The 60,605-nt window shown below is 37.7% G+C and overlaps 1 protein-coding gene across 1 annotated transcript; it reads right to left on the bottom strand.

The window, feature by feature from the left end:
• Positions 1–2,328: 2,328 nt before the first annotated feature.
• On the bottom strand, positions 2,329–54,597 carry TMEM245 (transmembrane protein 245). The gene is made up of 16 exons (XM_058180850.1): positions 53,940–54,597; positions 51,895–52,012; positions 50,798–50,899; positions 48,555–48,665; positions 43,564–43,755; positions 41,870–42,039; positions 41,421–41,525; positions 39,026–39,108; positions 27,410–27,500; positions 26,422–26,520; positions 21,378–21,509; positions 20,243–20,365; positions 17,811–17,956; positions 9,860–9,960; positions 6,457–6,631; positions 2,329–5,810 (listed from the first exon to the last, which is right to left on the bottom strand). The coding sequence occupies exons 1-16, from the start codon at positions 54,486–54,488 to the stop codon at positions 5,660–5,662; spliced, it is 2,448 nt and encodes an 815-aa protein (XP_058036833.1). The 5' UTR covers positions 54,489–54,597; the 3' UTR covers positions 2,329–5,659.
• Between the last annotated feature and the right edge of the window lie 6,008 nt (positions 54,598–60,605).

Raw genomic sequence — 60,605 nt, 5'->3', positions numbered from 1 at the left:
TTAAAATCCCCCATTACTACTGTGATGTATTTCCTACATACATTCGCTAACCGATTAGCAACACCTTAATCTATTTCTTCTGCTTGGTTGGGTGGTCTATAGTACTATACACCAATGACAATGTTGTTCTTTTTTCATTTTATGTTGATCCACAAGCATTCAAGAAGGCTTTCATGCTTGGTTTTGTGTATCTCTGTGGAGAAGTGATCTCTAACATATAATGCAATTCTATCTCCTCCTTTGTTGTGTTTGTTTCTTTTGAATAGTTTATATCTTCTATCAGTACATTCCAGTCATGAGTTCCATCCCACTAAGTTTTTGTGGTGGCAACTATATCATACCTACTCTCATGTATTAGTATTTCGAGTTCACCCTGTTTGTTCCCTAAACTGAGCATCAGTGTAAAGACATTTAAATTATTTGTGGCTGACCCCAAGTGTACTTCTTACATCTACTTTGTTTCGGAGTTTTTCTTTTTTTCTTTTCACTTCCTATCTTTTTATTTGATTGGTTATCTAGTTCTGTTTGCTTGGAATTAGGTCCTAAAAGTTGTAGTTTGTTTACCCTCCCCCTTCAATTTTAGTTTAAAGCTTTTCTGATAAGGTGAATCAATTGTTTTCCAAATACGTTCTTCCCAGTTCTTGTGAGGTGCCATTCATCACTTGCCAGAACCCCTTAATGTAAAGTAATGCAGAGCATGATCTAAAAATCCTAGGTTCTGTTGATGACACCAATTTCAGGTAGTACTTTGTTTCTAAATTCCTTTGCTTCTCCACTGAATGTTGGCCTTTTGTTGGAAGTATAGATGAAAACACCACTGGTGCTCCTAACTCCTTAATTTTTTCCCTAGTTGTTCTTAATTTTTTGTTATTATTTTCAGGTTCTTTTTTTTTTTTTACATTTATATCCCGCCCTTCTCCGAAGACTCAGGGCGGCTTACATTGTGCAAGGCAATAGTCTCATCCTATTTGTATATTTATATACAAAGTCAACTTATTGCCCCCCCAACAATCTGGGTCCTCATTTTACCTACCTTATAAAGGATGGAAGGCTGAGTCAACCTTGGGCCTGGTGGGACTCGAGCCTGCTGTAATTGCAAGCAGCTGTGTTTAATAACAGGCTATCTTACAGCCTGAGCCACCCACGGCCCTTCATGTTGTGTCATTTGTCCCCACATGTAGAAGGGGTAGTAATCTATGGGGTTTTATTATTTTAGTTAGATTCTCAGTCACATATTTGATTTTTGCTCCAAACCGCTGAAAACATTAAGAAAACGAGGAGCTTCACTGGGGTGGATTGAAGTAGACAGTAGGGCCATGGCTCTTGTTGGCTGTATTCTTTTATAAGTGATATATTTCCATTGGTCTTTCTCTTCAAATTGATATGGGGTCATTTTTTTGGAAGTTGTTCTCTATTGTGTTCAATCTTGCATAGTATTCTTGCTTAAGTTGAGGTTTTTGGTTTTGTAGGTTGATTTTCAGAGTGGCTAGAGTACCTTCTACACTCTTTAACTTTTTCTTCTAATAATTCAATTAATTTATATTTGGTACATATATCATTTGGGTCTTCTATGAACATAAGCTCAAATATGTGACATATTTTGCAAGTCACAACATCAGTCTCTTTTGCCATGGGTTTGTTTGTTTAAATTTAAATTTAAAAAGAAAAAAGTTAAAAATGTAAAATTCTAAATCTTAAATATTTAAAATTTAAGCCTTTAAATGTTTGTGAATCCTTTTTAATTTTCAAAATTTCTCGATAAATATAATCTAAAATGTGTTCTGTTCTTGTGAATTGTCCCAATTAAGTCCAGTTCTAAAACTGGGCAAAGAAAATCCAATTAAATGAGTCAAAAACTTTATATAGATTCATTTATTTACTGACAAAAATTATTTAAAATTACCTGTGTGGCGAAAGTATGTAAACCAATAGGATTATCAGTTTGTTTAGAGGAGAAATTAAGAGTTTCCATCTTGGGATAGTAATCAGGTATGAGTGTGGGAGGTTCTTTTCCAATTGTGTGGAAAACAGATCACATTTTAGGTCACATTTATCCAGAAATATCAAAGATTCAAAAGGTTTCACAAGCCTTTTGAATGTGTCCTTTAATATTACTGGCAAAGAGAGAAAAGAACACATAAAAATATTTAACCAAAAATGTTTTTGGTTAAAAAACTGTTTATGTGTGTTATTTCTATTTCACAATGTATGTATCACTATTACCGCTACTTTTATGTTTCACCTTTTTTTGTGTGTGTGGTGTTATTTATTAAAAAGCAACAAAAAATAAAAAAGGGTAAAAATAAATTCAAAATTTAAAGACTCACATTTTTAATCAATCTTTTAATTCCTTAATAGTACAAAGTTTTTATTGGAAATAAATACTTTATAAAATAAATAAAATAATACTTAAGCTACAGAATTTAGAAGGAACCAAAAGTATTTGCAGCTTGACACAGATATTGTAAAAAATAAAAATTAAACAATTTAAAAACCAAAATTGCAACAACACATCCTTTTTAAGTACTGTGATAAGTACATAGTATCTTCCTTGTTTGGAATATAATATTTTCAATACAAATTTTAATCACAAATTTAAACTTTTAAAAGTTTTCTAATACAGGTAGTCCTTGACTTACAACAGTTCTCTTAGTGACCGTCCAAAGATACATTGGCACTGAAAAAAATGACTTGACCATTGTTTATACTTATGACTATTGCAGCATCCCTGTGATCATGTGATTTACATTTGGAAGCTTGACAACTGACTCTCATTTATGATGGTTGCAGTGTTCCAGAGTCATATGATTACCTTTTGCAACCTTGTGACAAGCAAAGTCACTGGGGAAGCCAGATTAATAATAACCTTGTTATTAATTGCCGTCCGCCAAGCAGTGTCGGCTGGCGGCCCCCAGGGGAAGGTCCTTCTCTGTGGGAGCACCTACTCTCTGGAACGAACTTCCCCCCGGTTTACGCCAATTGCCTGACCTTCGGACCTTCCGCCGGGAACTGAAAACTTATTTATTTATACAAGCAGGACTGGCCTGACTTTTTAAATTCTAAATTTAAATTTTAAACTTTTAATGGTAATTTTATTGGGTATTTTTATGGTCAATCGACGGTTTTAATCTGGCCTTTCATTGAATAAGCTTTTTAATGGTTATTTTAATATGTATATTTATTGTTTTAAATGAAGGCTGTACACCGCCCTGAGTCCTTCGGGAGAAGGGCGGTATAGAAGTTTGATAAATAAAATAAAAAATAAAATAAAATAATTTAACAACTGCAGTGATTCATTTAAGAAATGGGGCAAGAAAAGCTGTATAATGGGGCAAAACTCGCTTAACAAATTTCTCACTTAGCAACATAAATTTTGGCCTCATTTGTGGTTGTAAGTTGAGGACTACGTATAGCAAATATTTTGGCATTGTATTGCAATAAATAGTAAGAAATTGTGTAGTGCTCCCTCTTACCAATTGTATCAAATATTCAAAAGGTTTCACAAACTTTCAAGTATCACTGTGTAAATGAGTCCTTTAATAATATATTTAAACCCTAAAACAGGCAGAGCTGGGAATTAGAACAATATCAAGAAGATCTGTCAGTAACTACCACTAAATTGTATCTAGCAGTTGTAGATACTAGTCATCTGACCAAAGTGTAGATCAATGGGCCGGACAAGCGGCAGGCTGAACTGCACATGCCGTGCACAACTCCACTCACACAAGAGAAGACTTTGGGGTGATGTTTGCGCAAGTGGAGCTACGCATGCACATACATGCACTGGCCCGACTCTCATGTGGCCCGATTTCAAATAGGCCACAGCCTGATAGTGGGCTGCGCCCCAGGGGTTGGGGACTTCTGTGCTAAAACTTACAAACAAACTTGTTCGTTTGTTTCTTATTCATTCATTTAATTAGTTAGTTAGTCCCTTCTCACAAAATTTTTGAAAGCTTTAACAAGCCTGTTTTGTAAATCCAATACAGGAAAATTATTCAGATCACTCTCTTGGTTTGTTATCTGTATATCCATTTTAATTATTAAGACTTCTTCAACTTTCTTCATATTCTTCAATGAATCCAATAGTAAACTATTTTGCTTCATTCTGTATTAATTGAATGAACTGAAGATCGAAAACAACTCACCCGGTGTTTTCAGACTTGTCCAAAGTCCAGGGTTCTTATATAGCTAAAAAATAGCTAACATGTAATTTAGGAAAATGAATAGAGAAGGGAGTGTGCACTGGTCTTAAGGCATTGACTGTGATTTGAGCAAATGGTTATTCCCTTATTCCCCCAGAGCTATAAACTGTGGACTGTTGTCTTATACTTTTGTCATGAGCAGCAACTGTCTGTGGATGAGGTGAAGTCTCTCTTTGTCTAGAGAAGTATTATAAAGAACCAATTTACTTGCTGGCTCTTCATTGTGCTGCAATTATCGGCTCTACTTTTAGCTGAGCCATTTTCAGTTTGCCATTTCTTAACTGAAATTTCTATGAATTTTTCCCTTATAACAAAGCTACAGCATTTTTGCACAAAAACATGGATTGAAGAATTAGTTATGAAATCAGCTAGACCATGAAAGGCAAGAATTGCTATGGCTTATAGTAATTTTTATGGTAATAAGAGCTTTAAGAAATACATTTCTCTAGCTCTCCGTAAGTTGTTTTTTCCTTGAAACCTATTTTCAACTTCCCTGAAAATAACTTTTATGATTTTGATGCAAGGCTGCCCATTATTTGCAGCCTCCGAGACTATTCTCACTGCTGCTTAATTGATACACAGGTTAGCATGGTCACTCAGCAGTTTTAAGGTGTTGGGCTTATGGGCTGGAAAATCAGCAGTTCAGGTTCAAGCACCACACGATGAGATGAGCTCCCATCCTCACCCCAGCTTCTGTCACCTAGCAGTCTGAAAGCATGCAAATGTGAGTAGATAAATAGGCACCCACTTTAGTGGGAAGATAACGGCACTCTGTTAAGTCAGGCTGGCCACATGACCATAGAAATGCCTTTGGACATTGCTAGTTCAATGGCCTCGAAACGGAGATGAGCACTCCCTATAGTTGGCAATGACTAGTGGAGTAAAATCCATAGTAATTCCTTTTTTTAATCTAATTGATTTGTATTTTAGAAAGTCATAGATTTTATAAATATGAAATAATTAGCAAGGATATCAATTTATAAACTATTTCATTTGAATAATTTTGCATCTTCATCTTTTTCAATTTAGTTTATTTCCTTTTTAACATTTTTTCAAGTCACATAAGCATTAAATAAGAAATTACATAAGAAAAAAAAACATATGTTGACAATGTCATTACTAGACTAATTTTTATTAGTTTTATTATTTCCTTAATAGGAAATCTGGATTTTATTTTTGCATTTTTATCTCTGTCTGTGTCTATCTTCCCCCTGCCTCTCTTTCTCTCTCTCTCTCTGTATGTGCATGGCTGTGTGTCAACATACCTACTAAATATCTACTGATGTATCACACATGCTTTAACAGGAGTATTAATGTAAATAAATGATTAAATGCATCTCAAAAATTATATTTCAAAAGCTTCTATAAGAAAGGCAGGTTATAAATCTAACAAACAGATGAATGCATGTTTACCAGTAAATCTTCAAAGGCTTATGCATCTGTAATAGAGCAGGTAATTAATTTGTTGGACTCACAAGTACAGCACTGTAGATTTTAGAGGCACCCATAAAAATGCAAAGGAGTATGGGTCCTATAATGGCTCCTTCTAGTCCTAGGTAATATGTTCCACCAGCTATTGCAAGTCCTGTCAGATAAGGATGACCTCCTCTGCAATCAAATAATAAATGAAATTACTGTAATGTAATTTAAGAACCATCAGTGGAAAGCTGATTTTATATGTTGAGTCATCAAAAGACACAAAATGCAGGAAGTTAATATCTAATCGCAAGCAAACTTATTTCTCGGCAGATACAAAAACCTGTCTTGTCCAGAAAAGAGAAAAGTAGAGTTTGAAACATGATAAAGGGTCTATGTAAGTAATGTTGAAGAAAATCATGAATATTTAAGCCATCCTTCTATTAAGGATTTTTTTCCCTTACATGTGACATTTGTTCCTGAAGAAAAATGCCAGTGATGAAGAAAGTCAAAACTACTCTACACTTATATTCTCTCCATTGATAGTCTTTCAACTGCACACATCAACTATCTATGCTGTCTTTTGTTGCACAGAACTCTTTATACAATTTATAAATTTTCTATTTTCTGAAAATAACCTAATCCATAACTACTATATGATTTTGAAAATGATAACTTTTTTTAGAGTGACATCCATGCTTATTTTGTTTTAAGAGTATGTATAATAAAGATGCCAGTATTAATAATATAAACAATTCATCTAAATATTTCTGGACATTGATCAATCTGTTACAGATCTTTTTTAAACACAGTAAAGGAAAAAAATTAAAATATTCACCCAGATATATCCAAATAGATTGCTGTATCTACAAAGTAAGTTGGCAATAGATGACAAATGAAGAGAAGCATAGCTTTATATCCTTTTCCTTGAACAAGCCAAAGATCTAGAACCGCAGGTGTAGTTGCCCAGTATGTTCCCAAAAATGGAACTACTCCAAGTATAGCAGCCAGAGCTAAGAAGAGATGAAGTTTGGAGTTAGAAAGGAAATGTAACATTTGCAATTAATTATTTAGGAATGTAATTCTACAAATATTTTGCAATTTTATATCTCATACCAATACTTAAATTCAAAGGGAACTTAAATAGAATATAAGACAGCAAGATAAAAGAGTTTATAATTACTTTGCTTATAAAATAAAGTAGGAGCTACCACATCTTGAATTTCAATGCTACTGGATCAGGAATCAAGAATTAAGACATCATAAACTAGTACCTTATTATATGAGAAACAGTTATAATGATAGAAGTAACAAAATACTACAAGTTGAATTAAGATGAACATAATTTATATTCAAGGCAGCACCAGAACAAGAATAGATATGATGGAAATCTCTTGCCCATTCTTCCCCTTTGCAAATCCTTGTGCTTTTGGGTGCTTCTTCCGTTAGAGCAGGAGTCTCCAAATTATAGCCCAGGGGCATATCTGGCCCTCTGGAAGGTTCTTTCATTTCATCAGTTCATCCCATGTGCTGTGCTCCAATCCTTTCCCAACAGCAGAGGAAAAGAAAGCAGGCTTGTATTTACCACTGTTTGGAAAGGAAAGTAGGATTTTTTCGATTTCTCTAATGCTAGGGTTGCGAGCCAGCTGGATGGTTGCTAGACGAGGAAGGGGAAGCATCATCCTCTTTAATATTTGCCCCAATTGGGAGAGATTCTCATTTAATGTAAATTTGTAAAAATGCAGGTAAATAAAATTTATTGACAAAAAGAATAGCTCTCTTTTCTCATTTGCAATTATTAATTTATAATGAATGAAGGAAAGCTTGTAAGATTAAACCTCTGGCCTGGTGACCGACCAGGATTGAATTAATTTATTATTTCTTCAGAGCATTTGTTAACGTATGATACTTTTCTTATATCGTTTGTCTATGCAAGCCTGGCATCATTTCTTCATAATTGTCACTTTCTTTTTTGCTGCTGTTATGAATCATATCACATTGACCAAAATAAAACATGTTCAATTAAATTTTATTTGCTCATTTATAAAATTGATTTTTCCCCACTGGCCCTTGAATGTTTGCAAAATGTCCAATGAGTTCTCAGGGTGAAAAGTTTGGAGACACCCCCCCCCCCAAGTTAAGAATCTTCAAGAAATTCTGAAATATGACTCAATTCTAAAAGGGTCGGCTAGCAAACTATGACAGAAATAAGGTATTTCCTCTGTTTTAAAATCTTGTGAAATGTTTGCTCCACATCTCATATATTAGATTGGACAGACTTTTGTCTGGAATATTATAGAGCAGTGATGGCGAACCTTTTTGGCATCGAGTCCCAAACTGGAATGTGCACACGCTGGAGTGCCAGAAACCCAAAGACCAGCTGGCCGGTGTGCATGCGTGCACTGGCCACTTGGTCTTTAGGTTTCTGTTGGTCTTTGCATGTGCCAGAGCCCTGGAAACCCAAAGACCTAATGGCCAATGTGCATGTGTGCGCCGGAAACCATAAAAGCCGCTGGTGACAATGTGCGTGCCCACAGAGAGGTATGCCACGCATGCCATAGGTTCGCCATCATGGTTATAGAGTCTCCTGCTGCTTTATCAGAGTGTTGGATTAGAAGACCTCTAAGATCCCTTCAAACTCCGTCATTCTGTAATTCTATATTTTTCCATACAGATGGTACAAATGATTGCATTGAGTCTAGACTTTCTTAGTTGAACTTCCCTTCTACTACCATGTTTCCCCGAAAATAAGCCCTCCCTGAAAATATTTAAACGCATGCACAGCAGATCTGGTTAGGGTTAGGGAGACAGAGCTGGAAATCAAGTAAGATGGCAAAAGGAGCCTTGTCTTGCCCCACGTACCCTAAAATAATAAGACCTCCCTGAAAATACGGCCAAGCACTTATTTTGGGGTTCAAAAAAAATATAAGACAGGGTCTTATTTTCGGGGAAACCCAGTAGTAAGATTTATTTTATGACAACCTTGATAACCTTGAGTTATCACGTTTCTTTTGACACACACATCAAGAGGATAAGAGGTTTAATTACATTGATAGATGCTAACTTTATATAATTAAATGAAAAGGGTGATATTAATCAGAAAATGGAAGAAATTGCTAGGAAATGCTACAAAATTAGAATTTCTGTTACAATCTATTACATTTAAAATTATAGTTACAATTAAGAAACCCGAAGAGAGCGGGTCAAATCAACATGATGAATTTGATCTCTGTAAGTTTAGGGGTGCAGAACATTTCTTGGGGGAAAAAACACATTTCTGATATAAGCACTCTTGATTCTTGACTCTCTTCTAGTGAGGAAGCTTGCAAGGACCTAACGCTGGTCCTGCAGGCAATGAGCTCAGTGCTGACCCTTTGCTATGCTCTTCTCTGGTGTTGTCTGTCTTGGGGGGGCCTGACGCTTGGCAGAGATGCTCCATGCCTGAAAAAGAGGATCTTCTCCACTTAAGATCTGCTTTTGGTCTCCTTGATATCAGTAGCTGAACAAAACTTTGGGAACATCTTTGTCCTGATTTACTCCCAGCCTATCCCAGTTGATCCCTGGTCCAAGAAATTGTAATGGTAATTTTTTTTTAAAAAATTCCCTTTTAAATAAAACATAGAATAAAATAACAACTGAAACAATGATACACTACTCTTAATAAAAGGGGCCTTTGTTGCTAATGAATAAAAATACCCTGTATATGTTTAAAATGGCAGACATGAATTGATTTTAAATCAGTTTTATATGCACCCAGGAAAAGAAGTGTTTTAGTATCTTCTTAAATTCCAAATAGCTGAGCCTAGTAGACCCTGTTTCATAGAGCCAGATGAGAAGAGGCTTTTAAGTATGATGTGGCTATTCAAATACATGATAGAACCAAATGCTGCTGCTCTAATACGGTTTTTTCTTGCACTTTTACTGCTTCAGATGTCATGGGATCTGATAGGTTAAGCACATAAAAGGTGAATGTTACCTATCCTTGGCTAGATTCAGATTTCATCCGACCAATACAGAGTTTCCTGCATGAGCAGGGGGTTGGACTAGAACACTTTCAAAGCTCCTTCCAACTCTGTTATTCTGTTATTCTTTAATATAAGGGTTTATATATTTTGTATGATGTAGGATTCAGTACTGAATATTATACTAAAGTTCAGATAAAATGTCAAAACTTACCAAAATGGAGTATGATCTTTAGATATTAACATAAACACAAACATTCAACGTTATTTTGTTCTCACCTGAGGGTATGAAGACAATGTTTATTCCAAAGATGGTATGAGTCAGCCAGGTATATAGGCCATAGAACCCAGCCATTTTGAGAGATGCATCAAATACCCCTCTGGAAGAATGTAAAAGCCATGTAAATCTATGTCAGACTGCAATATTAATGTTTACTTAATTAGTAAGATAAGAGCCGTGGTGGTGCAGTGATTAGAATGCAATACTACAGGCTATTTCTGCTAACTATCGGCTGCCAGCAGTTCGGCAGTTCGAGTCTCACCGGCTCATCACCGACTCAGCTTTCCATCCTTCCGAGGTCAGTAAAATGAGGAGCCAGAAGTAATATGCTGACTCTGTAAAACTGCTTAGAGAGGGTTGTATACCACTGGTGAAGCAGTATATAAGTCTAAGTGCTATTGCTATTGCTAATAAATACCTATTTGTTAGTTCCTTCCAGTTAAAAGTATTTGCTATAAATTTACTTGAGAACAAAAATAAATCCATTGTCAGAGAAAAAGAGTTCTTGTTAAAAGAACTGTTTATGGGTTTTTTTTTCCTTTTTGACAATGTATGCATCAATGTATCCTAGAAAAGATAATAAAAAACCAGATCTAAGAACATCTAGAAACAAATAAAGTTATGACTAGTTGCCAGCATGGGTTTGTTAAAAACAGATCATGCCAAACCAATCTTATTTCATTTTTTGACAAAGTGACTAGATTAGTAGACCAACAAAATGCTGTGGACATAGTACACTTAAGATTTCTGTAAGGCATTCAACAAAGTAGACCACAACCTACTTCTTGGTAAGCTGGAAAAATGTGGAATAGACAACATCACCACCAGATGGAATACTAGCTGGCTGACAAATCATACTCACAGAGTATTCCTTAATAGTACTACATCTACATAGAAGGAAATAAGCAGTGGGGCACCACAAGGTTCTATCTTAGGTTCAGTATTCTTCAATATCTTCATAAATGACTTAGATGAGGGAACAGAAGGAGAACTCATTAAATTTGCAGTTGACACTAAGATCGCAGGGATAGCCAACATCCTAGAAGACAAGTTCAGGATCCAAAAAAATCTTAACAGACTTGAACAATGGGCCCTATCTAACAAAATGAATTTTAATGTGGAGAAAAGCAAAGTTTTACATTTAGGTAGGAATAACCAAAGATATAAGTACAGATTAGTTAAGACCTGGCTCAAAAACAGTAACTATGATACTTTTTTGGAGTTCTAGTGAATGATCACTTAAACATGTGTCAGCAGTATATAGCAACAGCCAAAAAAGCTAATATAATCCTTGGTTGTATAAACAGAGGCACAGAATCAAAATCATGTAAAGTATTAGTACCACTTTATAAATCCTTAGAAAGATCACACCTGGAATACTGCATCCAGTTTTGGTCACCGCATTACAAAAAGGTTTTGAGACTTTGGAAAAAACGCAAAGAAAAGAACTAAGTTGATTAAAGGCCTGGACACTAAAAAATATGAAGAACAATTGCAGGATTTGGGTTTGGCTAGTCTAGAGAAAAGGACTGGTGGAGGGGGACGACAAACATGATAGCAGTATTCCAGTATTTGAGAGGCTACCACAAAGAGGAAAGGGTCAATTTATTTTCCAAAGCACCAGAAGGCAGAACAAGAAACAATGGATGGAAACTAATCAAGGAGGGAAAAAAACTGGAATTAAGGAGAAACTTCTTAACAGTGGAAAAGCTTGCCTTCAGAAATTGTGGGTACTTTATCACTGGAGGTTTTAAGAAGAGATTGAACAGTCAGTTGTCTGAAATAGTATAGGGTCTCCTGCTTCAGCAGGGGACTGGGCTAGAAGACAAATTCCATTCCATTCTGATTTGGATGCAATGTTTATAATTACAGGATAAAAATCCAGTTGTTTTAGAAAAGAAACTTGACTATAAGTGGTGAAGAAAGTATTTGTGGTTGATTTTTTTTCAAGCAAAAACCAACCAAACATCTATAGCTAAAAGACCATTCATATCATTAAACATAATTATTTGTGATTAATATGGAAAAAAATGAAAGAAATTAACAAAAAAGTTTTTAAACAGAAATTACTCTTGAGCAATAATTAACAATTTCCAGGCCAAAATAATAAATATTTTCCAAAATAAATTAGTCTATATCAAGAAACAACCTTCAAGAATTTTAACAAATAGCCTGTGTGCATGCACTCATATGAAAATATCACACACACTAAATTGCACTGAAGCCATGACAACATGCAACTTAGTAAAGTGCAGTATCACCACCAGAGCAAGCAGGATGGGAACTTCAAAAAGGAAGGGTTTGATGCATTCAAAATGAAAGAGCATGCCACTTTGGAAAGGATAATATTTCACACAGAAGATATACATGCAATTCAGAAATGTATAATTTCAATTATTTCTGCCATTGTCATGAAGAAAATGAGGATGATTATAAGCATTTTGCTAAGTTTAAAAATAATTCTATTCAAACTACCTTTTTACAAGTGAATAGGAAAAAGAGTATTGTATAAACCAGTGATGGTTAATATATGATGTGAAAATTGAGAGAGAAGAGGGCATGCTTTTGTGCTGTTTCAGATACATCAGAGGCTGCAGAAGAATATTCTCCAAAGCTGCATCAAGAAAGAAGGCTTTCTATGACCTAGATAAACTTCAGGTAAGCCACAGGGGCCTGTCAATACAAAGAAAATATTTGCCTACAGTGGCATATAGCAAATCCTAGGAGTGCTGGGCCACAGGACAATTACATTGATCCTCAAAATACCTTGGGAAATGGTGTTTCCCCCTGAGTGCCACTGTTCAAAGTGGCTTAGAGAGGGAAGGGATAGAGAATTATTTCTCTTTTGCTCAATGTCTGTGTTTAGGAACGTGTCTTTCTGTGTGTAATATAACACAAGTCAAGTTAAGCATTTTCTAAATTTTTAACAGGCTGAGCCAATAGGTTCGCCATCACCGTTGAATCACCAAGAATATATTTTTGATTGAGAAGATTCAGATTGACGTTTACCTATACCTAAAGATCATCAGTTCCCTTTGAACTAATTACTTTTTGTTGGCACAATCTATCTCATTTGTATTTTCTTTTTTTTTACTCCTGGTGACTGACCAAAGGCTACCCAGATGACTTCATGTCAAGACAGAAGTAGAACTCACAGTCTCCTGATTTCTAGCTCATCTCATTGGGATAAATATATAGAGAAGACTGTGCTATGTTTCTGCCTTGACCCCCTGGGAAAATGTGGAACATTAATATTTCAAAACATTGAATGAACACATGCACACATAAACATTGAATAAACATAAACACATGGGTGAGTATAGTTACTAATGGAAGAGACTATGGTATTGTTAGCTAAGCAGCAAATATTAGCAAATTTGAGTATTATAAGGTTTTACTGATTTATCCAATGCATTTGATATATATATAGACATTTATGATGCCTGTGTTTTGATGTTCAATATACACTTAAAATGAAGGGATTAAATTAGCATGTGGCCACACAGATTCTCATATACACAATGCTTATCACTTTTATGCAAATATTTCATTTCAATATGCATTTTTATTATTCAGAGAGGAGAGATGATGAAATGTAGTTGTTTACTGGTTTAAGTTGGACTAGGAAGAAAATGTTTCAAGATCCTTCTTGGCCAAGGAGCTCACTGTATGTTTAGTGAGTCAAGCACTCTCTCAGCTCAACTACCCTACCATATTACTGACCATGTGTAGATAAAACTACAGGAAATTTTTAATCAGAAAAAGCATAGAATGTAAATGCAATCTATATTTTTCTACACCTGGAGTACAATTATCATATACTTGTACTGTAAATGAAAATATTAAATTTAAATTTGCCCAATTGAGGGGTATCTGTAAAAATCTGAAGACCGAGTAAATAAACATTCAGTAAATATATAATTGTCTTCTTTCTTCAAACACACAAATATTCTCTAATTTATTTGGGCTTCAGATTGCATAGTCGTTGGGAAGATACTGAAATGTTTTCTATTCAGGTAGTTGAATGCATTATTCATATGGGGCTCAAAATCTATTCATTTTGTTTGTGATCTTGTTTATATCAGTGGTGGGTTTCAAAATTTTTTATTACCGGTTCTGTGGGTGTGGCATGGGGGCATGGCATGGCTTCGTGGGCATGGCAGGGGAAGGATACTGTAAAATCTCTATTCCCACTCCACTCAGGAGAAGGATACTGTAAAATCTCCATTCTCTCCCAATCCAGGGGAAGGTTACTGCAAAATCCCCATTTCCTCCTGATCAGCTGGGACTTGGGAGGCAGAGAATAGATGTGGGCAGGGCCAGTCAGAATTTTTACTACCAGTTCTCCGAACTACTCAAAATTTCCACTACCGGTTCTCCAGAACTGGTCAGAACCTACTGAAACCCACCTCTGGTTTATATATCATTCTAATCTAAAACATAATTTGGCTTGTTTGGTTTCAGTATATGAGAATATACTGTGTTCAGTATATTCAGTATATATGTGAGCCCATCATTCTAAATTTATCAGTTTTACCTAGAAATTTGAATGTTATTTACAAGGAGCTCCAGACATATTAATATTAATATGCTATATTATATAGGATAAATTATTCAGGTCATGAAGCAAAATCTATCACATTAAAAATAATGCCTAGCGACTTCCAGTTGACTTTGCAGCAGGAATCGGACACGCAGGTGGGTGTCCATGCTCGTATGCCAAGTTCCGTCCATTGGAGGAGCCAAAGCTACCCTGTAGGGGCGGTAAAGAAAAGAGGGGTGCCCTGTGAGATCAAGGAGAGGCGCAGCTCTCCTGTCTGACCCAGGGTGGGGATTTTCCCTCTCAGCCACAGCAAGGAGAAGAGGCAGCCTAAAGATGGCTGCCACAAAGCTGGGACAAACAAGGAACAAATAAGACTGGTGCTGGAACAAAATAGGTGAACAGTGACTAGACATGGGGGAGAAGATTTTTTTTTTTTGGCTTAAAACTTAACCCCAAGGAATAATTTAGAACTATTTGCTCAGAACTATTTGTTTAAATGGCATTTAAGCATTCTGAGAAAATACCAGACTGGAACGGAGAGTCGTAAAAGAGAAAAATAATAAGTTTTGAAATATACAGAAAATTGGACTCTTAAACTGGAATGACGTGGAACTGAGAAGGCATTTTAAAATGCTGGAATTATTTATTTACAAAACTTATTCTGCTTTTGTAATTGATTCACAACTAAAATGACAATTGACTAGTGGCAATACTGAAATTTAAGTTGAGATTGCCACCTGCTGATGAAAGCAAAATTTACAAGTCTGGGAATACTTATATGAAGGACTTTGAAAACATTTACTGGATTATTCCTAACTACCAATTTAACTACTCAATGACTACTAGAAACTTAAATATGAAAACAAGGAAGTTATTTAATTAAAGGGCCCCTGAATGTTATGCTAGAAGATTGAATCATTTTGATAACCTCTGGGATTACTTAAATGGAACTGTTTGTTTACCTAGTGCACTCTTTGAAGGGCAATTTAAAGACTGAATAAATAGTTCTTGGACTGCTGGACAAAGTTAACTATTCAAGTAAATTCAAGTAGATAGTCCAGCATTTTTAATACCTTTCCAAAACAATGCCTATCCAATTTAGAAGTCCAATTTTCTATGTTTTAAAAAGTCTTTAGCTTTTCTCCCTTTAGTTTCCTTCTTTTGGTCTGGGATTTTTCTCTCTATGGTAGTTTGCCACTTTAAAAAATAGTTCTAGGAGTCTCTTTTCCTGAATTTTCCTTTTTCTTTTTTTCTTTAAAGTTAGGATCTAAATAAAAAGGAATCTTCTCATCCAGTTCCAATTACTGTTCATCTGCACTGCTTCTGCACATTTCTTTGTTGCCTTGGCTATCCCAGCTTCGTCCCAGCATGATGGCTGCCTCTTCTCCTCAAGGGAGATGGAAGAAGCTCTGAGTCCAGCAGAAGAGTTGCTGCTCTCCCGAACTACAGGGCACCCCTCTTTTCTTCATTATTCCTACAGAATAGCGTTAGCTCCTTTTGAAGCCCTCCAACAGGGAGAACTCAGCATGGGAATGTGGAGACCTGCTCTTCATGTCTGATACCACTGTGATGTCAGCCAGAAGTCCTGAATTACTTAATATACTTCATGAGGCTCATTTGAAGCCCTCCAACAGGGAGAACTCAGCATGGGAATGTGGAGACCTGCTGTTCATGTCCGATACCACTGTGATGTCAGCCAGAAGTCCTGAATTACTTAATATACTTCATGAGGCTCATTTGGCCATTGGCCATTGGCCATGTGACAGAACTTTCACCCAAGCATAAGAACATTATTTGTCATATCGAACTGAACATTCACCTTTGTGAGCTGTATTAGGAAAGAACAAAAAGATGTTTTAAAAGATGTGGTAAAGCCGATAGTTTTGTCAGATCAATCTCATCTATCTTCAGCCCCATCCTGTTAGAATTCAAGTTTATAATAGTAAACTACCAAGATTTCCTAACTAAGTTTGTAGTTTCCAAGGCTCTGACATTAAAGAAAGCGGAAGAAGTAACATGCAACTTCATGGACATGTTTACATTGCTTGACACACCATCGATTCTACAATCTGACAACAGCAACATGCAACTTCATGGACATGCTTGACACACCATCGATTCTACAATCTGACAACAGCAAGCAACTTGCTAATAATGTGGTGAGCAGCCTAAAGAAGTACTGATTGACTTTGAAGATCATCAGTGACAAGTCTTGCTACTCACAAAGCCAAGGTAGTTTCAAAAGAGCTAATTGGAACACTGAAAATATGCTATGTACTTGGATGCAAGATAAAAAAACCTGACTGATAGAGTGAGGGACTACATTACTAATGAAAACAGGGCATTTCATTCTGGGATTAAGAAAACACCATATGGAGCTCTCACAATGTCTTCCCTATCTCAAGATGTTTTACAAGATATACAGACTAAGGAACAACTGGAAAAAATAATAGAAACATTCAAACAATACAAGAAGAAACGGATCACCCTATGCAAGAGAGAGAGCCTACTGCACAAAACACGGATGAGATTATAGTCCATGATGGAAGAAATTAAAGTGATGGTGAAGACATGGTTACTGAAGAGGCATCCATTTCTGCTACTGTAGAGTCTATTTAAAGGAAACTAGTGGTAGGCATTTCTATAAAAACTGTTGCCGAAATGTTCATGCCATCTGTAGGTATGCCAATAAAAATGATGGAGATGAGAAAATGTAAGATTATGAGGTTAAGATTTTTAAGGGGTTTTTAGGAAGAGACTAGACAGTCATTTGTCTGAAATAGTAGAGGGTCTCCTGCTTGAAGGGGGGGGCTGGACTAGAAGACCTTCAAGGTCCCTTCCAGCTGTATTCTGATTGATTGATTTATCTCACTATGAGAAATTTATAAATAGGAGAGGAAACCACAGTTTAGATGTAACATGGCTCCAAGTTGATAAAGAAGTAAGATTATCTTCCTATTTATTAGATCTATGTACTGAATATACACAAGGGGGGCTGCTTTGGAAGAAAATGAGCATGCTTTTAAATTGGGAATGAATAATTAATAACCCAAATTATGCACATGATCTTGAAGCTCTAATAATGAAAATCAAGGGGCACACTGAAAAAATGGGACTAAAATTAAATATAACGAATACATTAATGATAACATGCAGCCATTAAATATACCTGATATATAATGTCAGTCTAAATATAAAAAATAACTATTCTAAGAAATAACTTTTTAGAATTTCTTCAGACAAAATGTAAAATGCCCACCTTTAGCTCATAGGGGAACAAGAACTGTTTTGATATCTCTGGCTTCAGTCTAGGATTTTTGGTACTAATGAAAAATGTTTTAGCATTTTTATAAATAGGTAGGAAAAATTGTTGCAAACCATGCATATAATTCCATTAACTACTGTACCTTATGGCTTCCTCCACAGATTCGCTGATTATGTTTGAAGATGCATCAGACTGCAGTAAAGGGATCAAATTGATCACCCACTTCACTGGCTTATAGTATTCATCACTGGTACTTAAAAGGTAGAATAATGTGGTCAGGAATATAACCTGTAAAACGGAAGAAAACATGACTGAAAATTCAGAGTATTATGAAAAAAATAAATAAAGGAAAAGCAAACCTACATCCAGCAAATAAATAACTTCTAAAACAGTGTCTGAAGCTTTTTTCCCCACATTGCCTCTCTTATTTTGATGGAATCTTGGTCAGGGATATTCAGAGAGAACAATGAGATAGAATATTTATTTGCACCCCATTTCTTTGGACTTTGAAAATACCATCCTTCCAACTGAATAACTGTTTAACTCTCCATTAAGATCAGAGAAGGATACAGATAATGTGAGCATCTTTAGTTCCTAAACTCATATTTTATTTATTTATATTTTTTATATTTAAAGTATTTATATATTTTATTTGGCATAGGACCGGGCTATTTACGGGACCGCCTGCTGCCGCCGATAGCCTCCCACCGAGCTGTGCGCTCACACAGGGAGGGTCTCCTCAGGGTGCCATCAGCCAAACAATGTCGGCTGGAGACCCCCAGGAGCGAGCACCTACCCTCTGGAATGAGCTTCCTCTGGGGTTACGATTACTCTCCGACCTCCGGACCTTCCGCCGTGAACTCAAGACTTTTATGTTTTACCGCGCAGGGCTGGCCTAACGCACTACGGTTTTTAATTGGGGCTTTTTATCATTTCTTTATTATAGTTTTAAATGGGGTTAGCCAAATTGAATAAGATTTTTAAAATGTTTTTAATTCTATTTATAAATTTGTTTTTATGTTGGCTGCAATCTGCCCTGAGTCCTTTGGGAGAAGGGAGGTATAAAAATCAAATAAATAAATAAATAAATAAATAAAATATTTATTTTCAAAAGCTATTTGACATGTTCTGTGTAATCTATGTTCTACTAAAGCTCTTATGCCTATTCATTTACAACCTTCAATTGGGCAGAAAAATGCACCACAGAACAAGTTTTGAACCAAAGTATCTCAACTTACAGAATACATCTAAAATCCAGAATCCATTGCTCCTATGGGATAAAATTTGTCAAAATTATGCCTGCTACAGGACAACTGTGCCTTCTTCCTATTTTTCTCAGAAACCCACAGGTTGTGTGGCACAAAGAAAATGGATGGGGCATATCCACCCCCTCTTTTCTACCTCTCGCTGGTCCCTGCGTCCAATTGACCTGAGATTTGAAACTTTTTAATGATGGTGGCCAGTGAGGGAAGTATGAGAAAGGGTGGCTGTTAGTGAGATGGCTTCTGGAGGGCATTGGCAGGTGATGGGTAAGCCCACTTCCTTCCTGGAGGGAGAGAATCCTTGGAGACATGCTGGGATGGAGAATGGGAATGAAAGTTCCCATATGATCAGTTTACCCTTCTCCCTAGCAAAAGAGGCAGGCAGTTCCTCCAGTCAGGCAAGGATAATGATGAGTGATTTCCAAATTCCTTGCCTCCTTCCTACAAACAAAGACAACGGGGAAATCAGCAGAAAGTCAGAAGTCACTCATTCTCCCTCTGCTTTCTTGCCTCCTGTGATCATTTCCTTTGTTCCTCTCCTCTCAGAAAAGTGACAAGCAGTTCCATGGGTCAGCTGGTTTCCAATGCAAATTGCTCATTCTGCCACTGCTATTTTGTTGTTGTTGCCACCAACCGTTATTCTCTGTTAAGATAAATGAGTATCTTTAAAAGAATAACCCAGTGTGTTACAGGTTGTCTAGTCAACCACAATAAGGATTAGAATAAATGGCTATCTATATAGAGAAAAAACAGAGCTTCTACTGCAGCGGATTCATAGCATTTTGAGATAACAATATTTATATTGCAGTGGAGGATTTTACATTGACCTCAAATATTTTTCTGCCTGAGATAAATAACATAGTACACTTCTGCATTCTAAGTACAGAAAATAGAATAGAATAGAATAACAGAGTTGGAAGGGACCATGGAGGTCTTCTAGTCCAACCCCCCTGCTTAAGCAAATGAATGGAATAAAAAACGGAATCATATGTGCCAGTCACTCTTTCTCAACCCAATACATCTCACAGGATTATTGTGGGGAAAATAGGATGAGAAAGGTCTGTTGGATATGTTTGTTGTCTTGAGTTATTTGTAAAAATAATAAAGACAGAATACAAATAAATAAATAAATTTCTCAAAAGCCTGCAATGTAAGAATCTACCCTATTTTTTCTCATGTCTTGTCACTAATGCATAATTTTGCAAAAGTTCACAAGAAAATTTGTGCTGGATATCCAGGTCAAAAGCACCTACATATTCTACTCACTATAAATATCAAGTTAAGTGCATACAAATGATGTGGTCATACTTACCAATGAAAGAACAAAATTAAGAACTGCAGTGCTACTATGGAAAAGGACTGTTACCAAAGTTGTAACTGTAGTAAAAAGAAGGCTAACATTATGACTCATCAGTATCCAAAGGGATTCTAAGATCTACAAAAAGATGCAGAATTAGATGCATTATCATAGAGCAGAGATTATGGAATAATACATTTAACTTAGAAGAAAACACAATTTGATTGACTCTAAGGGGGAAAACATTCTGGATGATCAGTTACTGAAATACTTTAATTTATTGAGCAGAAAATTGGATTCAGTATCTTAAGCAGTTTTTCCACTGTTATGAATTTGTAACCTAAAGGCAAGACTAGTAAATAGTATATGCATATCTGCATAAATTACAATATATTTTAAACATACAGGCCTAATCATTATTCCTTTAAATTGCAATTTTATCCCTGTATTTATTTTAAAGAAAGACAATATTTTTTCTATAGCAATTAATCTTTGTCCTCAGCTTCACAAGTGGGGTCAGCTTGGTTTTGCAGAATTAGAAGCAGAATACATAATTTAAAATAGGGATTCTCTCCTTCTCCTGACTTGCTACATATGCTCACAATCTAGACATATAAAGGAAATAGTTTGCTCTTTTTCAGTTTTGCAAAAAGTTTAAGACTGACATATAATAGTAAGCATTTTATATTACTATCATAAGTATGTTATATTACTACCATCATAGTTACCTTCCGTTTGCTATTTCCATACTGTTTTTATTCTTTTTCATTTTTGCTGCATCTGACATGTATATAATTATGTGTGACAGAGTATAGCTTGCATGTACAAGGAAGTCAGTACAGAGATAGTTTAAAAAAGAATAAGGAAAATGCTGGAACAAGTTTAGGGTAATTGGAGGTTAGGAATTCACAGGAATCAAGAAAAACAGCAACTGAAGAAAAATAAATGTAGACAGTAAAACATATACTAAGAATTATAAGAACAATAAGCCAGCACTTCAAAATTTTGATGAAGAGCCAGAAATGAATTTCAGATGCTGATTTTAACGAGGCCAAACTTTTGAACATAAGTCTATGCGTATCTGCTTTTATTTTTGTTAAAATGAAGGAAATAAGTATATCCTGTAATATTTATTATAAAAATCACATACCGAAAGAAATGTTTCAATATTCTCATGAATAAAAGAAGCAACATCCTGCCAATCAAGCATGTCATTTGTCCAACTATGCTCACGATTTAAATGCCTTTTGTGACTTTTTTGTTGTCCAGAATGAGTTGTATTCTATAAAACAAAAGCAAAATGTTACAAAACATTTCATGTATTGAATTTCACAGGACAAAAGGAACAAAGTATAAATTTATTTTTCAAATAAAAGCTGGATTAGCCTAGATTACAGATCTCATTAGAAATTACTGTATTTTTCGCACTATAAAATGTACTTCCCCTCCCAAAAGTGGATGGAACTGTCTGTGCGTCTTATAGAGTGAATATTGAGTGCAGGAAGGGAAGTTGGTCCCGGGAAATGCTGGAGCCTCCGCTACCAAGCAGCTGATTGGCGGTTGGATCAGCCTCCCAGAATACTGTGGATCAGCTGTTCTAGGCGGTGGGGCTTGCCACTACTGCCTATGTCCGCCTGTTTGCCGCCATCCGTTCCCTGCTGCTGATCAACAGTTCACCACCGCACATTCGCCACCAGCCATTTGCCACAAACGGATGGTGGCGGCAAACAGGCAGTGATGAACGGCGGTGATAGGCAGTGGTGGTGGTGATCCCCGCCACCTAGAACAGCTGATCGACAGTATTCCAGGAGGCAAATCCAATTGCCAGCCTTGGCAGCGAAGGCTCCAGTGTGCTCAGTGGCAGCAACTCAACTCAATTGACCAGTGGTGGCCACAATGGAGCAGAGCCCTGACGAGCCACATGCTGGGATGCGATAACATACTGAAGCTGACCAGGCTGTTTTCTGTTTTCTGCAAGGACGTTAGCCAGATGAATACCTGATGGATTCTGGGAGGCAGAGGCAGATTTTTTTTTTCTTGTTTTCCTCCTCTAAAGCTAATATGCATCTTATAGACTGGAGTGTCTCATAGTGCAAAAAATACGGTATATCACACTTTATAGCATAGGGTCTCAAAGCGGTCTTTATTGACCCCCAGGGCTGACAAGGAATCACTGTATTGTTATGATGATTATTTGCAGTACTATTAAAATAGTATTAATTGAATTATTTTCATATAATAAATTGTTGGGGAGTTGATGAACAATCTAAAAATTCATGAAGGTGTTTATGGGTTGGACTTCCTCCCAAGATGGTTGATGAATAGTAATAACTTCTTTTTTTCTCTTACCAATGATCTATTGATTTTACTGCCAAAACTGGTTCTTTAGCAGTACAGCTCTCTAGTTTTGAATGGGAACATTTAGGAATGACCCAAGAGGACTTTTGGACTTTTTCTAAATGGCTTATTTTAACATTTTCCTAACAGAATTTAAAATCTTCTCTGGTGATAAAAAGACATTTGACAGCTACTTAAAATTTTTCTCAATTTCCCTGCACTCTTTTCACTATTCTTTCACCTTAAGTATACACAAAGACTTTAATACATATATAAACCCAAAGACAGAAAAAAACCCAGAGCTCTTAAGTTTACACTTTATAGTCAATTTCATCCTAGATCCTAGTTTGGTTCAAAGGTACTTTTAAAGAAGGCTTAGCAATTCTGCAGTAAACTCACTGGTGAAAAGCTACCAGTTTGTCTGAAACGGTATTTCCACGTGCTTTAGCTTTGCTAGAAAATAGGAAATCCTGCTTTCTAGTGAAGCTAAATTGTGTGGCACAGCTGTTTCTCTCCCCCCCCCCAACTGTTCTACTTACCTAGGGAAGTCACTGTGCATGCGCGTGCAGCATGCTTTTGGCACACGCTGCTCATGCGTGCAAGCAATGCACGTTTGGCACGCACTGTCATGTGGTCGCAGCGAACCAGTGGCGATCCGAGGAGGATTTCACCATTGAGTAAATTATATAGCTAACCCATTTTTATTAACTTTCTTCTCAACAAGCACACAAAGAAGAGAAAGATCAGTGTTATTGTTTTTCTTTTTTAAAAAATACCTTTGTTTAGCCAAATCTGACTGTCTGTCTCATCTCTAAACTGGATCCATTCCCAAAGTTGCACCTGTACACACACACCCATTTGAATGCTGCTGGTTGCCACTGAAATTGCTGATGCCCCCTGCACTTCTTGCCAGTGGGTGCATGCCAGAATCATCAGAAGCGTGTTTAATTGTCCTGCAGGAGGAATTAGTTGTAAAGATCAGTGTTGCGGTGCAACGCCCGCAATTATGCAGCTTCGGAGAAGCAGTGGAGTTGTAATGGCAGCAATATATCATTGGTGCAGGGCAAGCCATGATGAAGATCTGGGATGGGTCAGCTGGGCTGGAAAAGTATGATTATGAGGTCAGGATGAATAGTCCTAGACCCATGAAGTGAGAGCAAAACAGAACTGCAAAAATGTCAGGGAAAAGGGACAGAATTTCAAAGTGAAGTCATCTCTATTCAAGAAGACCTGCCTGAAAATAACTGTCAGATGATATTTTGTTTTTTGTCATATCAGGACCACTTCAGATGATTTTAGCAATTGTCCTGATCTGGTGACAAGGACAATATGTCAGAAATTTCAGTTTCAAGTTCTTTAGGACCTTACATATAAAAAGTATCTCAGCGGCTTGGTCACAGGGTTCTACAGCTTCCAGACCAAGCAAAAGGATAGATCCAAACATACAAATACAAATATTCAGATGAATTCATGCTTATAGTATGTGATTCTTGTAGCTAGACTGCCCCCAGGAAACAGAAAGAAATAGGTATATAGCCAGTCACCAACATCACTTGTTATAATATATATTGTCATGTGTATTGGTAACTCAATGTAAATGAATAATTGTTAGACACTCTTCAAATGTCACAGTGGCCCATGTCTATGCTTCCTTAGTCCCTTCATGGAATGGAATGGAATAGAAAATATAATGGAATAGAATGGGATGGGATGGGATGGGATGGGATGGGATAGAATAGAATAGAATAGAATAGAATAGAATAGAATAGAATAGAATAGAATAGAATAGAATAGAATAGAATAGAATAGAGTTGGAAGGGACTTGGAGATCTTCTAGTCCAACCCCCTGCTTAGGCAGGAAACCCTATACCACTTCAGACAAATGGTTATCCAACATCTGAAAAACTTACAGTGTTGGAGCATTCACAACTTCTGGAGGCAAGTTATTTCACTGATTAATTGTTCTAATTGTCAGGAAATTTCTCCTCAGTTCTAAGTTGCTTCTCTCCTTGATTAGTTTCCACCCATTGCTTGTCCTGCCCACAGGTGCTTTGGAGAATAGCTTGACTCCCTCTTCTTTATGGCAGCTCCTGAGATATTGGAACAGTGCTATCACTGTCACCTCTAATCCTTCTTTTCATTAAACTAGACATACCCAGTTCCTGCAACCGTTCTTCGTATGTTTTAGCCTCCAGTCCCCTAATCATCATTGTTGCTCTTCTCTGCACTCTTTCTAGAATCTCAACAACTTTTTTATATCGTGATGACCAAAACTGGGGGCAGTATTCCAAGTGTGGCCTTACCAAGGCATTATAAAGTGGTATTAACACTTCACGTGATCTTGATTTTATCCCTCTGTTTATGCAGCCTAGAACTGGGTTGGCTTTTTTGGCAGCTGCTGCACACTGCTGGCTCATATTTAAATAGTTGTCTGGGTTGAGGGAGAGATCCCTCTCACAGTTACTGCTATTAAGCGAGGTACCACATATACTGTACCTATACATTTTGTATTTCTTGCCTAAATGTAGAACCTTACTTTTTTCACCATTGAATTTTCTTTTGTTAGATAGTGCCCAATGTTCAAGTCTGTCAAGATTCTTCTGTATCTTGAGCCTATCTTCTGGAGTGTTGGCTATTCCTGCCAGCTTGGTGTCATCTGCAAATCTGATGAGTTCCTCATCTATCCCCTCATCCAAATCATTGATGAAGATGTTGAAGAGTACTGGGCCTAAAACAGAGCCGTGGGGTATTCCACTGCATACTTCCCTCCATGTAGATGCAGTTCCATTGAGGACTACAGTTACAAATCCATCTGGTGGTGATGCTGTCTAACCCACATTTTTTTATTTTATCTAGTAGTAGGTTATGGTCTACTTTGTCAAATGCCTTACTAAAGTCCAAGAAAATTATATCGACAGCATTCCTCCAGTCCACTAATTTTGTCACTTTGTCAAAGAATGCAATAAGATTAGTCTGGCATGATCTGTTTTTGACAAACCCACGTTGGCTTTTGGTTATTAGTTTGTTTCTAAGTGTTCGCTGATTTGTATCTTGATTATCTTTTCCAGAATCTTCCCTGGTATTGAGGTCAGGCTGACAGGTCTGCAATTTCCTGGATCTATTTTTTTCCTTTTTTGAGGATGGGAACTACATCAGCTCTTTTCCAGTCCTCTGGCAGTTCCCCAGTGCTCCAGGATCTTTGAAAAATATAGTTCAGTGGTTCTGAGATCTCGTCTGCCAGTCCCTTCAGAACCTTGGGAGTGTAATCCATCCGATCCTGGTGATTTGAACTCATCTGGGGTAAACAGGTGCTCCCTTACCATTTTCTTCCCTATTTTAACTTGTGTTCCTAATCTGTTTTTTGTGGTGCTGTTTTTGATAGGTTGGACTATTTTTTCCCGTTCTGTAAAGACAGATGCAAAAAATGAATTAAGTAGTTCTGTTTTCCCCCTGTTGCTTGTCACCTTCTTGTCACTTTCTCCCAGCAATGAGCCAATTGTTTCCTTGATTTTTTTCTTGTTTTTAACATATTGGAAGAAGTTTTTTTGTTGTTGTTGCTATTTTTTACTTTTGTCACAAGCCTTTGTTCATTGTGAGCCTTAGCTTTCCTCACTTCATCTTGGGCTATTTGCTGATATTCTGCCTCAGTTATGTGTCCCTCTTTCCATTTTTTATACTTGCCCTTTTTGTCTTTCAATGAAGCACCCAGATCCTTAACAGAATCATGCATCTTGAGATATTTACATAATCGTATCAGGTGGAATTTATCTTTGTAACTATTAATAAAATAGCTATTAATAAAATATACTGAAATTTCTCTTGGATCAATATATTGGCAATATAAAAAAGATACTTACTTTTGCAAACCAAGTATGATATAGTCTGTCCCAAAGATCCAGAACTTGTTTTTCAATCACAGCAGTACTATTTGCTTTTTCTCCTAATATTTTATCAAGCTATAAAATATTTTAAAATATGTCAAAATATTTGAAAAGGAACATATTCATTGACCAATTATGTATTTTATATTTACTAAATATCCATTAATCAAATAAACTATTTTAGATAACAAAATGCTCATCTCATTTATTCATTCACTTGCTAGAAATATTGCAAATATTGAAAAACTAGATTTACAAAAATTAATATATATATTTTTCCAAGGTCCTTTATTTATTGAGAGAATGGTTTATATTGTCATTCAGTTTGAAAACATTACATAGCACTTGAATAAAATTTAAATTGTAGCAATAGCAATTTCAGTAGTTATGGTTTTGGTCGATATAATTAAATCATGACAGTAATCAGAATTTATTTAAAAGGAACAAGGAAACTGACAGAATTTAGATTATCAAATCCAGAACTATATTATGTTATTTCAGAACCAACTGTTGTTGTTTTACTCAGTTAATACTGCTTAATAAGGACTAATGTATATTCTCCAAATATGCTTGTACAAATCTTTTATTGGACTTAGCAGGTAAACAAATAACTGTTGAAATCTGATCTCATAATGATATTAGGAGGGATTAAAAAGCTCATTTAACGTTTATAAATTATTGTTTAATAACAACTGCAAGTTTATATTTTTAGTCCAGATAATTTGAAAACATACTTGTTATAGTTTTATTTAGCAGACTGCTATGAAATTTGATAAATGTATGATGAGTGATGACAGCACAAAATGTATTTTTCATTAATATTTAGTTAAAGACAAACTATTTGCAAACAATCAATATTAAATATCAAATATTTATCAAAGGTTATTTTTGCAGTCATGAATCTTTTTGAAAAGAAAGTAAGAAGCAGCAGAACATTAATCTCCAAAAGGAATCTTATCATTACCTTATGCGTTATCCATTCTCGCCCGTACTGATAAACATTATTAGCAGCTGAATTCAAAGCCTTCTGAATGACTTGAGCTTCAGGAAGCCAACTAATTAAAAAATACAAATGTAAAAAATGCATTCTGATTGTACATATTCTAATTGCACGTATGCTGTTTCAATAAATAAATGAAGATAGACAACTTGGTACTTTTAATAGGAATGATGAAGATGTTTAAATGTAGCTCCTCATGCCAAATAGCATATATTCAGATTTATAAGTTTTTCTGAAAGTTCAGCATATTGAACAGTAGCTATTGAAATGCCAAATCCTTGATCTTGTTATTTATCTGAAATATATTCATGTACAAATATTTTCTAAAAATGGCAGAATAATGTAGATTAAAGGAAAATTCCAAATTTCCATAGGGATTTCTCAGGAATAGAGCCTCTTTTTGTAAATATAATTTTTATTAAAAACATTTTTAACAAGATAATAAAAACGTTAAAAAATAAAGAAAATAACAATAGTAAATACCTAAGAAAATTAGAAAAAGAAATGAAAAAGAATCATAAAGAGGCAGCTTTCTATCTTTTTAATAGCAGTTATACATGCATTTATATTTACTCTCTGTCTTCAAGGTTACATCACAATTTCCCTCTTTCTATAAACTATCTTTTCTAATCTACAAACTCATAAATCATAAGCACCTTTTTCTCTTTTTTATAATAATTTTATTAAACATTACTATTAGGAAAAATAAAAAATAATACAGACTATAAAAATATAAAAAGAAAAATATAGAAGTGCAAAAAAAAGAAGAGAGAAAAAGAAAGAAGAAAAATATATAAAAAAGTAACTTCCCCCTTCATAACTTAGCAACATCTCTTAAAACAGCAATACTCTTCTTTTTTTGTCTCGTCTCTGTGGATTTTCAAATCTCTTTTGTTAATTCAATTTAAAAAGTTATCTGAATCACTCTTCTACTTTGATATTTGTATGTCCAGTGTATCATTTTATAAGATTGAAATTTATGTAAATATGGATTTAAACATGACAAATTATAAGAATTATCATTCTTGTTACAAGTTTACAAGTTACAAGAATGATAATTCTTGTAACTTGTCATGTTTAAATCCACATTTACATCAATTTCAATCTTATTCGGTATGTTCTTCTGTAACATCATTTTTGTTGTTATTCACTCGCTAAGTTGTGTTTGACACTTTGTGATCCCATGGACTATAGCAGATCAAGACCCTGTCCTCCACTCTTTTCTAGAATCTGCTCAAACCCATTCCCACTGTATTAATGACACTATCTAATCATCTCATCTGCTGCCATCCTCTTTTCCTTTTGCCTTGTATCTTTTCCAACATCAGGATCTTTTCCAATCAGTCCTCTTTTCTCATTTGGTGATCAAAGTATTTGAGCTTCAGTTTCAGTATTATGCTTCCAAAGAAAAATCAAAGTTAATTTCTTTTTGGATTGACTGATCTCCTTGCAACCGAGGTGATCGAGGGAGCTGCACGCTGCTCCTGGGTAACACCGCTCCTGCGCAGTCTGCACTGGCTACCTGTGGTCTTTCGGGTGCGCTTCAAGGTTTTGGTTACCACCTTCAAAGCGCTCCATGGCTTAGGGCCCGGGTACTTACGGGACCGCCTGCTGTTACCTTATGCCTCCCATCGACCCGTACGCTCCCACAGAGAGGGCCTTCTCAGGGTGCCGTCCGCCAAGCAATGCCGGCTGGCGGCCCCCAGGGGAAGGGCCTTCTCTGTTGGAGCACCTACCCTCTGGAACGAACTTCCCCCCCGGTTTGCGCCAAATATCTGACCTTCGGACCTTTCGCCGGGAATTAAAAACTTACTTATTTATCCAAGCGGGACTGGCCTGATTTTTAAATTTTAAATTTTAAATTTTAAATTTTTGTAATTTTATATGGATTATTTTAGGTTGGGTTAATTGACGGTTTTAATTCGGCCATTATTGAATATGTTTTTTAAACTGATATTTTAACTTTATATATTTTATTGTTTTTATTTTTGGCTGTACACCGCCCTGAGTCCTTCGGGAGAAGGGCGGTATAAAAATTTAAATAAATAAATAAATAAACCCAAGGGACTTTGAAGAGTCTTCTCCAACACCACAATTTGAAAGTATCAATTCTTTGGTGCTCAGCCTTACTTATGGTCCAACTCTTACAACCATACATTAGTACTAGGAAAACCATAGCTTTGATTACATGAACCTTTGTTGGCAAAGTGATGTATCTGCTTTTTAATATGCTGTCTAGGTTTGCCATAGCTTTCCCCCCGCCCCAAGAACAAGAGTCTTTTAATTTCATGATCATTGTCACCGTCTGCAGTGATCTTGGAGCCCAAGAAAATAAAATCTGTCACTGCTTCCATTTTCCCCCTTCTGCTAGGAAGTGGTGGAACTAAATGCCATAATCTAATTTTTTTAATGTTGAGTTTCAAGCCAACTTTTGCACTCTCCTCTTTCACCATCATTAATAGGCTTTTTACTTCCTCTTCACTTTCTCCCATTAGAATGGTATCATCTCCATATTTGAGATTGTTGATATTTCTCTGTGCAATCTTAATTCTGCCTTGTCATTCATCAATCCTGGCATTTTGCATGATGGACTCTACATGCAAGTTAAAGAAGCAGAGTCACAATATACAGTCATGTTTTTCCCTATTTTCAACTAATTGATTGTTCCATGTCCAGTTCGAAACATTTCTTGTTGACCTATTGGCATACAGGCTTCTCAGGAGATAGGTAAGGTGTTCTGATATTCCTTGTACTCCTCCAAGAACTTGCTACAGTTTGTTGTTATCTAACAATCAAAGATTTTAGCATAGTCAATGAACCAGAAGCAGATGTTTTTCTAAAACTCCCTTGCTTTCTCCAGCAAATGTTGGCAATTTGACCTCTAGTTACTCTGCCTCTTTAAACCCAGCTTATACTTCTGGTAGTTCTTGATTCATATACTGCTGAAGCCTAACTTATAGGATTTTGAACATAACCTTGCTAGGATGTTAAATAAACACAACTGTATGGTAGTGTCACATTCTTTGGCATTGTCCTTCTTTAGAATTGGAACATAAACTAATATTTTCAAATTGTGTGGTCACTGTGGAGTTTTCGAAATTTCCTCACAAATTGAGTGCAGCACCTTAATAGCATCATATTTTATTTATCAACTGGAGTACTATCACCCCTGCTAGCTTTGTTGTTCATAATGCTTCCTAAAGCCCACTTGACTTTGTATTCCAGAATGTCTGGCTGTCAGGACATTAAGATCTTTCTTGCACAATTCTTCTTTGTATTCTTGCCACCTCTTCTTAATCTCTTCTGCTTCTGTTAGGTCTCTATCATTTTTGTCCTTTCTCATGCCCATCTTTCCCTTGATATCTCCAATTTTCTTGAAGGGATCTCTACTCTCTGCCATTCTATTGTTTTCCTCCTTGCACTGTTTTGCTCTTTGCATTGTTCATTTAAGAAGACCTTCTTATTGCTCCTTGCTATTCTCTGGAAATTTACATTCAGTTGGATATATCTTTCTCCTTTTCCTTTTCCTTCTTTCCTCAGCTATTTATAAGACTTTGTCAGACAGCCACTTAGCTTTCTTGCATTTCCTTTTTTATAGGATAGTTTTAGTTGCTGCCTCCTGTAAGGTAAAGGTAAAGGTTCCCCTCGCACATACGTGCTAGTTGTTCCTGACTCTAGGGGGCAGTGCTCATTTCCGTTTCAAAGCCGAAGAGCCAGCATTGTCCAAAGACGTCTCCGTAGTCATGTGGCCAGCATGACTGAACGCCAAAGGCGCATGGAATGCTGTTACCTTCCCACCAAAGGTGGACCCTATTTTTCTACTTGTATTTTTTACATGCTTTCGAACTGCTAGGTTGGCAGAAGCTAGGACAAGTAATGGGAGCTCACCCCGTTACTTGTCCCAGTGTTCAACAGCTCAATGGCAGCACGAGGGATTCGAACTGCTGAACTGCCATTCAGCGATCAACAAGCTCAGCGTCTTAGCCCCTGAGCCACCACGTCCCTATTACGCTGCCTCCTGTATAATGTTAGAAAGGGGTAGTTCTTCAGGAACTCTGTCTACTAGATCTAGTCCCGTAAATATATTTACCACCTCCACTATATATTCATAAGGGATATGATTTAAACCATATTCAAATAGCATTGTGGTTTTCCCTACTTTCTTCAATTTAAACCTAATTTTGCAATAAGAATCTCATGATCTGAACCACAGTCAGCTCTAGGTCTTGTTTTTACCTAATACAAAATACATAATATATCTGATTTTGGTACTGACCACCTGGTAATGTCCTTATGTAAGGTACCTCTGGACCAGCATGTTCTCATGACAAAATTCTGTTAGCCTTTGCTCTGCTTTATTTTATACTCCAAGGCCAAATAACAGCTGCCTGTTATTTCAGTTACCTCTTGACTTTCTTACTTTAACATTCCAATCCCTATGATGAAAAGGATGGCTTTTTGGTGTTAGTTCTAGAAGATCTGGTGGATCTTCATAGAACTTGTCAACTGCAGACTCTTTGCCATCAATGGTTGGCTAATAGACTTGGATTATTGTGAGGTAGAATGGTTTCTCTTGTATTCAAACATCTTTGTTCGAATAAAGGCAAACTATTCTACATCAAATAGAACTAAACAGTGGGAGGTAAGCAGTGGGGTACCATTGTACCAAAGTTCCATTTTAAGCCCAGTACTCTTCACCATGTAAATGAAGATTCAATCATTCAGGCCAAAAGTAAATTAAAATAATGCCAACTGGACCAAAGCTTATTAAAACTGAGGTGTTTAGTTATTCATCCAAGTAATTTTTTAAGTCAAAATGAAAATTGAATTCATTTACATGTTGCTTTTCATTTTGGGGAGAAACCCCTTGCAGTCTATATGGCAAGAGTTGGTTCTTTCCAACAACTTTCTGACTCTCTGTCTACCTAACTTTTTATTTTAACGGAAGAAATTACTTGGATGAACAACAAAATATCTCAATTTTAATAAACTTTGATCCAGTTTTTTTGTTTGTTTTTTTTTTGTTTACATTTATACCCCGCCCTTCTCCGAAGACTCAGGGCGGCTTACAATGTATAAGGCAATAGTCTCATTCTATTTGTATATTTTTACAAAGTCAACTTATTGCCCCCCCAACAATCTGGGTCCTCAGTTGCCACAATTTAACCTTTTCAAGATACTCGCCACGTCTTCATAAACAATTTAGATGAGGCAATACAAGGGAAACTTATCAAATTTGCAAATGATATTAAACTGGCAGGAATAGCCAACACTTCAGAAGATAGGCTCAAAATCCAGATAAATCTTGACAGATTTGAATACTGAGCTCTATCTAACAAAATGAAATTCAATGTAGAGAAAAGTAAGATTTTACACTCAGACAAGAAAAACCAAATGTACATATACAGATTAGATGAAACCTAATTCAATAGCAGTTAACTGTGACAGGGATCTTGGAGTCCTAGTGAAAATCACTTAAACATGTGGCAGCAGCCCAAAAAGCCAATGCAATCCTAGGCAAACAGAGGCATAGAATCAAAAATATGTGAAGTACTAGTACCACTTTATAAAGCCTTAGTAAGACCACATTTAGAACACTGCATTCAGTTTTGGTCACCATAAATAAGAACTTGAGACTCTGGAAAGAGTGTAGGAAAGAGCGACAAAGATGATTAAAAAGCTGAAAGCTAAAATATATGAAGAACAAAAGCTTGTTTAAATTGGGCATGTCTAATTTAGTGAACCCTTTCATGGATCACTGCCTTGTCATGGTGAAGGGGCTTGCGCAGTGCAATGAAGCTATGAGCTATGCCATGCAGGGCCACCCAAGATGGACAGGTCATAGCAGACAGCTCTGACAAAATGTGATCTACTGGAAAAGGAAATGGCAACCCACTCCAGTATCTTTGCCGTGAAAACTCGCCAAAAGCTGAGCTATTCAAAATCTTAAATGATGCAGTAAAAGTGCTAACTCAATATGCCAGCAAATTTGGAAAATTCAACAGTGGTCACAGGATTGGAAAGGGTCAGTTTACATTCCAATTCCAAAAAAGGGCAATGCCAAAGAATGCTCAAACTTCCGCATCATTTCACATGCTAGCAAAGTTATGCTCAAAATTCTACAAGCTAGGCTCCAGCAGTACGTGGACCGAGAACTACCAGAAGTGCAAGCAGGATTTAGAAGAGGCAGAGGAACTAGAGATCAAATTTCCAACATATCCTGGATCATGGAGAAAGCTAAGGAGTTCCAGAAAAACATCTACTTCTGCTTCATTGACTACGCTAAAGCCTTTGACTGTGTGGATCTCAACAAATTGTGGCAAGTTCTCAAAAAGATGGGAGTACCATCTTATTTGTCTCTTGAGAAACCTATATGCGGGTCAAGAAGCAACAGTTAGAACTGGACACAGAACCACTGATTGGTTCAAAATTGAGGAAGTTCTACAAGGCGGTATACTGTTGCCCTGCCTATTTAACTTATATGCAGAGCACATCATGAGAAAGGCGGGGCTAGATGAATCATAAATTGGAATTAAGATTGCCAGGAGAAATATCAACAACCTCGGATATGCAGATGATACCATTCTAATGGCAGAAAGTGAAGAGGAACTAAAGAGCCTTCTGATGCAGGTGAAGGAGGAGAGTGCAAACGTTAGCTTGAAACTCAACATTAAGAAAACTAAAATCATGGCTCCCGGCCCTCTCAATACCTGGCAAACAGATCGGGAAGAAATGGAGGTAGTGACAGATTTTATTTTCCTGGAATCCAAGATCACCGCACATGGGGACTACAACCAAGAAATTAAAAGATGCTTGCTCCTGGGAGGAAAGCTATGGCAAAATTAGACAACATGCTAAAAAGCAGAGACATCACCCTGCCAACAAAACTGCGTATAGTCAAAGCTATGATTTTCCCAGTTGCAATATATGGTTGCGAAAGTTGGACCATAAGGAAGGCTGAGTGTCAAAGAATTGAGGCCTTTGAATTATGGTGCTGGAGAAGACTCCTGCGAGTCCCTTGGACTGCAAGGTGATCAAACTGGTCAGTCCTAGAGGAGAGCAACTTTTTTAATTACTATGAGGACTACTCGACATCTTCTAAGGCAGAGGTGTCAAACTCATGATGACATGTTATTGTCATGTGATGTATCATAACTTTCTCCCCCTTCACTAAACCAAGGGTGGGCATGGCCAGTGAATGACGCATCTGGCCCACAGGCCGCAAGTTTGACACACATCTTCTTAGGGATTTTTGCCCTCAGTAAGGGATCATTTGGTCATCTGAATTAATGGCCAATTCCCATCCACTTTAGTTCACTGATTCAAAAAATGTTGATATGCAATCTTGCCATCTCCTATTTGATCATATCCAGCTTACCTTGATTCATAGATCTGAAATTCAGGTTCCCATGCAATATTGTTCTTTACAGCACTGGACTTTCCTTTTATCACCAGACACATCCACAGCTGACCATTCTTTCATGGGCCCCAGTACTGGCAGGTCTTTTTACACAATAAATAACACCTGCCATATTCCACCTGGGTGGAAGATGGCTGTAGTTGTCCCAATATACAAAAAGAGCGAATAAAAAGGATCCTAGAACTATAGGCCCATCAGTCTGATTGACACTGTAGCAACAATATATGCCAGGTTCCTTTTGAATAAAATTGAAACCTGGGCAAAATAATAATATATTATTTAAGAAAATAATATCCCCATAGAAAAACAAGGTTTAAGATGAAACCAATCTACCATCAAAGATGAATACCTTCAGCCGAAGATTAATACCTGTAGTAGGTGGGCTGAATCTAAGTGACATGACCACAGCCATGTGTTATGGCCAATTATCATACACCCTGCTGGCTTTGCTGGCATTTTCTCTTTTGGAAAAAGAAGTGAATTCTGGAGGAGAAAATACAATTTCCTTTTCTTCCATTAGCACATGTTTGACAGTTTCTTTATCGAAGAGCCCAATACCTTACTAGCTTTTTACTTCTATCATATTTGAAGAACAGTTTATTATCTGTCTTCAGTTTTGGTAATATACTCTTCAAAATTTCTTTATATCTCTCACTTTGAAATCCACTCTCTTTGAAATTCCTTTTAAAAAATTCTTTTTTTTTAATTCATGATTTTTTGTTTTATTTATTGGGACAGGTGTTCCACTTTCTAAATCAGGGGTCCCAACTTTTTGGGCTTCAGAGACCACCAAGTTCATAATTTTAAATCCCACAGACCACTAATATGAATCCAGCGCGCCACTTACTGAAGCGCCTGGACTCCCAGTGACGGGATGGGGTCCTTCAGGCACTGTCCCTCCTCTCTCTTTCTCTCTTTCTCCCGCCCTCCCCTCTATCTCTCACTCTTTCTCATTCTCTCATTCTCTCCCCCCCATTCTGATTCTCTCTCTCTATTTCATTCTGTCTCTCTCTCATTCTCTCTCTCACTCTCTGATTCTCTCTCTGATTCTGATTCTCTGTGCATCCCTTTTAGAGTCAGACAGCTTCGAGCAAGAGCTGCGAAGAGAGCGCCCCCCCCGGTGACATCCCTGGGGAGGCAGGCAAGCCGGGCAGCAGAGCACCCTTTGAGTTTTTCCTCCAGCTGAGTAAGCAGCCCAGAGACTCCGGAAGGAGGCAGGCAGAAGCAGGAGGAGGGCGGAGTGATCCGGAGAAACAAGGCGTGCCAGGAAGGACCGCTGCCTGCTGTGCCGACCTCGCAAAATTGAGGTGGGGAGTGTCGATACAATGCAAGACATCCCTCTTCACACTCCCCCCACACTTCTTCCAAGAAGCCGGTGCTCTCTCTCATTCTCTTTCTCTGTCTCTCATTCTCTCATTCTGATTCTCTCTCTTTGTCTCTCTCACTCTCTGATTCTCTTTTTCATTCTCTCTCTCTTATTCTGTCTCTTTTTCTCTATTTCATTTTGCATGGCATCAGCATTCCGCCTTGGTATATTTGCCCAGCTGGTGGCACAAAGCAGCCCTCATCTCCTGCCTCTTGGGACTCGGAGCTGTAAACAGCATCTGATCAGGGGAGCAACCAGATTTTGCTCTCTATTGTGGATGCCAGATTGCTCCCCTGCAAGCTCTCATCTTTAGAGAAGCCTGGCCGAAGTTTCCCGCGCCGCTTAAGCAAGCACTCATGAGATGAGAGCTTGCAGGAGGCCAATCTGGCATCTGCAATAGAGAGCAAAATCTGACTGCTCCCTGGACCAGTCATCATTTACGCTCTGAGTCCCAAGCTGCAGGAGACAAGGGCTGCTTTGCGCCAAATATACCAAGGCGGAATGCTGATGCTGCGCAAGTGCAAGTAGTGCTTCGCTCCCACAGCTTCCAGCCATTGCAATCGCTTGGTATATTTGCCCAGCTGGTGGCACAAAGCAGCCCTCATCTCCTGCTGCTTGGGACTCGGAGCTGTAAACAGCATCTGATCAGCGGAGCAACCAGATTATCCTCCACCAGGGTGCACCAGAAAAAATATGAAGATTTCTCCACGGACCACCAAAATTTCCTCACGAGCCACCAGTGGTCCACAGACCACTGGTTGCTGACTGCTGTTCTAAATAATACTGTTATGTCTTTAATAGCTTCCTTTACAATGCTAATAAACCATGTAGGCCAGTTTTTGAGCTATGGAGTCATTTTCATAATTTCAGGAATACATTGTGTCTGACCCTTTACTATTATGTTGATAAGCAACAGCCAAATTGTATGGAAGGAGTGTGCCCTTTGAACCATTGCTTTAAGTTTCTTTTTTACCAGTCTTTTCAATTTTGTATCTTTGTGACTTATTATATAGATTATTGCTTCTCTATGTTGAATTTTATTAAATGTTGAATTTTATTGTATTATGGTCAATATTCCCAATCAAGTCAACTACATGCATTTTTCTCAATAAATCTTGAATATTCTCTTGTTAGATCAATCATCAAGTGCTTTAGTGCAGTGTAATTTGTAGTGTTTAAGAATTTTAATTCTCTGTCATGGAATATTTTAGAATAGATGATATTCATCTTTAAGTACTTAGAAAACAATGTAAAATCACCATTGATTTGTCTTTTAGGATACTTTTTCTCAATTTTGGATTGGTTAACTTTGCAATTGACTGGAAATAATATAAATGTTTTGATTTCAGTAAAACATTTGAAATAGCATCTCATTATATTCTGATTAAGAAACTAATTAAGAATGGGTTAGTTATGTTTAAGCAGAGACTGGACCAGAATATTTTGAAAGATATCTCCTGGCTGAGAGCATCTCATTTATTTCAGTTATTGCCTTTGTTAAATAATATTGTCTGTTCACATGCGTCCTGAGTAGTTTTGATAGACAGTTCTAGGAAAATATTGACTCAATATAAGCCTAAAGCGCAAAAATGAAATATGTCTGAGAACAATCAGAAAAAATTTGGGAACTGCAAATATTGTAATGCTTAAATAAAACACAGTATAATTACACTTAGATATAGAGTATTTTCTAGTTCATTTCTATTATAGCCCTTGTATCTGGAGAAGGTTAAAATTGTCCTATTGGTTCCTTTCATTATATCAAATTAATATAGTTATTGCATACTTTTGCTTATATATATGCTTATTTGATGTATTGTTTTATGTTGATGCTTGTGTATACTGTTGTGTCAAAATAAGAAAAAATGGTTTACCTTATAACAATTCAAATTCCACAAAAATTAAACCGCTTTTTAAAAAAGTACAAAAAATAATGAACTAAAGTAATTTATATTCTTCAAATTATATGTAGCTGACTTGTATGCATCTCAAAACTGATACTGCAGAGGGGTCAAAGTACAGGAAAGGACAGTCACAATTATAAAAAGGCTGAAACAATGTGGTTGTGAGAAAAGGTAGGACTTTTAAGTTCAGAAAATGAAATATAAAGATATGCAGCAAAACAGATTTAAGGAGAAAAAATTGGCTTGATTCATGTCTGGGTGCTGACATAAGGTTTGATGGCATTTGATTAACAAAAGATTTGATTTAAGGAAGAGCAAACAAGTACTGTGTTCATGTTTGAGGTATGCTGCAAATCACAATGCTATTATACATGGCGCAAAAAAGTGGATAAAATGCTGGAAAATGGGAAAATACTATTGTAAAAAAATCAGCTTGAAAGTGTCCTATTGGCATATCACTGACTACTGTGAGAACAGAATTTTTTATCAGATAGAATAATTATCTGACCTCAAATAACCTTTCTGTTTTAGGATTCAAGGAAGAATTTAAATAATTTAATTTATAGAAAATTATTCCTGTATAATTAAGAAATCTAAGCACATGAATTTCTTAACTTGATATAACAAAGTGGTAAGATAGTAATTTGATGTTGAGGCAGTATCAAAAGCTTCCAGAATGATTTGGGAGTTGTGACTTTTTATATATATTTCTCAATCCAGCCATATTCTTCTCACTAAAGCCAATATCTTATTAGTTTCAAATGCTTTCAAAATTCAACAATAGGCCAAAAATAAATTATAGCCTCTTTCTCATATTTTCCATCAAAATGTAATATTTTCCACCAAAATGAAGAGAATATTCATATCCTATCAGTTATGGCATTACTTACTTGGCCCATTCTGGGTGATTGGCTACCGTTTCATTAATCAACCTGCTTGTTACTTCAATCATATGTACACTTTCCTGATGAACCTATTGCAAGACAGAAGGAAGAAAAAAAATGAATTTATCATACCATTAAATACATACCTTACATTTATTCTATGACTAAGATTGATAGTTTGGTGTAATCCTTATTCTGGACTAGATTGTGATTTTATTTTCAAAGGCAGTCCCATATCAAATGAATTACAGTAATCCAACAGGGAGATGAATAAAGCATTGAGGATAGGTCACAAGCAGTCCTGCTATCTGGTCCTATCTAGTCCTTGGCTTCTACCTTCAATGCCTGGCAACTATATCCACAATGACCACTGATGTCAATTGCCATTGATGTTTCTGATTGCCAAATTCAAAGCTGGTTCTGTGTAACAAAGCTAGTTCTTACCTTAAAGCTATGATCTTACTTCGTAGGAGTGCTGACCTGGCATGTCTTGCTGAGACCTGGATGGGCCTGAATGAGGGGGCACAGGGGATTCTTCTTAGAAATGTGCCCACCAGCCAAGATCCCAGGAAATGGAAGAGAGGTAGCTGCTATCACCTGTGAGTAGTTATGGGCTTTCAAGAACTCTGCTCTGCAGATAACTGGTCTCTAGATTAAGGTAATAGTTGGGACTGCTGCTAGTATGTCATTCTCTCTGCTGCCCACTCCCCTGCAATCGCTTCTGCATGCCACCACTACTGCCAGTTGCCTGGTGCCCTGTTACTTCTGCAAATCTCTGCCAATACCACCAATTGCCCAGTGTCCCCTCCCTGTGCGATTGCTTCGCATGACACAGCCACCAGTTGCTCAGTGGCCCTGCCCTCTCCAATAGTTACCTGGTGTCCCCTGCCCCCCTGCAATCACTTCTGCACATTGCGACATCACTGCCACCAATTGCTTGGTGCACACCCATGATCACTTCTGCATGCCACTGCAACCACTGCCAATTGTTGGGTGCCCCTCCCCTTAGATCATTTCTGCATGTCATCACAGCCAATTACCCGGTGCCTCCCTGGAATCACTTTTGAACATCTCTATTGCCACCAGCTGCTTGGCACACTCCCTCAACCCTGCAATCATTTCTGCACGCTGCCACCACCACCACCAGTTGTCGGGAGCCCCATACTCATGACCACTTCTGCACACCACTGCTGCCAGGTCCTGGTGCCTGCCCGACAGCCCGGTAATAGTGCACTGCCCCCCCACAATCTTCTGCCAACCACTTCCTGCCACCTGCCACCATTGTCTGGCTGCTTCTTGTCCCATGCAGCCAAAGGCTTGGGTCAAAAAGTGTGTAGGCAAATAGGAAGAAAGCGAGGGTGAGGGTAAGAGGGCCACTGGCCATGGATAATGGCTAGGGAAGGCCAGTGGAGGATGAAAGCTGGCTGTAAATTGGCTGAGGCAGGTGGCTGGGGATGAAGGGGGCACGGCCAATGGGAGTGGTCTTTGAGGTTCTGGTTGGGCTGTTTACTCTCAGCTTGTTTGGCACTTCCTTGTTGAAATATTGTTTACTTCTTGATTGCTGCTCTGATGTTAATCTTGGAATTAATCTATGCTCCTCTGGGTTCCAATTGTTAATGGCAAGGTATTTTAGTGTTTTTGTTCCCCTCTTAGCTAATTGATTGTCTCTTTTGTATAGTATGTACTATAGATATTACGTCTTTAACTCTTTAATTTTGCAACATATGGATAGAGTTAACTATATGTTAACCAGATTTAGCTGGGAAACTAAGTATCCTAGACTAAACCAAATCCATATGCACTAAGGAATTTCCAGAAGCCTAATATTCTGATAAATTATCCATCAATAGATATAATAAAATTTAAAAGTGTTTTCATTTTTATAGACTCCATATATTTTACATCTGTTTTCTTATAAGAAAATTACCTACAACCACAATGATATATGTGATGGTATATTATTATCTTTATACCTTCCTTATTTCAAAGAAAAAAAGGAAAGAAAAATACATTTTATGCTTTGTCAATATTCACCTATCTATCTTTACATAAGAGGGCATGTTAATATAATGGATACATTGCAGGCTTCTCACAAATTTAAATACATCACAATTTGAATTATCATCCTGACATATGAATAAGCTGGTTGGAACAGGGTTGTTTTTCTACTTTGTGCATACCTCTGCTTTTTTTCCTGGAAAAACAAATTTATCTAATCTGAGGGAAACTAAAATACTTGCTTTTCTTTTTCAACCATGATCATTGTTTAGTGTGGTTATTAGAATATACATTGATCATATCAATTTTGAGAAGAAATAAAACACTGACCATTAGAGAAATCTGCAGATCAGAATGAATAAATCTTCAGTAAAAATGTTGCATTGTTTAATAGGACACATACCTTTGCTGTAAGGAGCAGCGCAAGCAGCAGGGTGCCTATCACTAGCACAAATATAATGAATATGCTAATGATTTTATCTAGGATTTTTTCCAACCACACGATCAGCTGTGAAAAACAAGAAATGTAATAAACTTCTTTCTAAAGTTTTTTCCAAAACTGTATGAGTAGCTTCTCCAATCTTACAGAAATGATTTCAGTAGTGCAAGATAATAGATGAATATTACTTCTGTCTCTTTCTTATGTAAGAATGCTTCATTTTTAATAAATCATAATCCCAGTTATTTACTATAATAAGACCCTGAAAACAACCCTGGAAAAGTTGTGCTACTTATAATCTGAAGCCCCATCAGCATTATTATTTTTTAAACAGAAAAATGTGGCAAAATGCAAGGTGCTTATTTCTTAAAAAATATTTGAACTAGAGCAATTTTACAAATAATTTTAAATACCTTGCTGTCTAATTTGAGAATAATTCTTCCGAGCCCCTTAATTGGTTGTGGTACAAGAACTTCTTGACGTTGGCTCACAAAATCTTCCAGAACATGCCAGTAGGTACTGCAGTAAATCAGTGAGAATTGCACTATTCCAAAGTGGACCAACAGTTTTTTTAAAACCCACACTGCAAACATAAAATGGGAATTAAGTACTTTTCATACATAATACTTACACTTTTTGCTCATAAAGTAATTTTGTTTCAATAGGAATTAATAGCAATAGAAATAGCACGTACACTTATATACTGCCCCACACTCAGCACCCTCTGGGTGACAATGTCAGTGTATTACCCCCCAAAATATGGGTTTTCTTGCCACCAGAAATTGACCAACGGGCTGTTTTTGGCCTCCATAAGACCTCCAGTGTGGTGAGGAAGGCTGTTTTTGCCTTCCCAGACTCCTAGAGAGGCCCTGGAGGCTGGGGATAGCAAAAAACGGGCCTTCCAGTCCCACTGGAAGTTGGCAAACGGGTTGTTTTCAGCCTCTGGAGGACCTCCGGGGGGGGAGGCTGTTTTGCCACCTCCCCCAGACTCCTAGAAAGGCTCTGGAGCCAGGTGAGAGAAAAACGGGCCTACCGGGCCATCCCATACCAGGAGCAGGGGGAGCAGGAGGTTGCACATGCATGCGCAGGGCACATAGAATTATGGGTGTACGCAACTCCCCCTCCGACTCCCCTCCTGGCACGCAATGGCAACAAGGTTAACCATCAATGTCTTAGGGAATAGAATGTTAGTTAAGATATAAGGAAGGTTAATTACCAGCTGAATTAAAATTTTGCTATAGAAGGGTTATAAAAGAGTCAAAAAGGTATGAGAAGGATTTGTATGATTAAGAGCAACATTTTTGTAATTGTTTCTATGCCAATGCTAGAATTCTTTGAATCAAGATGGGGTACTAGTTAATTTAAATGAAAATGCAGATGTAGTAGATATCGATTAAAGGTTGGTGGAAGTGGCAGGATTAGTGTAAACAGTTCTGGAAACAAACTTTATAGAACGGACAGGCAGGAGAAGGCATTACTCTTTAGAGCAAAGAGTAAGGAGGTTGTAACTTCATTTAGAAACTCTCTTCATACAACATACTAGGTTGTGGTCACACTGTGGTCACAATTAATTAGCTGTGCTATTAATTATGCTTATAATAAATCAGAATAAGTAAAAATAGGGTTTAAACTGGGCTCTGCTTCCCATTCCCACACCTGCACTTTTAAAAAATTTAAGCATGGCTCCTGATAAATGTATTGCCTCACTCTTTAAGAGTATTGAAGTTTATATGAATATATCATTTGAATATATAATAAACATGCTAGAAGTATTTTGTGTCCTGTCTCCATACCAATTGACACAGTAGGTACCTTAGTAAGTATCTACACAGAGAAAACATCTTATATCTTAATACTAGTTAAATGTAGGATTAAGCAAGTCAGGGCAGTATGTTTCTGCAAATTGGACTCCTTAAATTGGCTCTGACTAGATTTTATGATTGTATATTTTTTCTATTGCCATAATATACTCACAGTCCTTCAAACCTGGGCTGAATTTTAAGGATAAATAAATATGCACAAAGTTGGATTGGAGTCGCCATACCAAAGACAGTATTTAGATACCTGCCCAATCAAAATGTAAATCACAATATAAAAAATGAATAACCTGCAAAAGGTAAGGGCAGCAACTGAATTATCCAGAAATTAAACCAAATCTGGACTATTACAATGCTCCATACAAGTAGAACAAAGTAGATGTCACTGGCTTTCTTCTTATTAGGAAATGCTGCAATCTCAGGTCTCTGTCTGCTCTTCTCATTGGATGATACTGATAATGGGACATCACTTTTTACCATTTCTAGAAAAAAAAACATAATTACAACAATAAATATTTATTATTGGATTAGCAGGCTTAATTTGAAGAAGTTAAGAGTATCACTGAACATAAAACACTTCTATTGTTATAACAGTGAACCAGCTTAGTTACAGGTAGTCCTCAATTTATGATCCAATTAGACTGGAACATGATGTAATCATTAATGGAGTGGTGCCCAATTTTGCAATCCTTTTTACTGTTAAACGAATCACAAAAATCTTGCTTGTTGGAAGTCCCCTGGGAAAATCACAAATGGTGATCATATAATCTGGGAAGCTGCAAATACCTGCCAGTTGCCAAGTGTCTTATTTTTTATCTCGTGACTGCAGTGACACTGTAATGATCATAAGCAGGAGGACCAGATGTAAGTCCCTTTTTTAAACTTTGAATGGTCATAAAATGACTGGCCATAAATCAAGGACTACTTGTAGTAATTAAGGCAACAGGGTGGAAACCAGAAGTCAATGATTTCTAGTCCCATATTAGATACAAACCCACTGGGTGATATTGGACCAATAACTCTCTTTCTGCCCTAGGAAGCTACTAAGCTACTTGTGAAAACTTGCCAAGAAAACTGCTGGGGGAGACAGGAGTTTATCTTCTTAGACCTTGTGTGAGGTAAAAGTTTTTCTAGCCATTTCCCTCATAAACATGAAAGACTGGTAAGAAGAAAAGGGTCATGAAGCCCAGCAAGAAACAAACCTGTTTCTCTGAAAATAAGACCTATCCCAAAAATAAGTCCTAGCATGTTTTTTATGCCTGCACCTAATATAAGCCCTATGCCCAAAATAAGCCCTGCTTAAGACCCTATTCAGCCAGCTGGCTGGCCATTCCATCTGGTTGCATGCAGTGCCATGGCCACAAGGTGAAAGGGGTGGTGGTGGAACTGCCCCATGAACCCTGCACTAGCTTACCTCAGGGCCTCTCAACCAGGCCATCCACGCTACACCTGCCTCATGGTGGCAGTGCCAGCCATGAGCAGCAGGAGCCTACATGGCCGCCGGCCCACTTCCGGTGTCATGGTGCTATGGCCAGGAGGTGAGATAGATGTTGGGGCATGGATGGCCTGGCTAGGGGGGCCTTGAGGTATTCTGGGGTGAGGCGCATTGGGTAGCTCACCCACCTCACTTTGTCGCCATAGCACTGGTTCATTGCTTGGTCTCATGCTCCAGTGTGGCTATGAGCAAGCAGAAATAGGGCTCCCATACATGGGAAAAAATGAAGAAAAGGAAAAGCAGTACTGGACTGGCAACTCCCATGCACTCACAAGCAACGCCAAAGCTTCTTGGGCTTTGCAAATTTTTACAGTCAGTTCATTCCAGGTTTTGCTAAAGTAGCTCTACCCCTGACGGAGCTGCTGAAAACAGGAGGGGATGCTCCGAAACCGTGGCTGAACCAACCACTGGCCTGGTCACTGAGCTGCCAAAGAGCGTTAAAAGAACTAAATTCTTAGCAGAAGAACCCATTCTTCAGCACCCGGACACCGAAAAGCAGTTCGTCGTCCAAGCCAATGCCAGTGATGTGGCTGTAACAGTAGTGCTCTTGCAAAAGAAACTCCAGAGCCAGCTCTTACCCTGCACCTACATGACAGAGTAAACACACAGTGTTTACTCTGTTTACTGACACAGAAAGGCTATGGGCAATATGGGAAAAGGAAGCCTATGCAGTCAGGTGAGCCCTCCTCTCCTGGTGCCACCTCTTGGAGTGGAGTAAGGTGCCCTTTGAGGTCTGGACTGACTATAAGAACCTTGAGGTCCTAAAGATCCTCCCCAACAAACTCTCCCACAAGCAAGTCTGCTGGGCACAGTATTTTAAGTGGTTCAACTTCGTGCTAAAATACATCCCAGGGGGGAAAAAAACCTGTTTGCAGATGCCTTGTCAAGAAATCCACAGTTTAATAGTCAGTGAGAGGAGGTCATGTACGCGATTATTCCGCCCTCCCAACAGGCGACTCAAGTCACAAGAGGTCAAACTAGATGTTGGGACAACCCCAGAGGGATCAAATGATGACGGCATTGAGGTCTCCTAGCTGACCAGTAGTCAGAAACCCCTGGGCTTCTCTAACAAGTGGCCAATTCCTGCCGGCTCTGAGGGGAAATTGCCAAGGACTTTATAGTCAAATTCCCAAAGAGTGAAGAAAATACGGTCATTTGGACCATGACTGACTTATTCTTGAAGCAAGCCCTGCCTGCTCGGGATTGTCCTCTGCCAGGAAATTGGCCAGGATGTTTGTAAAGCAAATGTACCAGTTGCACGGAGTGCCCCACAGGGTCATCTCTGACTGAGGGGTTCACTTCAACGCTAAGGGCTTAGCTCGGCTTTCCATCTGAGTACTAATGGAGCTGCGGAATGCACAAACTCCATGATGGAGCAATAGCTGAGATGCTGTGTGGACTATCAACAAGATAACTGGGCAGATTTGCAGCCTTTTGCGGAGGTGGTTTACAATAAAGCAGTGCACAGTAGCATTGGACTGACCCCTTCCAAGTCACTAGCAGCACTGAATTTGTCCCCATGCCCGAGCTGCCACAAGAGCCGCCACTGTCAATGACCCTCGCCGAATTGATGGAATCCATTGGATTGGATTGAGAGAATACAAAGCAAGTGCTAGCTGAAGCAGCACAGGCATACAAGAAGCAGGCAGAAAGGCGCGGATCTCTCCAGCTCACCTTCCCAGTGGGAGATTGTGTATACCTCTCAACCAAATACCTTAAACTAAAATTGCCTAGCAAGAAACTAGGACATAAGTTCCTAGGGCCATTTTCAATAGTGAAAATAATTAACCAATGACTGTACAACTTAGCCTCCCACACTGTTAGAGAAGATGCATCTGGTTTTCCAAAGCAGTTTACTGAAAACTGCAGTTAGCTCATAGCTAAGATCATGGGACTGGCCAGCACCTAAGCCGATGGTAGTGTAGGGGGACACCCACTATGAGGTTAAAAAGATATTGGAATCCAGGTTACACAGGGGTGGCTTGCAACCTGGAAAGGATACCTTTTTCTGAAACTATAAGAGTTGGGATGTGAAAGCAGATAGATTAGTAAAACAATAGCAAGCATAAGAGGCCCTCTGGGGATGGGGGAAGAGATGGTTAGGAACAACATTACTAACCCCCGTCACTTATCTCATTTCAGGATGTCCTCATTGGCTGGGGGGGGGGCAGCCTGTCAGCCCTGGAGCCATCTTTAATTGGAGTCTTCAAGGCTTTCACAGTGATGGATGGTCAAACTGTGGGAATGGGAGGGGGTGGTAGAGACAGTGTGGGGTTTGTAGTCCTAACAACATTTTTTCCCTTGGGAGTCAAAGACGTTCAGCCTGCACCTGGGGGAGCATGACTGGAAGTCAACTACAGTTGGGACAGTGATCTGATTGGACAATGTGATGCACATGTGGATGGAAGGAACTTTGATTTTACTTTGGGTGGGAAAAACCCAGGGCTTTCAGATTTGGGTTTTCCCAGATGTGCCAATATGACATCTCTAATAAATTCAAGCTTTGAGGAAGATGCCTGTCTCGGAGTTTTGATTTTGTTGGGGGTGTTACTTGGAACCCTGACACTCAGAACATAAAAGGAAAAGCAAACAGCCATAATGGGAATTCAAGAATTTGAAAAGACACTGCAATAGAGATGCCAGTAAGAGGTGTTTAACATTTCAGGTCTTTCTGCACTAGGCACACAGAATATTAGAATCATAGGATTGAAGGCAACTTGGAGATATTCTAGTCCAGTCCTCTGATCTAAGACCATACCAAACAAATGGCTCTCCAAACTTTGCTTCAAAAGGCCTCTAGGAATGAAGCAACCACAACTTCAGGAGGCAGACTGTTTCATTCATAATAGCTGTCACAATTAGGAAATTATTTGTTATCTCTTTCTGTAAAGCTTCCACCTATCAGTTCTTGATTTACCTTTGGGCACTACAAAAAAGAAAAACATACCCTCTTCCCTATGACAAGCCTTCAAATATTAAAAGGCTTCTATCGTGTCTCTTTTTACCTTTCTCTTCAGGCTAAACATAATCAGTTCTTTTAACAATTCTTCATAATATTTAGCTTCCAAGCCCCTTATCATCTTCGTTGCTCTTCTCTGTACTTTTTCTAGTTCCTCACCATCTTTGTTGTGTGGTAGCAACTAAAACTGTATTCCAGGTACAGTCTGGAATACACCACACATATATACACAGCTTGGTTTTGTGTAGGCTTCTGGAAACCAATCAGCATCCATGCAGGCTCCACAAAAACAATGATTGTGTACATCCAATGTCAGGAGTATCTGAATCACTGCATTTTGAATCAATTGTAGTTTTCAAATACATTTTAATGGCAGCATAGGTAGACCAGAGGTAATGGTTAGTGAGAAGGAATAAGTGATTAAGTTACTGTTGCCTAATTGTAATGAAAATGATAGATATAAAAATGAGCAGGCAACTAACAGTTTTTTCTAGCTTCCTAAATTAGGCCAGACAAATTCAGAATTGAAGAATGTTTTGTAATCTACCTATACATTTCAGTTTTTTAAACATGTTTAATGCTACCTTAATTTTTCTTAAGACTTCACCATTAGGGTTGATTAAAAAGTAAATAAAATTTCTTCTGAAGCATATATATCTCCTAAATTAGTTTAATTTCAGCAACTACTTTAAATCCACCAACTTTCAAACTAAGAAAAAAAAATGTAGAAATCAAATTAAAGTGCACAAATCAATATGAACAAGCCTTACAAGGCAATTAATTAAAATATTTGAATATTTTAACAGAATCATTGGAATTAAAGTCACCTGAAGTTTGTAATGGATGATCTTCATTACTTGATTCATAACATGAATCTGAGATTACCGTCGTGACCGCAGATGCTGCAATAGAAATTACTTGACCAAGAACTTGTGCCTCTGAATTAAATAAATATAACAAATGAAAAGGAAATATATGATACATTTTAATAACTGAATTCTCCAGCTTCTTTACAGTAAATTTATAATCCAAATAATATAGAAATACCTATATGAACAATTTAATAGTAGAATGCAGGTAGTCCTTGACTTACAACAGTTCATTTAGTGACAGTTCAAAGTTATAACAGCAGTGAAAAAGTGACTTATAACCATTTTTCACACAATCTTTGTAGAATACCTATGATCATGTGATCCAAAGACAGATGCTTGGCAATTAGTTCATACTTATGACAATTGCTGTGCCCCAAGGTCATGTAATCACCTTTTGCAACGTTCTGACAAGCAAAATCAATGGGGAAGCCAGATTCACTTAACAACTATGTTACTAAATTATCAACTGCAATGATTCACTTAACAACTGGGGCAAGAAAGATCATAAAATGGCACAAAACAAATGTCTCTGTTAACAACATAAATTTTGGGCTCAATTTTGATCTTAAGTCAAGGACTACCTGTACTTCAGAAAACTTGAAATAGGTTTTAAATTCATATACCAAATCCAAGTTAATAAAATGAAATGCTTTCTTCTTTTTGAAAGAATGGCAATACCACTAACCTTTTCCCCACCACAATCACAAAAACTTCAAAAAAGTCTTGCTGGAACGTATTACCTACTACTTGTGTCCAAACAAAACTATATTTCTCTCATAGTAGCACCTTGGTTGATTCAATCTGGCAGGGTTGGCACCTTCCAGATTTCTTCAGTTAAATACTCCTCTCTACTGGACCTTTAATGTGCCTTCTAAACAATAATGCACTCTGTAATGAGATTTCCTCTGAGATCTGAGAGCTCCCATTTCTGATGTTTCAAAGGGCTTTGAAGACCTGGCTCTTCATCCCAGCTTTTGGCAAAAATGAGTGAAAGCCCCTTTGCCCTACGTGACAGTTTAGTGGTACCTTGATACTCATTTTTAATTGTGCAATGAGTACTAAAAATGATAAGTACCAAATAAAACACCTGGACTTTGTTTTAGCCAGGAAGGACTTCCTATCTGTCTCTTTTCTTATGTCAGTGACCTTCCCAGCGTGATTGACTTTCCGTTTACTCTCTGCAACCATCCCCAGCTTCCTTTTGCGGAGATCTTGCTGGCTTAGCCAATTTCCTTTCCATTCTCCATGGCCATCCCTCTCTTCCTATAGCAGTTAGTCAACAAACAAGTACCAAGACAACATTTTTTCATCAAAATGTGTTGAGTGTCAAATTCGACAAGTTTTGAAGCAGCTGAGTACCAAGGTATCACTGTATTTATTTTGTTCCCCATCAGTTATTATCATTTCTCCCATTTTCATCATTTATTTCTAATAAATGTTTTTTAACTATTCTATTTTTTCTTTTATATTTTTTTATCTGTAATCGCCTAGAATCTTTGGGAATTGGGCACTGCATAAATTTAAATAGGCTCACTGCAGATAATAATTCTATTCTATTCCTGTATGGTGGACTTGTAAGAAAATTAAGTCTTTTTGGATAAGAATCTGGTGGATTATGCAGAATGTTCTGAAGAAGAAGATAAAGTTCCTACCGCAATTTTTTCTTTTGGGAATAACAACTGACTGTACAGTGATTGAGACTAAGTTGATTTTGAACTTAATAACAGCACCAAGACTGTTGATTGGACAATATTGGAAGAAAAAAGAATTACCTACAATAGAAGAATGGATATTGAAAGTTTCCAATTTGGCTGAGATGGCTAAAATTTCAGCCTTCTTGAAAGACAGTACTCAAGAAAAATATTTAAATGAATGGAAGAACTGGATTGATTATATTCAAAATAGATATCAGATTAAGAAATTTCGGATTGCCTTTGAATGAAGGAAGTTGTTTTTGACTTTAATGGAAGAAGTCAGGTTATGTGGAGAGAAGGATTATAATTGTGTTAGATTTTAAAATTTTAATGTATGACTGTTTGTTTAATGAACTATACCTTGTGTTTGCTCCGGGAAGTCGGGGGGGTGGGGGTGGGAGGGGGGAAGGTGGGGGAGGGGAAAAATTTAATTGTTGTTTTAAAACTTTTTCAATTAAAAAAAAAAATTCTATTCCTTTCTTTTAAAAAGTAATTAGTTTTTACCTGGAGGCTCTTTTCCATTTGATTGGTCATGAAACAAACCTACTGTCATTAAGACAATTATAAGTACAACAATTGGAATTCTCCAAGATCCTGCTGCAGAAGCTGAAAAAAAGTATATATATTTTAATACAGCCACATTTTTTAAGTAGATATTGTCAAAGACGATGATGATAATACTGTTAGCCAAGTTATAACAATATCAATCATAGGATATTAACAACAATTTATGATAAAGCATTTTTGTGTGCTTTGGATTAATTTTGAATACAATACAATATGCTATATTCAAAGTTAATACAAAATGTAGGAAAATGCTACCTAACTTTCTATTTACAGCCAGTTTGGTGTAGTGGCCGAGGCATCAAGCTTAAAAGTGGAAGATGGTGAGTCTTACAGGCACAAAGCCTGATGGATAATGTTGAATCAGTCACTTTCTCTCAGCCGTAGAGAAGAGTCAATATTAAAACACCTCTGAAAAACCTTGCAAAGAAAACTGCAGAAACTTGCACAGGAAGGTGGTAGGAGTCAAAAACCTGATTAGATGGCAGGTACTGATTTCACAGTGTATCACCTCCTTGCAAAATTAGGACCTAGTTCTAAAACATCATTCACCTAGTTCTAAAACATCATTCACCTAACTCCCAGACAGTGTACAAAGTTAAAGTTTAACCTTGACATTGAAAAAGTTATCCATAAATTTGGGATGTATACGTACAAGAAAGAAATACAGTAATTATGTTTCCATATTACAATAGACCATTATTTGAATAACCGTCTCATTCATATATAATGCAAAGTCATGAATTATAGTTTCCAAACCCAACAGGTAAGGTGACATATAATGCTAGATCAAAAGTAAAAATGTATCTTAGCATGATGTATGAACCCATAAAGCTTTAAAAAGAACGAGGACCTTCAGATTTAGAAATTACACATATTCAATCAATTCTTATCTTCCTTTCATGCCAAAAATACGTTGTAATATGCTAGATAATAATCATCTACTATACTTAAAATACAGCTAACTTTCCCATCTAACCTTCTAGTTTCTAAAATCTACGGAAAAATCTCATACTATGCAACATGTATTCACTCACCCAAATGAAACAGCAGCACAATCCAGAGGGGAACTGAGATTGCTCTCAAGTAACGTTCGGTGGTCTGGTTCCATCTGAATAACACAGTCAACAGATAAGCTGCTATCAAGGTCCATATCTGAATATTTAAAAAGGAGGTGAAATTTGAGTATAAATCTCTAACAGAGTGTTACATTAAGTTCAATTTACCACTACAAACCCATAAGCTGAATTCAGTCAGTGTATTCCTAGAAGTAACTGTTTCATCTTTATATCCTTCACTGGAAAAGAAAATGTTTTTCCATTTTAAATGACAGTTATTAATTAAATAATTTCCCATGATTATAGTCTTGCTTCTGCAGTTTCTCAAGTAGATGTTCAGTATTTAACATTTATAAAGTCATAGAAACTGAAAGAAAGAAATGCAAGGAGGAATTGATAAAAGCTAAACTGGGGATGTACAATCACAGAATCATAGGCTAAAATGGATTTTGGAGGTCTTCTAGTCAAACCCTCTGCCTAGGGCAGGAGACCTTATTCCATCCCGGACAAATGGTTGTTCAACCTCTTCTTGAAAACCTTCAGTGATGGCATACCCACAACTTTCAGAGGCAAACTATCCCATTCATTAATTGTTCTCACTGTCAGGAAATTTCTCCTTAGTTCCAGGTTGGCTCTTCTGATAAGCTTCCATCTGTTGCTTTTTGTCCTGCCCTCTGGGGCTTTTGGAGAATAAATTGACTCACTCTTCCTCATGACAACCTTTCAAGTATTGGAAGATGGCTATCATGTCAAACCATAAATGAAAGGTGTGAATTTTAGCATCTCCATAGAGTAAAGAATAAATATGGTAAAATAATTGTTTGTGTTTGAAACACTGTATCTGTATACAAACACTTATGCTACCATCTCTCAACTCACATTTCCAATCTGTAACAGAGTATGTTTATTTCAATCAGAATAGAGCTGGAAGGGACCTTGAAGATCTTCTAATCCAACCCCTACTTAAGCTTGACTGGATACAAGACAAGCATTTTGTACCAAAACAGCTTGCATACATTTTTCTAGTTCAAGGTCTATTACAATCCTAGAAATCTGTAAGGATGAAATCTATTACTACAATATTCCTAAACACAGAACGTCTAGTCTGAAAATATAAGTATTGTTATGAAAAGAGGTTGCATTAAAATTACATTAAAGAAAATTAGAAGTTAAAATAATAAACTAGAAACAGCATTGTTGCACATCATTTATATTTGATACCATCATGTTTTCAATAAAAAAACATCTATTGTAAATCCAGCTTTTAAACTATTTACTGAATCTACACTACTATTAATCTTCTCATCGTTCCCATCACCAATCTCTTTCCATTTATGACTGTATGACTATAACTTGTTGCTGGCAATCCTTATGATTTATATTGATATATTGACCATCAATTGTGTTGTAAATGTAGTACCTTGATGAATGTATCTTTTCTTTATGTACACTGAGAGCATATGCACCAAGACAAATTCCTTGTGTGTCCAATCACACTTGGCCAATAAAAATTCTATTCTATTCTATTCTAAAAAATTTTTCAAAAGAGCAATATATAACTGCTAATGTAACCCATTTCATTCCTTCTATGTTTCTTGCTTAATTTATAACAAGAAATTATTTAAATGAAGCTCAATAATTATTTTCAACTCTCCTTTCCTATAGAACTGTCATGCAGCTCTCGTTTCTTTCAAGAAGCATTGTCATTTTTAATGACATTTTTAATGCCTTTCAGTTCAGTGATTCTGAGATTTAGAGGAGAGTTTTGGGTCCTCTGAACTTAGTTCAAACTGCACTTCGAGGCAATTCAAAGTTTGAGGCTACTGGTTGAACTCGTTCGTTCAAAAATCTTCACGCGTGCGTCCCTCTCGTGTAGTTTCTTCGAAATTTACTCGTAATACTAACTCACGTGCGCGGGACTGACCAAAGGGCTGGGCCAGAGGTGGTGGTTGGGTCATGTGCAACTCGATGTAGCAAACAAATCCACTTATGCCACTACTTCCAAGAGATTGAGTATAACTTACCCAACGGCTACTGAAATAGTCTAGTCCTCGGCAAATGAGGCTGGCGGAATACTCAAGCGCGACCTGGACTCCAAAAGAAATACCGACGCAGTATAGTCCATACAGAACAGGACTTCCTGCACTCAGAAGGAGAAGAAGCCGACGGCGCCGCACGATCTCGTTACCCAAGGTTTCGGCGGCCGCATTAGCAAAAGACAGCGGCAATAAGAAAGTAGCCAAAAATATGGGTGTGTTGGAATGGCGGAGGCGACGCAGCCAGCGGCGGCCAAATGCCGTGAGGGAACGCTTGAACGGGTGCAGAAAGGTGCCGCATAGGACAGCCCACAGGAGCGGCCGCAGAAACGCCTCGAGGATAAAATAAATGAGTACCCCCACCCCGAAGCATACTCCCACCAGAACCAGAGCTCCGGTGTTGTAGAAGGCCTGGCGCAGCGGTTTCTCCAGGCGTGGCAATTGCACAGGAGGCGGCGGTGGACAACGCTGAGGGTCTGGGTCCGCTTCAGGTTCTGATAGCGGACTTGAAGAATCATCACGCTTGTATGTAGCCATGTCGCTAAGCCAAGGCGCTAGTATTATTGCTTCTTTCCTACATCTCGGCACACCCGCTTAAAAAATCCACCGGGCCAACCGCAGGGAAGCAATGATACCGCACTGAATCCTGGGGAATGCAGACATCCAGTAGGCGTTCATGTTCTGGGAACGCAGAACTTGGCGTTTGGCTTGAACATAGAGAGCCTGAAATGTGGTAGCTGCTACCCGTCATGAATTGTATGTATTTCATATGCCTGCTTCATTTAAAAAATCTAACAGCGGCATTATTTTTCTTTATTATTATTATTTTCTTTTTCTGCTGAAGGTTGACGGAATTCTGACCATTTTTGTGGATATTTTATCCAACTGATTAAGTAGTTTTGCACCATAAAATTTTATTTCATTTGATGTAATTTGTTGTTATCATTATTGTTATCATTATCATAACTTGTTATTCAGGACATCCAGAGGCAAGTATAAAATATGAGAAATGGTATTTTAAGTCTGGTAATTTTCAACTAATGCATAGAAACTCAGAATCAGAATAGAGCTGGAGGGGCCCTTAGAGGTCCAGCCCCCTGCATAAGAAGGAGATCCTATACCATTTCAGACAAGTGATTATCCAGTCTTTTCTTAAAAAACCTCCTATGATGAATCAGCCACAACATCTGAAGGCAAGCTGTTTTCACTGTTAAGAAGTTTCTCCTTAATCCCAGGTTGCTTCTCTCCTTGATTAGTTTCCACCATAGTTTCTTGTCCTGCCCTCTGGTACTTGAGAAAATAAATTGACCACCTTCTCTTTGTGGCAGCCTCTCAAATATTGGAATACCGCTATCATGCCCCACTAATCCGTCTTTTCTCTAGATTAGATAACTAAAGATTCCCCTCGCACATATGTGCTAGTCGTTCCCGACTCTAGGGGGTGGTGCTCATCTCCATTTCAAAGCCAGCGCTGTCCGAAGACGTCTTTGCGGTTATGTGGCCGGCATGACTAAATGCCAAAGGCCCACAGAACGCTGTTACCAAAGGTGGTCCCTATTTTTCTACTTGCATTTTTTATGTGCTTTCGAATTGCTAGGCTGGCAGAAGCTGGGACAAGTAACGGGAGCTCACCCCGTTACACAGCACTAGGGATTCAAACCGCTGAACTGCCGACCTTTTGATCGACAAGCTCAGCATCTTAGGCACTGAGCCACCGCGTCCCAATCTCTAGCTTAGCCAAACCCAAATCCTGCAACCGTTCTTCATATGTTTTAGTCTCCAGGCCTTAATTGTCTTAGTTGCTGCTCTTTGCATTTTTTCCCAAAATCTCAAAATCTTTTTTGTAATGTGGTGACCAAAACTGGATGCAGTATTCCAGGTGTGGACTTACTAAAGATTTCTAAAGTGGTACTAATACTTCACATTATTTTGATTCTATGCCTCTGTTTATACAATCAAGGATTGAATTAGTTGTTTTGGCTGCTGCCGCATACTAAGACATGTTTAATGATCATTCACTAGGACTCCAAAATCCTGTGGGAGGTATACTCCAAAAGGACAGTGCCAAAACCTTTCTTCCAACAGACCCTTTCACAATTATTGTTTTTGAGCCAGGTTTTGCCTAATCTGTATTTATTTAGTCATGATTTATCTCAGAAAACTCCTTTATCTTTGAGGAATTAGCCTGATAAGGTACTGACATCATGTTTTCTGGACATGGAAAGATAATTAAATCACTCCTGCCTTCCCAGAGACATACTAGTGAGTTTTAAGATTATTTATTATTTCTGCTGATAATAAATTATCATGTTATATTCTGATTACATTTAAGAAATCACATTGGTCTGGTGCCTTCTTTGCAATTGCTTTGCATTTCTTTTTTGTTAGGCTTATTGTTTGTGTTTCATGCTGGTCATTCACCAAAATAAAGTTTGAACTAGATGCCTGTAATTAGAGTGTGTCATTTAATGGGGTGAAAAATAATTTTTGCATTTTTTTTCAGTGAGGGGTTCTAAAAATATGTTTCAAATCTGCTGTTATTTTTGTGATTGCATAGTGTTTAGCTAGTTATGATAAATTCACATCTGATCATATACCCCACAAAAGTCTCTTGTAACCAAAATACTGTTAACTTTATCTTCTCAAAATTACACCTTGTGCTGCAAAAATTAAAGTTTTTTTCTTCATGAATCTTATTTAGCTGAGCAAAAAATAATCAATGCAATCATAAACTAATTTCAGAAAGCAATTATCTGAGTTACAAAAATGATTGAGTTTCATCAAGTCGTGTTTTGATTCGTTCTGCGACATCAGCCACCAACTTGCTTCTTGGCCTCTGATATATCTATCACATTTCTGATACAACTGTGCTTGCTGCTTCTGTGACCTGTTTCACACATCTCTGTATTGATAGGGGATGACAAGGTCCCCTGTGATATTTGCATTGGTTTGTCAATGAACTTCTTTATTTCTGCTGCAGTCAGTTGGCATGTCAAAAGTGGCTCATATACACCTTCAGACTAGTTACTCCAGCAGAGTGGATGCTCTGGCGTTGATTAAAGTTTTTTTTCTTGCACGCACAGAAAAATCTCCCATCGCATGATCATCTGCACCCCTCAAGTCAATGATGTTTTGCACACCAGCTCCTCTATCTTGAATATCATATTGAAGGGAACATATATACTGAAATACTAGAATTAGTAGAAACTTGCTAATTGTTATGTATGAGATATGATGTCTTTGCACGCTGTAAATATATATTTCCTGTGGCACTGACATAAGACAAACATGCCACACTTATGTATGTATTGTGCCTTTGAAGCTGTAAGACAGACATGCTGGCGTCCTGGAGTGTTGAGGTCACATTGAGTAAATTCCTGGATTGTTATTGGGACCTCATCCCGAAAGTGTCTGGCAATTGTCAGGAGATATATCCCATCATTTGATCGGAGCCCATCATTTGATCTCTCACCACCCCACTCTGGCTGAGAACGTGTATGTTATCCTCCAGGGGGGGCAAATAACCACATGTGAAAACAAAAGAGACTAATGGTGCCCATTAAGAGGCACTATCCTATTTCAAAAGATACACAAACTAGATTCCAGAATATGCAGATGCCAGAGTTGAGGATTTATGACCTTTTTGGTATAAGAGGACATTGCTTTCTCTCATGAGTTTGTAGGTCCTTCCTTGCATGTATGTATCATCTATGTGTTTGGAACGATTATCCATTTGAACCTTATCAGGATTAAATGCTATTTTACTCAAGCCTCTGTTTAAGTCTCTTGATTGGCAGTTATGAGCTTAGACATATTAATAAGTGAACCTTTCAATATGAATACAAGAGTATTTGGATTATCATTTCACTGAAAGCATACCATGCTGAGCGCTGAATGGTTGGCAAAATAACATTTGCTACAGACTTCTTTTGCATTCTAACTTGCTGCAGCTGGAACAACACATGATGCGGGCCTGGAAACAAAAACATTTGAAGAACAGTTGCAGGAATTGGGTATGGCCAGTCTAGGGATGATGTGATAGCCGCGGTGTGGCTCAGGCTGTAAGATAGCCTGTTATTAAACACAGCTGCCTGCAATTACTGCAGGCTCGAGTCCCACCAGGCCCAAGGTTGACTCAGCCTTCCATCCTTTATAAGGTAGGTAAAATGAGGACCCAGATTGTTGGGGGGGCAATAAGTTGACTTTGTATATAAATATATAAATAGGATGAGACTATTGCCTTACACAATGTAAGCTGCCCTGAGTCTTCGGAGAAGGGCGGGATATAAATATAAATAATAATAAAAAAATAGCAGTATTCCAGTTTTTTAGCAGCTGCCATAAAGAGAAGGAGGTTTCCAAAGCACCAGAGGGCAGGACAAGAAAAAATGGATGGAATCAAGGAGAGAAGCAACTTGGAATTAAGGAGAAACTTCCTGACAGTAAATATAATTAACCAGTGAAACAGCTTGCTTTCAGAAGTTGTAGGTGCTTCATCACTGGAGGTTTTAAGAAAAGACTGGACAACCATCTGTACACAGTGAAATGGTACACGGTCTCCTGCTTGAGCAAGGGGTTGCACTAGAAGAACTTCAAGGTCCCTTCCAGCTCTATTTTTTCCAAAGCTGGGGCAGTGTATGCCAAAGCAAATGGTTTCTGACAAAGACAATCTCCTTCCAGCTTCTACTTAAGTCAACGCATACCAGGTGTTCCATGTGAGGCGGAATGGAGCAAACTTCTTCCAAGCAGCAGAGCAGACCTCGTTTGAGCTTGCTTCCACTCTATACCATGCCCTTAGATCGAGTGGGGGAGGCAGCTGTTCCTTATCAGAGGAGATCTGCTGCCTCTCAACATTACTGCCTGTCTGCAGCTGATCCTCCCCCATTTCTGTGAGGGCAGGCAGCTGTCCGTCCTGTTACCCATCTCCCCCTGATGTCTGAGGGGCCTGGGACAACATTGTCCTCAGTCCCTGGCCTCTTCAAATATTCCATGCCATCCCCATTCAGATGGTCCTGGTTCGAACTCCTCTGAATCGGGATCTGATGGAGCCAAGGCACATGGGTAAGGCCGGTCTGTAGGGCAAGCCAAGTCTACAAGGCAAAAGGCCACAGGGCAAGGCAAGACACAGGACACACAAGGCAAGACACAGGCAGAAATAAGAGTCAAGGCTGAGTTTTTCTAAAGCTGGGGGATACGTGCCAAAGCAAACAATTGTTCCCGACAATCTCCCTCAGCTTCTGCTTAAGTCAACTCAAGCTAGGTGTTCCTTATGAGGAGAGGCAGGATGACCTTCTCTCAAGCAGCCTCACAGACCTCCTTTGAGTTTGCCGCTGCTCTACTCTTAGTTTTCTACTGTTGTGCAAGGTGTGACCTATTTGGTTTTCCTTGTCTAAGTGCAGGACCTTAATTTCTCCCCACTGTTGGATACAGCCCAATATTCGAATCTATCTAGATTCTTCTGGGTGTTGAGTCTATATTCTAAATTATTAGCTCGGTGTCATTTGCAAATCTGATGAGATCCTCTTCTATCCACTCTTGTACTTCATTTATGAAGATGTTGAAGAGTATCGAGTCCAAAAATGAACCTTGTGGTACGCTACTTCATGCTTCACTCCAATGGATAGTCCATTGAAGATTATATGCTGTAATCTGTATTTGGTCAGCCAATTGATAATCCATATAGTGATGATACTGTTTATCCTATATTGTTCTATAGTTGCGAGGAGGTTGTGTTCTACTTTGTCAAACTATAGTATGTCCACTAATTTAATTCTTGTATCAAAAAAGGCAAAAACTGTTTGTCTGGCGTGATCTGCTTTCAACAACCCCATAATGGCTTCTAGTAATCACCTTGCTTGTTTTTAGGTGCTCACAAATCCACCAATTGATTATCTTTTCCAGGATTTTCCCAGATATTGATGTCAAACTGATTGGCCTATAATTTCCTTAATCTATTTTCTTTCCCTTTTTATAGATTGGAACAGCATCAGCTCTTTTCCGTTCCTCTAATAGTTCCCCGATGCTGCATGAGTCTTGAAAGATTATATTCAATGGCTCCAGTATCACATCTCCCAGCTTTTTCAAACCCTGGGATGTATACGATCTAGCCCAGATGATTAGTACTCATCCAAGGTGGATAGGTATTTTCTTACGAATTCCTTGTCTATTTTGATTTATGTATTTGTTCTATTTCCATCAGTGTTGTTTTTGATAGGTTGGGCTGTTTTTCTTTTTGCATAAAAAACAAATGCAAAGAAAGAATTACGCAGTTCTTCTTTCTCCCTATTGCCTGTCACCTTTTTTCCAACTGATTCAGTTAGTGGATTCAGTTCATTTCCTTGACTTTCTTCTTATTCCTTTCCTAATTGAAATCAACTTTTTCTTTCTTGTTTTTGGAATTAGTTACTAGTTTTACCTCATTCTCAGATTTGGTTTTCCTCTCAGTAGTTTTGGAATGTTTGTTGTTATTATGCTTTAGTTATGTTATCCCTCTTTCCATTTTTTATGTTTGGTCCCTCAATTTGTCAAAGAGTTGTTTATGCAACTATGCTGATCTTGGCTAGTATACTTTGTTTTGCTTTCTCTGTGGTATTATTTTGGATTGGGCCTCCATTTTTTCATTTTTCAGGGTTTCCCAAGTGTTTTTCCTTTTAG

The sequence above is a fragment of the Ahaetulla prasina genome, chromosome 4 (assembly GCF_028640845.1).
Source record: "Ahaetulla prasina isolate Xishuangbanna chromosome 4, ASM2864084v1, whole genome shotgun sequence".
Classification (NCBI taxonomy): Eukaryota; Metazoa; Chordata; class Lepidosauria; order Squamata; family Colubridae; genus Ahaetulla; species Ahaetulla prasina.
This window is presented reverse-complemented; position numbering and strand designations above follow the sequence as displayed.

Excerpts from the sequence above, each read along its gene's own strand:
- TMEM245 (XM_058180850.1), bottom strand. The coding sequence starts at position 54,488 with ATGGCTACATACAAGCGTGATGATTCTTCAAGTCCGCTATCAGAACCT. Across the intron at positions 48,666-50,797 it reads AAATGGAAAAGAGCCTCCAG|AGGCACAAGTTCTTGGTCAA; the intron begins GTAAAAACTAAT and ends TATTTAATTCAG. Across the intron at positions 9,961-17,810 it reads TCTGTGGAGGAAGCCATAAG|AGGGGTATTTGATGCATCTC; the intron begins GTACAGTAGTTA and ends ACATTCTTCCAG.